The sequence below is a fragment of the Protomyctophum parallelum genome, assembly GCF_964188405.1.
Source record: "Protomyctophum parallelum genome assembly, chromosome: 23".
Classification (NCBI taxonomy): domain Eukaryota; kingdom Metazoa; phylum Chordata; class Actinopteri; order Myctophiformes; family Myctophidae; genus Protomyctophum; species Protomyctophum parallelum.
The window spans coordinates 486,193-549,407 of NC_139715.1; the positions used below are offsets into that span (position 1 = coordinate 486,193).

General features: G+C 42.3%; 1 protein-coding gene across 1 annotated transcript; it reads left to right on the plus strand.

Moving 5' to 3' along the window:
* Positions 1-5,834: 5,834 nt before the first annotated feature.
* LOC310854338 (5-hydroxytryptamine receptor 3A-like) lies at positions 5,835-18,089 on the plus strand (the record flags this gene model as incomplete). The annotated part of the gene is made up of 9 exons (XM_083758936.1): positions 5,835-5,871; positions 7,722-7,867; positions 11,709-11,818; positions 12,312-12,481; positions 13,104-13,258; positions 15,905-16,115; positions 16,235-16,363; positions 17,593-17,690; positions 17,859-18,089. 9 exons carry the CDS (start codon positions 5,835-5,837, stop codon positions 18,087-18,089), a joined length of 1,287 nt encoding a protein of 428 aa, XP_083615062.1.
* Positions 18,090-63,215: the final 45,126 nt, after the last annotated feature.

Sequence of the window (63,215 nt, forward strand, 5' to 3'; positions counted from 1 at the left end):
CACATGTTCTCCCCGTGTCCCCTATAGGGTAGGTACCCTCACATGTTCTCCCCGTGTCCCCTATAGGGTAGGTACCCTCACATGTTCTCCCCGTGTCCCCTAGGGTAGGTACCCTCACATGTTCTCCCCGTGTCCCCTAGGGTAGGTACCCTCACATGTTCTCCCCGTGTCCCCTATAGGGTAGGTACCCTCACATGTTCTCCCCGTGTCCCCTAGGGTAGGTACCCTCACATGTTCTCCCCGTGTCCTCTAGGGTAGGTACCCTCACATGTTCTCCCCGTGTCCCCTAGGGTAGGTACCCTCACATGTTCTCCCCGTGTCCCCTAGGGTAGGTACCCTCACATGTTCTCCCCGTGCATGTATACATGTGTGAACCCTTTCCATATACTGTAGGTCTGCATGAATGAATGAATTAATGAATGAATTAATGAAAAAACATAAATAATAATTTGAATATCACATTCACTTCCCTCACAGAAGCTATGCAAAGTATTTGATGAAAACAAAACAAAAAAAACAGAACAAAAATAAAACAAATGCATCACATATAAGTTTTCTTTGTCCGTATATATGTCCCAACTCCCAGCGTTCTCTACTATATTCTGCTAATGTAAATTTATCTTATGTTCAACAAATCCATCTCAGTCGCTCTGCGTCACTTCAAACCACATCAGATCTATATTTTTACTATCTATTAAATAACTTTTGACGTAGCTCATGATACAACGGGCAATAGAAAACAAAATGGAACTTCTCAATATCGTTTATATCAGTGTTGTTTTCGTCGACTAAAACTAAGACGAAAAATGTTCGTCGACTACCTTTTTCCACTGACGAAAACTAAATAAAAATTAATCTATGACTAAAACTAAGACTAAATATACTGATTCTGAGTACTGATTATCCTAGACCTATCAGCTGCATTTGACACACCAGCTGCTCCTAGACACCCTAGCGGAGCTAGGCATCGGTGGAACGGCACTAAAGTGGTTCTCCTCCTACCTCACCGATCGGACCTACCAGGTTTCCTGGAAAGGTCTGTTATCATCCCCCCGAACCCTCCAAACTGGGGTCCCACAGGGATCTGTACTTGGTCCCCTCCTTTTCTCACTGTACACTAAATCCCTTGGCACTATCATCTCTGCTCACAATATATCCTATCACTGCTACGCCGATGACACACAACTGTTCCTATCCTTCCCCCCCTCTGCCACTCAGGTGGAAGAGCGCATCACTGCATGCCTGGCTGACATCTCACAGTGGATGTCATCCAACCACCTCAAGCTGAACCCAGACAAGACTGAGCTTCTCTTCTTCCCAGCTAAGTCCTGCCCTATGCGGGAGCTAACTATTTCCGTAGACAACGCCCTGGTAACGTCTGTCCCAACAGCCAGGAATCTTGGTGTTGTCCTGGACAGTCAGCTCTCGTTCAAAGCTCACATCACAGCTGTCACTCGATCATGTAGGTTCACACTCTATAACATACGACGAATTAGACCGTTCCTCACCCAGGAATCAGCCCAGCTCCTAATCCAGACAACAGTCTTGTCAAAACTCGACTATTGTAACTCCCTCCTTACTGGCCTACCAGCATGTGCACTTAAGCCTCTCCAGCTGATCCAAAATGCAGCAGCTCGCTTGGTCTTCAACCAGCCAAAATTCTCACATGTCTCCCCCCTGCTCCGCTCCCTCCACTGGCTCCCGGTCGCTGCCCGCACAGAATACAAAACTCTGATGCTGGCATTCAAAGCAACCAAAGGTATGGCTCCCCCATATCTTACAAGTATGATTGAACCCTACAAACCCTCAGATCACTCAGATCAGATCAGCCAACTCAGATCAGCCAACGCAGGGAAACTGGAAGTACCCTCACTAAAAATGCCAGGACAACGCTCCACACGTCCCAAACTCTTCTCCCTTCTGGCTCCAAAACTGTGGAATGCACTTCCCATTGCAGTCAGAACTGCAGCATCACTCCCAATCTTCCGCCGTAGCCTGAAAACCCACCTTTTCAGACTCCATCATGGCCCATAGCACTTACCCTAACCCCTTAGATAGCATTTCTGTTGGCTTAGATAGCATTTGACACAGACTTATAGCATGTTATGTAGACAGCACTATAATTGTATTGTATATAGTCATAGCACGCCATAGTACATATGTATAGCATAGTAGTGAATATGTATAGTTTATTATGTATAGTGTACGTATAGTTTCATCATATAGATATTCCACTGTTACCTTCTTAGCTTACGCATGTCTCATGATAAATGCTTTTATGTGATGTATTCCCATGCTTTTGTTCTTGCTTAAATGTAAATCGCTCTGGATTAAGAGCGTCTGCTAAATGCCTAAATTGTAAATTGTACTGACAATTTCGTCAACAAATAAAAACTAGACTAAAATGTTAGGAAGGGACTAGTGGACAAGAGATCCAGTTTCATGCTGTGGAAAATATGTCATTACAACGACATCAAGGCCTGTCAAAACACATTTTAGTCGACTAAATCAACTGTAGATTTAGTAGACTAAAATCGTATGACATTTAGTCGACTAAAACTAGACTAAACATTAGAACATTCCAGGTGACTAAAATGTGACTAAAACTAAGTGAAAACTACGACTAAACGACTAAAACTAAAATAGAAATTTGCTGCCAAAAACAACACTGGTTTATATCACAATATCCGTTCTTCTGTAACTCCTTATACCTCCCAGTCTCAAGGTGATCATAGAGATCTTTGTCTTTTGGATAATTGGTATTTGGTGCATAGTTCATAATAATAATATTCTTTATTGTCCCCGAAGGGATATTTGTGACAGGATTTAACCGACAGGCTGCCATCGCGCTGTTTCCAGCTTTTCAGCAGAGGAGAAAAGACAGATTTAGTTATTTTTTTTAATCTAAAATGAGGTAATTGTCTCCTCATACTAGAGAATGTCTGAAATAAATGTCAGAGCTGAAATCGACATGTAATTTTTATATGAGAATGAATGCTCATCAATTTACAATTTACAATTTAGGCATTTATCATACGCTCTTAATCCAGAGCGACTTACATTAAGCAAGAACAAAAAGCATGGGAATACATCACATAAGAACATTTATCATGAAACATGCGTAAGCTAAGAAAGTAACAGTGGAATATCTATATGATGAAACTATACATATAAACTATACATCTATACTACTATGCTATACTTATGTACTATGATGTGCTATGACTATATACAATGCAATTATAGTGCTGTCTACATAACATGCTATAAGTCTGTATCAAATGCTATCTACGTCTACAGAAATGCTATCTAAGGGGGTGGGGTAAGTGCGTAGGTGTAATGTTAGTCTATTAAACATATAGCAACCAGTGGTCTTGTTTTGACGCCATCTGCTGGTAGCTCCAGTCACAGGGAAGGACTGGTGAAAACTGAAACAGTATCATGAATTTCACCCTTTGTTTGAGCCGAATCTGGGTTGCACGTGGTCTGGATCGGACTAGTGAAGAAACACGGGGAAGGTTGCCGTATATTAGATTAGTCGATGCAGGGTGGCTCTTCCAAGACAGATGTTGCGCTCTCATTAGAAGGCGGTGTAAGTGCCATCCAACCGTTTCTCTAGTTTCTTTGAAAGTGTCCATGTCTCGGAGCCATAGAGTAGAATTGGCTCAACGGTCGTCCTAAATAGTTTTACTTTTAACATCTTACTAAACTGGGATGACCAGATCTTATAATTATGCATGTCATTGCAGGCTGACCAGGCCATGCCCTTCCTAGAAGCATGATAACCATGATACTGACATGATACTGACCATGGTCCATGATACTGACCATGGTCCATGATACTGACCATAATGCTAACATGATACTGACCATGGTCCATGATACTGACCATGGTCCATGATACTGACCATGGTCCATGATACTGACCATGATACTGACATGATACTGACCATGGTCCATGATACTGACCATGGTCCATGATACTGACCATGGTCCATGATACTGACCATAATGCTGACATGATACTGACCATGATACTGACATAATGTCCATGAGACTGACATGATACTGACCATGGTCCATTATACTGACCATGGTCCGTGATACTGACCATAATGCTAACATGATACTGACATGATACTGACCATGGTCCATGATACTGACCATAATGCTAACATGATACTGACCATGATACTGACATAATGTCCATGATACTGACATGATACTGACCATGGTCCATGATACTGACCATGGTCCGTGATACTGACCATGGGCGGCGGTGGCTCAGGGGTAGAGTGCCTGGATGTTAACCGTAAGGTTGCCAGTTCGAACCCGGGCTCCCCCAGAGTTACTGTCGAAGTGTCCTTGAGCAAGACACTGAACCCCTAATTGCTCCCGATGTACTAGTTGGTGCCTTGCATGGTTTCCGCTGCCATGGGTGTATGAATGTGTGTGAATGGGTGAATGTAATGCACAATCTCTGTAAAGCGCTTTGGATAAAGGCGCTATATAAATGCACCATTTACCATTTACCATAATGCTAACATGATACTGACCATGATACTGACCATAATGTCCATGAGACTGACATGATACTGACCATAATGCTAACATGATACTGACCATGAGACTGGCATGATACTGACCATAATGCTAACATGATACTGACCATAATGCTAACATGATACTGACCATAATGGTAACATGATACTGACCATGATACTGACATAATGTCCATGAGACTGACATGATACTGACCATAATGCTAACATGATACTGACCATGATACTGACCATAATGCTAACATGATACTGACCATAATGCTAACATGATACTGACCATAATGCTAACATGATACTGACCATGATACTGACATAGTGTCTTTGCTCATGAGATTCTTTATTTCACACTTTTGTGGAGGCTCACAGCCTTAACTAAACAGCCTAATCTTCAGATGTGTTGTACAATTTCACCTCCTTAAGCAACATTAAGCAACTGTTTGTGGGCAATTCTGTTACATACATTGCTGCGTGTCATGGTGACCTGTGCCCCCAAAAAGCTATGTTTTGAGTCAAAGTATTGTTTTGCATTGATTAAGCAATGTCTGTTTTGTTTTTGCAAGTTTCCCACTTATCATGAAATCCTAATGGGAGCGACCATGATGGTGATATCCATTAGGGGAGTGATGTCTGTTTTAATATGATTATTGTTGATTACGATGACATGCCATTTATTCTGCCCTGCCCTAGCTCTGGTCCATAGCTCTAATGCATTTCATTTAGAGCTACAGTATGCAGTGGCGTGCACAGACATTTAGAGGGGCAGGTGCTCAAGTGAAAAAAAAGGGCACCTTGTGCAGCGCATTTTGGGGCGGGAACCCATTTTGGTGCTTTAGCTATTGAAAAATAGCAGATCTACAAGCTCATAGCGCGCTACGAGCTTGTAGGTCTGCTATTTTTCTTTAATCGAAGAACCACTGACATAGACACATAGCTTTAGATAGTAGAAGCGTTTTTTATCAAGATTTGATCAATGTCACCACATGGTCCACACACTACAAATGAAGGGAAACCCCCCCCCCCCCCCCCCTTTCTTTTCTTTTAAGAGCAAAATTGACAAAAGGGCAGGGTCTATCTGTGCACGCCACTGGAGCTAGCCCTGCCCATGCACACACCTCCACTGGAAGTCAGAGTGTAGAGACCTGGCTGTCTGTCCACGCAGTGGCACTTACATGCAGCTCACAGGAGACACACACACACACACACACACACACACACACACACACACACACACACACACACACACACACACACACACACACACACACACTCATCATGTTTGTCTATGTCATGCTCCTGCTCATCTTCACAGGTAAGACATATTTATATATTTACAGTATGATTAATAACAATGTGTGCATGCAGAGTGCAGACAGACAGTGGTGTGGATTTGTTCTCTGTAGTTCTTTTAATCCTAAAACATTATAGTCTAACTCTTGGTCTGACTTTGTGAAATCTTTGTATTTTTCTGTCAGTGAAGACAGAGGAAATAATTAATTCTGATTGATTGATTGATTGATTGATTGACTGACAATACAAAAACTGCTACCAGGATAAAACTGTCTCGTTTACATCAGGGTCCTCCATGTTCAATTCATCAAGACATTTAAAGACATCTATGCAAAATATAAATAATAATCATCAAACGCACAGTTAGAAAAGAAGGGAGCCGTATAGACAAATAGTTTTGATTAACTGCAGCCGCCCGTAAGTGCTCTTTGAGAGCGGTTTTGACGGAGGCTAGGGATTCACATTTCTTAAAGGACCACTTCACCACGTAGTAGTATTAACTAAAGCAGAGATTAACACAATCAAGGGAGATTAGGGTATACATACTCATACTCACACACGAGGCGTTGTGAGCTTGTAGATCAGCTATTTTCGTCTATTTTGGAGGGGGGGGAGGTGGTTAAAAAAAATAAGACTGAAAATACTCTTTAACAAACACAACACTATAGAATGATAGTGTTGTCAATAAGTCTATGGAATACCGGCATATGCAAAAGTTTAATCTGCAACACAGTTTTATACAACGTCTCTCTATAAGGCATCCTTGGCCTAAAAGATCTCTGCTGTAGGCTCCACATTATGGTAGAAGTGCAGGGCCTCTCGTGTTTAGAGATTTCTATAGGCGGGTTATTTTATGTTCTGGAGGTACTGTACTTACAGTTATAGAGCAAGTCCTGACGTCCCCTCCATTCCCCTGGTTCACGGAAGTCATTTCTCTATGGAGAATAACACGGGGTGATCTTAATATCGTTTCATATAAGCATTGTGGTCCAAAAATAAACAAGCTGTCTCAGCGTTATTGTCAGGGAGGTGTCTCTGTATCGTTTGCGACAGTCAGTCACTCATATATGACACAGTCTGTTTCTAGCGAAGATGTAACTAATTCAGCAGCAGTAACAATAGCGTTTTAACTCAGTCAGTTGATTCTTCATATCCATATGAGTGATACAACGGCCGGGATGATTTGTTTATTTTTCAAACACAGTGATCTAAAATCCCCCTATGGGGATTACAATGCAAATAAAAAAGGACATGAACTTGTGGATTTGCGCTCTCAAGTCTGACATCAATATCGGTAGAGAGTCTCTACCGATATTGATGTCAGACTTGTTCTATCGTGCAGGATTGGTGTTCGCCTCTAGGGCCCAATGTGATTAAAACCTTTCATCAAAATATCTGACAGTGTCTGATATTAATTATGTCTGCCATCGCCCCAGAGCTATTAGAAGGCGTAATGGCCTCTCAATGACCACAGCGCTAATGGATAATGTTTTCTCTTTTGAGTTCATTGGATTGGATTTTCAGGTTTCCGGTTTCAAGAGGCGAGCTTTTAACAAAATACTTCCTTTCCATTGCCTGATGGATGGAGGGGAAAGGAACTGGTAGGAATAACGTGTTCCTTCCACACACCCCCCCCTCCCCCCCAAAAAAATAAGTGGCTTCTGACTCCTCATGCATAGAAGGAAGCATGAGGTCAGTCCGCTGCTCTCCCATGCAGGTTGACAGAGCACAGGATTACATTAGATCATTATTGACACTGGGTGAAAAAAATGTGAACTTACAGAAAAAAAAGAAAAAAAAAAGAAACATCTCTAACCCTAACCCGTTGTTCTATACTCAACTCTTGGTTTCTGTCAGCTGGTGTTTCTCCAGACAAGGTGTGTAGTTACCACGACGTTTTAACCCACCTGAACATGAGGAAGGACAACCAGCTGTACGTGGCCACGCGGCCCGTCCTGGACCACACCACGCCCACCGTGGTGATGCTGGAAGTGGAGCTAAACGCCATCTTAGACATGGTAGGTGAACGTTGTGTTTTTGGGGGTGCATATGTTGGTTAGACGCAGTGGCGTGCACAGACATTTAGAGGGGCAGGTGCTCAAGTCGAAAAAAAGGGCACCTTGTGCAGCGCATTTTGGGGCGGGAACCCATTTTGGTGCTTTAGCTATTGAAAAATAGAAGATCTACAAGCTCATAGCGCGCCACCGAGTGGCGCGCTACGAGCTTGTAGGTCTGCTATTTATTTATTTTTATCGAAGAACCACTGACATAGAAACATAGCTTTAGATTGTGGGGGGCCTAAATAATATAGTGGAAGCGTTTTTTATCAAGATTTGATCAATGTCACCTCATGGTCCACACACTACAAATTAAGAAAGTTTTTTTTTTTTTTTTTTTTAAGCAAAATTGCCAAAAGGGCAGGGGGTGCTCTAGCACCCCCTAGTGTCTATCTGTGCACGCCACTGGTTAGACCAGAGCGTAGAGTAGGAGAGTAGCGTAGTGTTGGAAGTGGCGCTCAACGCCATCTTAGACATGGTAGGTGAACGTTGTGTTTTTGGGGTGCATATGTTGGCTAGACCAGAGCGTAGAGTAGGAGAGTAGCGTAGTGTTGGAAGTGGAGCTCAACGCCATTGATGTATATTTTGTGTCAAATGACCCTTGTCTTGTAACGGTGGCAGGCAGGCACGGGCTAAAGGTGCCCGTGCCCTCAGTCAGGAGTCACATCGTAGCCAATCTATGTGAACACAATAACACACACAAGTGGTCTCAAAACATTGCATTATATTGACTTCAAGACCCTCCTCCGGAAACAGCTACAGGCCACCTCCGCTTTTACGGGAACCAATCAAAACGTTATACTCACAGGATGTTCCTGTGAGTAGGAGGGACACATTTGCATGTAGCTTCATGTGGCACAGTGGCACACTTAACTATACGATTTATATCAATAGGACTAACTAAATATCTTATACTATACTATACTATATATGAAGTATGCAGAACCTTATTTAACACATAATGTCACAAAGGTAGAATGTATTCTTAACAAGTCTAACTGATTTAATCACAAATTCATTGTAGGCTCATTTAGAGCAGAGAACTCTCTGAAGGTGACGTTGTGTTTTTGGGGTGCATATGTTGGTTAGACCAGAGCGTAGAGTAGGAGAGTAGCGTAGTGCTGGAAGTGGAGCTCAACGCCATCTTAGACATGGTGTGTGAACGTTGTGTTTTTGGGGTGCATATGTTGGTTAGACGCAGTGGCGTGCACAGACATTTAGAGGGGCAGGTGCTCAAGTCGAAAAAAAGGGCACCTTGTGCAGCGCATTTTGGGGCGGGAACCCATTTTGGTGCTTTAGCTATTGAAAAATAGCAGATCTACAAGCTCATAGCGCGCCACCAAGTGGCGCGCTACGAGCTTGTAGGTCTGCTATTTATTTATTTTTATCGAAGAACCACTGACATAGAAACTTGTGGGGGGCCTAAATAATATAGTAGAAGCGTTTTTTATCAAGATTTGATCAATGTCACCTCATGGTCCACACACTACAAATTAAAGAAAGTTTTTTTTTTTCTTTTTTTTTAGCAAAATTGCCAAAAGGGCAGGGGGTGCTCTAGCACCCCCTAGTGTCTATCTGTGCACGCCACTGGTTAGACCAGAGCGTAGAGTAGCGACTAGCGTAGTGCTGGAAGTGGAGCTCAACGCCATCTAAGGGCCGATTCATACTCCTATTTTACCGCTGTTTCGGCGCTGTAGTGCCGAAATGATTTCGGCTCGTCAGAAATTTTCAGTAGCACCGAAGAGCCGACTTTAGGACGGTACCCGCCCCCCCGAACCTCAAATGACGTCAAATTGTAGGCTCTACAGCGCCGAACCGACTTTTATTCAGCTCTAAAATAGGAGTATGAATCGGCCCTTAGACATGGTGTGTGTGAACGACGTACTAGCGTTTCTTTTAAATTATACATACGCATTTCTGCTATATAGGGTTGTCCCGATCGGATTGGGTGATCGGAAAATCGGGGCCGATAGACGTCATTTTCAAATGATCGGAATCGGATCGGGAGCCAAAAAAAACCCTTTTGGTGTTTTAACCATTCTGACCTGAGATCAGATTCTAAACATGTCTTCTACATCCTGACAGTTTTCCATTCTGACCTGAGATCAGATTCTATAAATGTCTTCTACATCCTGACAGTTTTCATTCTGACCTGAGATCAGATTCTATAAATGTCTTCTACATCCTGACAGTTTTCTGAAAAAGCTATGTTTCTATGTCAGCCGTTCTTCGATTTTTCAAAAATAGCAGACCTACAAACTCGTAGCGCGCCACCGAGTGGCGCGCTACAAGCTTGTGGATCTGCTATTTTTCAATAGCTAAAGCATGACATGATGCCAACACCAATAGGGGTTCCCGCCCAAAATGAGTTAAGCATAGCCATTGAAAAAATTTTGGAGAAAAAAAACGTGAAGATGTTGCGACTAAGGGGGTCCCTGGAACAACATATTTTCAGATGGGGGTCCCTGGAACAACATATTTTCAGATGGGGGTCCCTGGAACAACATATTTTCAGATGGGGGTCCCTGGAACAACATATTGTCAGATGGGGGGTCCCTGGAACAACATATTGTCAGATGGGGGTCCCTGGAACAACATATTGTCAGGGGGTCCCTGGAACAACATATTGTCAGATGGGGGGTCCCTGGAACAACATATTGTCAGATGGGAGTCCCTGGAACAACATATTGTCAGGGGGTCCCTGGAACAACATATTGTCAGATGGGGGGTCCCTGGAACAACATATTGTCAGATGGGGGTCCCTGGAACAACATATTGTCAGATGGGGGGTCCCTGGAACAACATATTGTCAGATGGGGGTCCCTGGAACAACATATTGTCAGGGGGTCCCTGGAACAACATATTGTCAGATGGGGGTCCCTGGAACAACATGTTTTCAGATGGGGGGTCCCTGGAACAACATATTGTCAGATGGGGGTCGCGGCCAAACTACATATAAGTTTGGGGTTCCTTCACATGCAATAGTTTGATCACCACTGATACAGAAACAGGTTTTTCAGAAAACTGTCGTGAATTATATAGACATTTCTTTGAATTTTGACCTCAGGTCTGGATTAAGAGAGATCATGCCACACATCATATTATAATTCACCGAATGTCTGAGTGTGTGTCTGTCTGTGTGTCTGTCTGTGTGTGTGTCTGTCAGAAACAGTGCCGTAACTCCTTACTGCCTGCACCAATCACTCCCACTTTCACACAGGCATTGACCATATGCATATGGAGGGCGTAACGATTTGACACATTAATGATTATTAATTAATGTATTAGTCAATTACAAACGCACCCGGGCGCAGTACCCTTCACGGGGCAAATATCTCAAAACGGGTATGGACTAGTTAAATAAATAGAGCAGTTATGTGATTGGTGCAGAGAGAGAGAGCCATGATATGTATTTTGTTTTGTTTACATGCATAACGTGTTGCCTCATCTGTAGCGTGCACTTTTATTTGCCGCTTATATATATATATGCGCGTTTTCATCAGATAATATGTTTTGTTTTCTGGAAAATGTCTCATAAAAGTATATACTGTACTCACTGTATAATGTGTTCATTCGTAGGTTGACAAAGACCAGAAATTAATTTCATACATCTTTATCGAAATGGTGAGTTCTTTATACAACAACATAATAATATGAAGAATACCGTTGGACGATGCGTAGTAAACTAAATCTAATGCTATAGTGACAGGAGTGATGGTTAATTAACGACCACGTTTCAGAAAACGCTCGTCTCTACTTAATATGATAACGGATACAGTTTGTCATTTCTCTTCTACTGCAGCTGTGGACGAACGAGCACATATCCTGGGATCCCTCCGTCTTCTGTGGGATTGAGAATGTTTCTGTGCCCAGCGAGTGGCTCTGGAAACCTGACGTCCTCATCGATGAGAGGTGGGAATTAAGCAATATTACACAAGAGGGGCCCAGGCCGTAGCGTAACGGTCTGGGCACCGGACTGGTGATCCAGTCGCAGTGTGCCGCGGGTTCGACTCCCGGACCCGACACGGCCTTTACTGCATGTCATCCCCCCATCTCTCTCCCGTTTCCTGTCAGCCTACTGTCTGTCCCTTCAAAAATCAATAAAAAGGCGTAAGCCGCAAAAAAAATATCTTAAAAAAAAAATATATATTACACAAGAGGGTGTTGTTTAACGTGATTATTGCCACGACAGTGATGCGGTAGGGGAACGAGACGGAGTCGAGTTCCGCAAGCATCACTGAAGCGTGCGTGCGTGTCTGTGCGTGTGTGCGTGTCTGTGCGTGTGTGCGTGTCTGTGCGTGTGTGCGTGTCTGTGCGTGTGTGCGTGTCTGTGCAAGCGTGCGTGCGTGCCTGTGCGTGCCTGCGTGCGTGTCTGTGCGTGCGTGCGTGTGTACTTCTCTTGCAGGTTAGAGAAGGACAAGGCTGCTCTAAACCCGTACGTCCGCATCGCTCACAACGGGACGGTTTACGTCACCAATGACGAGGTGGTCGTCAGCAGCTGCAGGATGCACATCTACAAGTTCCCCTTCGACACTCAGTCCTGCAACCTGACGTTCGCCTCTGGGATATACTTCGGTGAGGGTTAAGTTCATGTGCGTGTGAGTGCCTGCGTGCATGAACTCAGGGGTAGAGTGACTGGGTTGCCCCACTAACCCTGTGAGTTAGTGTCGAAGTGTCCTTGAGCAAGACACTGAACCCCTGATTGCTCCTGATGTGCTGGTTGGTGCCTTGCATGGCTTCCGCGGTGTATTAATGTATGGGTGAATGTAATGCACAACCTATGCAAAGCGCCTTGGATAAAGGCGCTATATATAAATGCACCATTTTCCATTTGAACAAGTGGGTGGTAAAATGCTACAACTCTGGGTTATGCAGCTCAAAGTGTTTGTTTTCTCCTGTTTTCTCTCATACGGTCAGCCAGAGAAGTGCAGCTCAAAGTGTTTGTTTTCTCCTGTTTCCTCTCATACGGTCAGCCAGAGAAGTGCAGCTCAAAGTGTTTGTTTTCTCCTGTTTCCTCTCATACGGTCAGCCAGAGAAGTGCAGCTCAAAGTGTTTGTTTTCTCCTGTTTCCTCTCATACGGTCAGCCAGAGAAGTGCAGCTCAAAGTGCTTGTTTTCTCCTGTTTCCTCTCATACGGTCAGCCAGAGAAGTGCAGCTCAAAGTGCTTGTTTTCTCCTGTTTCCTCTCATACGGTCAGCCAGAGAAGTGCAGCTCAAAGCGCTCCTTGACAAAAAAGACACCAGCTTATTTTCCATGATGATGATGCGGGCCGAGTACGAGTGGAAATTTGAAAGCATCGCAATCACCGAACTCAACGAGACGTTCTACAGAGCCCAGCGGATCGTCTATACTGTAGGTGTATTATTATTATTATTATTATTATCTACACTGTAGGCAGGGGCGCAATAGGGTAGGGGACGGAGGGGTTTCGTCCCCTGCCAGCGTCACATTGGTCCCCCCCAGATGAGTTAGGGGGTCCCCCCTGGCTGGGGGGGTCCCCCCCTGTATCCCCCCTGGCTCCAAAGTTATCTTAGGAGTAATACTTTTGAAATCCTGCGTTCATAAACGCGATATATTTTGAACCATATATTTGATCCACCCCTGTTTAAATCCCAAAATGGTTTGTCCCGTTCTACTGTTGTCGGAAGTTTGGGAGTTGTTACACCGCCATCAGTGACCCAATGTGCTTTGCACTCTGTAATGATTCTAATAATACAGGAACAGGATTCAATAGGACACCACTTTTGATGTCACGCACCACTTCGGTCAGACGATCAGTAGATAGATGAATGGATTTACTTTATCCTTTTCATGTCAAGGACCCCCAAATGGACACGTATTAGCCTGCGGACCCCCCCCATTTGAAGAGAAGAGAAGGACCCCCATAAGAGAAGATTTATAGTTTTATACAGCTCGGACGGACCCTATTGTAATGCCATGTCTAGCGGTGGGAAGGGACTCCACTGAGAGCGTCCACATGACATGCCACAAACTATCATGTAGTTGTACCTCTGGGGGTCCCCGGACCCCACTTTGGGAATTATATTATTATTTTGGGGGATTTGGGTAAAGGAGGAGATCGACGCCGGCGGGTCACGCCGCTATTAAACTGTCAACATGCAGGTAAGGCGCTGCAGGTTTTTCTTTCCTCCCGAGTTGCATGGGTTTAACACTAACTATATATGTTGATGTTAAAACATCCTCTCCTGAAAACTTCCCAGGTGTTGTACATTTTATATAGGATAGGCTAACTTACAGATCAGATGGTCAGTGAGTTTTGACCTGTTCGAGGCGCTGCTGATAATGTGGTTAAACTTTTACGTTTTGAGATAAATGGGGAGGAGGAGGAATCACAGCCAGGTATTTCATAATAATAATAATAACTGTGCCAAAACGCAGTTTTGTATGTACATTGAGTCACTGGAACAACCTCTCTGTAGGACCCCAAACCCTAACCATAACCCCACGTTTTTGTGGAGGAGGAATCACAGCCAGGTAATTCATAATAATAATAATAATAATAACTGTGCCAAAACGCAGTTTTGTATGTACATTGAGTCACTGGAACAACCTCTCTGTAGGACCCCAAACCCTAACCATAACCCCACGTTTTTGTGGAGGAGGAATCACAGCCAGGTAATTCATAATAATAATAATAATAACTGTGCCAAAACGCAGTTTTGTATGTACATTGAGTCACTGGAACAACCTCTCTGTAGGACCCCAAACCCTAACCATAACCCCACGTTTTTGTGGAGGAGGAATCACAGCCAGGTAATTCATAATAATAATAATAATAATAACTGTGCCAAAACGCAGTTTTGTATGTACATTGAGTCACTGGAACAACCTCTCTGTAGGACCCCAAACCCTAACCATAACCCCACGTTTTTGTGGAGGAGGAATCACAGCCAGGTAATTCATAATAATAATAATAATAACTGTGCCAAAACGCAGTTTTGTATGTACATTGAGTCACTGGAACAACCTCTCTGTAGGACCCCAAACCCTAACCATAACCCCACGTTTTTGTGGAGGAGGAATCACAGCCAGGTAATTCATAATAATAATAATAATAACTGTGCCAAAACGCAGTTTTGTATGTACATTGAGTCACTGGAACAACCTCTCTGTAGGACCCCAAACCCTAACCATAACCCCACGTTTTTGTGGTTAGACCCCCCCATCCCCCCCTCCCCTAGGGTGGTGGGGGGGACGGGGGGGACGGATTTTTCGGCGGCGCCGCTTCGCGGCGCCGCTATTTGTCCCCCCCTAGCGTTCGGTCCGTGTTGCGCCTCTGACTGTAGGTATATTCAGTACCGAGCCCAGCGGGTCGTCTACACTGTAGGTATATTCCTCAGACTGGCTGGGAAGTGTCCTACATTTTAATTTAAACTGCTACAGCAGAGCCATCTAATAGAAGAGTTAGGACATTGAGGGGGCAGAAACCGAGCGCTGTTCATGCAGCCTGAACTGAGACAAGCTGGAGTTGAAAATACATTGTTTTCAACCAGGGGCGGCGCAAACAAGTGCTATTTTAAGCATGTGTGCAACATGACAACTGTTTTTAAGTAGTGTACAGTAACAACTAAAGTTAGTCTCTTTAATGTTTATGTTGTACTATTACTGTCTACAAAACAATCTAAAATAAAGGAATTTAAGATCATTAAAGCTGGGCTGTACGTTGCCTGAATCCAATGCATTTCTGCCTACTCCCGGTCCAGGACTTGTCCCAGTTGGTTGTCCCGATTCTCAATAGAAGTCTATGTAGGAGAGCCTCCATTGGACTGAAGCCAATACAAGTCTACAGTATGTAGGAGAGCCTCCATTGGACTGAAGCCAATAGAAGTCTATGTAGGAGAGCCTCCATTGGACTGAAGCCAATAGAAGTCTGTGTAGGAGAGCCTCCATTGGACTGAAGCCAATATAAGTCTATGTAGGAGAGCCTCCATTGGACATCTGTCTTAATCTAAGGCTCTATAACGTCTCCTCCTATAGATCACCATGAAGAGGAAGGCCGTCCTCTACATTGTCAACTTCCTGTTGCCCGTCCTGTTCTTCCTGTGTCTAGACATGGCGTCTTTCCTGATCCCGGACGGCGGCGGAGAGAAGCTGAGCTTCAAGATCACCGTGCTGCTGGCCGTCACCGTCTTACAGCTCATTCTAAACGACATCCTGCCCGCCACGTCCAACAGGATGCCCATCATAGGTACAACGCTCACGGGATATGTTTATTTTTTTAATCTGTTGGATTATTATCATTCATATTATACAGTATGTATTTAGAAGTCATGGTTACGTTCATCATCTTGTGTCTCTGGCTCACAGCGATGTACTGCATGGGAACCTTTTCTCTGATGCTTCTGAGTCTGCTGGAGACGGTCGTGGTGACGTTTCTGTTAGCAAAAGACTCCCAGAAGACGGCGGACGAGACCGACGGCCATAGCTGTGACAGAGGTGAGACTTTACAACACAATTACAGGTTTGGCACCAAAAAGGCCTTTCATGGGACGGCTGGGAGAGTTTATAGGGTTCACAGGACCGCCGGGTTATAGCCGTGTTCTCTGGGGTTATGATGACGGGGGCAATCTGGGAACCCGTCGGCAAAACAACGTTAAAACAGCACCCTCTATAGGAGACGGGGGGTAACAACCTAGTGAGAGCAAGGAAGGGCAGATAGGGGGAGGCATCGGTGTCGTAATGAGAAACGTTGCGCATGATTGAGAAAAGAACAGGGATAGTGATTAAAATAAACACATTGTAGCAAAATAGACATCCAATCCACTTTATTTATATAGCACATTTCAAAACTCAGAGTTTACAAAGTGCTGTAAAGGCGAAAAATGAAAACAAATGCACTAAAGCTACCACACAGAAAAACAACAGCGAGAAAACAAAGTACAAACAGTGATAACAACTGAGACACATTACAGAAAAGCAACAGAAAAGCAACAGCATCACAGTGAGACAAAACATATACAAGGACTTGAAGGACCGAAGGAACTCAAGCGGGGTTAAAAGCCAAGGTAAAGAGGTGGGTCTTTAGGCCAGATTTAAAAGTCTCGATGGAAGGGGCCAATTTGACGTGGGAGGGGAGTGCGTTCCATAGTTTGGGGGCTACAACAGAGAAGGCACGGTCGCCTCTGGACATGCCGACTCTATGGTGACAGCAACTTTCTTCAGAGAGAACAATATTATGCCAATATGTGTCAATTGCTCTCTCCATTCGTTCATATAACCCATTCTGACCGGGCACCCATTTTGGTGTCGGCATCATGTTATGCTTTAGCTATTGAAAAATAGCAGATCTACAAGCTCATATCGCGCCACCGAGTGGCGCGATACGACCTTGTAGGTCTGCTATTTTTGAAAAAATCGAAGAACGACTGACATTTTTAGAATCTGATCTCAGGTCAGAATGGGTTCATCAGACCAGTGTGTGTCCGGCGGAAACCTCGTATGAATCTGATCTCAGGTCAGAATGGGATAAGAGAAAGAAGAAAGCTGATATTATATATTATACCACACCACAGACAAAAGTTTTACATGGTCAATTTGTGCCGAAACACAACGTCTTGTTCATCTTATTCCTTAATCTTTGGAATTCATTGTTCAAAATCCTCAACCATGAATATTGTGAATGGTTTTACTCATCAGTCATGTGGTTTAATTGTGTGTCATTTCAGAGAAGAGAAGCAAGTGGTGTCCTCCCTGCTTTTACAATGTCCCCCCTGATGGTGGCGCTAGAGAGACAAGCCACGAGCCTCTTAGTGTGGCTGAAAAGGTTAGCACATGATGTCACCATGTAGTGTGTTTATAGATGAATACAATTATGCGCTGGAATTGATTAATACATGAATACTAATTCATCCGAAACTTCAAAACTGTGTGTCCCTCTAATCATTGTCGTCAAACCTATAATCTACCTAATCTAATGTAATGTGTGTTTCAGGACAGCGATCTCAAAGGGGAATCTGGTGGATTCCAGGTGATCCTGGACCAGCTGAGAGATCTGGAGAAGAACCTGCGTTCGTTCCTCAAGAGCGAGGAAGATGGAGGCAGGCCTGGAGGTTACTGGAGCAGAATGGCCACCAGAATCAACCGAGCGTTCTTCATTTTCTACGTGACGACAGTCGTGGTGTTTCTGGCCGTCATCTTTAATGAATGGAGTCCTGAATACTGAAACGGGACACAGAGACCGAGACATCGAGCACCAAAGTCTGACGTCAATATCGGTAGAGGGGCGCAAATCTACGGGTTCATGTACTGTTTTATTTGCATTGTAAGATAAAAGTGTCACTCAAGCCGTCTTTGAGTATCACGAAATCCCAGATATTAATTGTAATCCCCATAGGGGGGGGGGGGGGGGGGATTTTAGATCACCTCATATAATAACTGTGTTTGAAATATAAACAAATCATCCAGGCCGTTTCACTCATATCATCATCATCATCATCATCATCATCATCATCATCATCATCATCATCATCATCATACTATAATTCTAACAATGTCTGTCTGTCTGTCTGTATGTCAGAAACACCACCGTAGCTCCTCATTGCCTGTACCAATCGCTCGCTTTTCACACAGGCATTGACCATATGAATATGGAGGGCGTAACGAAGCCCTTTTTTTATTTGACACATTAATGATTATTAATGAATTCATTAGTGAATTAAAAACGCACCGGGCGCAGTACCCCCCATGGCCACAACGTCACAAATATCTCACAACGGGTAAGGGCTAGTGGATATAAAGAATTAACTGACTGAGAGAAAGCGCTATTGTTACTGCTACTGCATTTGTTACATTCTCGCTATAGAAACAGACGCAAACGATACAGAGACACCTCCCTGACAATAACGCCGAGGCTGCTTGTTTATTTTTGGACCACAACGCTTATAGTAGACGATATTAAGATCACCCCATGTTATTCTCCATAGAGAAATTACTTCCGTGAACCAGGCAGAACCAGGGGATGAGCGAGTGACGTCAGGACTTCGGTGCTACAGATATTGTTGACTTGATTCTCTGTTCAATGTTAAACACTGTTATTCTGGGCGAGGAAACCCCTTTTGGTGTTAGCATTATGTTATGCTTTAGCTATTGAAAAATAGCAGATCTACAAGCTCATAGCACGCTACGAGCTTGTAGGTCTGCTATTTAAATGCACTGTGACGACATGGGCATAAGGGCTACGCTTGGATGCGGGTCCCTGGTCTAAGACAAATGTGACCAAATTTGACTGGGAGACTGCCATTGGATTTTTTTGAATTTTTGTTTTTTCATTTCATATCAAAGCAGGGAATCATAGCTTCAAATTGACATATTGGTTGTTCAGTTTGGAGATATGGCTTATAGAGTTATGCCTTGCAGAAAACAGCGAGTTGAGAAAACAGGCTTGAAAGGTTCATATTTACATGTCAATTTCAGTTTTGACACTTATTTCAGACATGCTCTCAGCAAGGGCAGAATCCATTTCTTCCGACCGATGGTCGGTCGCGACGCACCTGTCGCTCCGTCGCGACGCACCGTCGAACGGTCCTATTTCGGTCCGTCGGTCCGTCGTTCCGTCGGTCGGTCGGTCCGTGGCTCCGTCGCTCCGTCGGTCCGTCGCTCCGTGGCTCCGTGGCTCCGTGGCTCCGTCGGTCGGTCCGTTTTTGCGTCGCGACGGACCGCAGGTCGCAGGTTTAGGGTGGATGGATTCTGCCCTTGCTGCCCAAATGGTAACTCTGTCATTTCTCTACCGTTTTGGACGGGGGTGGGCTCTTTGGAATCGTGTGGCGTGTATGTGCGCTTGTGCACGTGGAAGCCGGAAATAAAAGCACTTCCGGTCCCTCCCCTTGCGAGACTGCAGCTGGGTGCTATTGTCTTTATAAGTCCAATGAAACACTTCTTTGTAACGTATGGCCGCTGTAGTCTGGCGGTTTAATCACTCGCCTCTCAATGTTTTGGTGCTGACGACGCTGGTTCGAATCGCGCGAAAGACAAAAGTTTTTATATTAAAAAAAAATAGCCGTATGGAATGAATACATTATTTACAATACATTAGGCAGGCAGACAGGCAGGCAGACAGGCAGTCTGTCTGTCTGTCTGTCTGTGTGTCTGTCTAAAATATAATAATTTTGGTCTGCCGCGAGCGGGAATTGAACCAGTGTCCTCAGCAAAAAAGAATAGAGAGGCGAGGGATTAGACCACTATACTACAGCGGCCCGTTACAAAGAGGTGTTCCATTGGACTTTTAAAGTTAAGTCCAACGAGAGCAGAAAAAAAAATATATGAAGGACAGACCAAATCACCGACCGGCCGACCTAAAACATTTACACGAACATTTACACGAACGCACATGTTACACACAAGCTGCTGTCTGTGCAGCGCAGCAGCGAGACAACGCGGCGGCGCAAAAAATATAATAATAATAATATACCAGCAACACGGCACGAACGCACATGTTACACACAAGCTGCTGTCTGTGCGGCGCAGCGCAGCAGCGAGACAATTACAGTTAGTGTCCACAGGTGACATTACCATTTGGGGGTCCCTGGGGGTCCCCAGGGGTCCCCGAACCTCGAGACCCCCATAGAAACCTCCAGGGGGGCGACACGATTCAAATGAGCCCACCCCCGTCCAAAACGGTAGAGAAATGACAGAGTTACCATTTGGGGTCCGTGGGGGTCCCCAGGGGTCCCCGAACCTCGAGACCCCCATAGAAACCTCCAGGGGGGCCACACGATTCCAAAGAGCCCACCAAAACGGTAGAGAAATGACAGAGTTACCATTTGGGCAGCAAGGGCGGAATCCATCCACCCTAAACCCGCGGTCCGTCGTGACGCAAAAACGGACCGACCGACGGAGCGACGGAGCCACGGAGCGACGGACCGACGGAGCGACGGAGCCACGGACCGACGGACCGACGGAACGACGGACCGACGGACCGAAATAGGACCGTTCGACGGTGCGTCGCGACGGAGCGACGGGTGCGTCGCGACCGACCGTCGGTCGGAAGAAATGGATTCTGCCCTCCCTCCATGCTCTAGTATGTGAAGAGTCTGCCTGTGCTATTAAGTCATTTTGGAAAAAAAAAAAAAAAGTTTTTCTCCTCTGGTGAAAAGCTGGAATGTGCGCGATGGCAGTCTCTCAGTCAAATCTGGTCACAAATGTCTTCCTCGGGAGACAAATAATAAAGAACCTTGAACCTTGAGTGTGTGTGTGTGTGTGTGTGTGTGTGTGTGTGTGTGTGTGTCTTCTAGTTCTCAGGCTGGTGTATTTCATCCCAGGCAATTTTTAACATTCAGTATTTAGATAATTATGTTTTATATTAATTGTATCAGACACACGTATATAAATATACCAATGCCATGAATCCACATGAAGCTCCTAATTTAGCTTTTTGTCAGCACGTTCTGATTGGTCCCTGACTGACCAACCATGAGCAGGCTCTTTCTGCCTAATTTATTGTTCCACCCTGGTTTACGCCTTGTTTATGTTGCATTTGCTAAAACATCATTTTTGGAAAAAAACTAAAAACATAACACGATATGCCCTGCATGCAGTCACCAGTGGCGTGCACAGACATTTAGAGGGGCAGGTGCTCAAGTGAAAAAAAAGGGCACCTTGTGCAGCGCATTTGCTATCTAGATCTACAAGCTCATAGCGTGCCACTGAGTGGCGCACTACGAGCTTGTAGGTCTGCTATTTTTTTTATTATCGAAGAACCTCTGACATAGAAACATAGCTTTAGACTCATACTGCCCAGCTTTCCACTACAGCGCAGTATAAAGCCCCGTTCCGACCGGCCAAAGCTGGAAATGAAAGCAAAGCTGAACTCATTTCAAAGCTGCTTTTTTTTGAGAAAGTGGGCGTGTACAAGGTACCTGTCACTCAAGCTGCCTGGACTGCAGATGAGAAAGAAAACGGGCAGTTTGAGCAGATGCGCATTTGAAAGTCTAAAATGTAAAATAGCGACTGTAGAGGAGAAATAATTATATATTTAGTTACATCATACACTACGTATGGATGAATAAATAATATAATCTTGGTAAACTTGTTTGTAAATAACCGAACGAGACTACGGACCCGATCTCGTTCCTCCCTCTTTTACCCCAGCTGAAGTGCTCGTCTTGGGGTTGGGAAAACTCCCCACTCCGCTCTCCTCCTCCTCCTCCGCCACGAGCAAAACTCTCCGGGCATTTTTTAAAATAGCGGCTCTGTATGTAATGTTAATGTTGATTTAGCAAGAGCATACCGTAGAAATACAATTGTATATATCCAGCACGTCGTAAAAGCAATTAAAACAGCTTATGTTAACGTGTGATTTCCGGACATTCAGTCCCAAGTCTCAAGTCCGGGGAAGGGAGCCCCCGCGGCCCTGTCTGTCACTGACCCTCCTCTGGTCTGCTCCTCCCGGGGAAAACATTGTGCCAACTAGTAGGCTAGGCATACTTTAATTACTTAATAAATAATCAATATCTAAATTGATTAAAATAATCAATATCTAAATAAAATAAATAATTAATACCTATACCATCACTGTGCTGGTGATGACTTTATGAATAAATATAATTCTCTAATTCTGCGAGAGTGTGTGTGTGTGTGTGTGTGTGTGTGTGTGTGTGTGTGTGTGTGTGGGGGGGGGGGGGGGGGGGGGGTTGTGTACGTGTGTGTGCATGAGTGATATCGTTTACTTAACATTAGCATTAATAGTTAATGGGGCCAGTATATACGTTATATGGCATATATATATACGGGCCATTTATAGCATTATATCGCTCTCTCTCTCTCTCTCTCTCTCTCTCTCTCTCTCTCTCTCACACACACACACACACACACACACACACACACACACACACACACACACACACACACACACACACACATTCTCGCGATAAAACAATACAAATTATTCCCTCAAGAAAATATCTATCTGGATTGGTTTCTCGATGGTGCATCTGCCGAGCGGGAGCGCAGCAAACCAATCACAAAGCAGTGACATTTTCGCGGGGAAAATATTTCATATATATAGTGGGGCTTTAAACCCCCAATGTCAGAGCGACACCATGGATCTGCAGCTGAGACGTCGGAGGCTCCTGGTCATTCTTGCCGCCTTGGAGGAGGAAGAAGTTCGGGAACTTCGCCCCCGCTGTGTCTGGGTCCACAGTATATTGCAGCAGCGCCAACGTTTGGGTACGTTCTACACCCTGGTCCAGGAGCAGCGACTGGACCGAGACCGCTTTCAAGCGGCGTTCAGGCTCACCGTCGACCAGTTCGACGAGGTCTTGAGAAGAGTTGGTCCACGTATTGCCAAGCAGGACACCAACTTTCGGCGCGCCATACCACCTGCTGAACGGCTTGCCATTTGCCTTCGGTGAGTAGCCTAGTCTATAGTGTATTTATAATATTATAAAGGCCCAGGCCAGCATAGTCGCATATTTCACTGGTCATAAGTAAAGTGCTTCATAGTTTGCTTCTGTGGTGAAAATGAATGAGCTCCTCCACTGATTGTGTTATTATCTTACAATAACACTTTACATTTAACATTAAATGCATTCAGAAGTCTTTTACAATGGTTTTCTTTTTTACATGTGATCGTATAGTGGTTTTAACATTAATACAATCTGTTTTTAACTTGCTTTTAACCTACAACATCGTTTTTATATAGAAATGAAATAGAAAATATACCGGTATATGGTAGTGATACATGACGCTAGACAAAACGAATTAACAATCTGCATAACAGCACCCTCTGGTGGTACACAGGCAGTACAGTCAGGCTAAACAACCACTCACGCATGAGGATAAATACAGACATAATTATATTTTAGCAGGAATTTCACTAGTATTTCTTATACCCGTTATATATATATATATATATATATATATATATATAATAGTAATGTGTGTATTTAGTTAGTATATGTGTATATACAGTATAGATAGATATCTGTATAGATAATTAATGAATGTTCTTCAATTGTGTTTTAAGTTTCCTGGCCACTGGAGACAGCTACCGCACCATCGCAGACAGCTACCGTGTGGGCATCACAACTGTGTGTCGCATTGTGCCAGTTGTTGCCACGGCCATCTGGGACTGTCTGGTTGGCGACTACATGGCTGTACCCACCACGGAGGACTGGCGTGCCATTGCTGCTGCCTTCCAGCAACGTTGGGACTTCCCGAACTGTGTGGGAGCCATAGACGGGAAGCATGTCGTCCTCCAGGCCCCCCCGGCGACAGGTTCTCAGTTCTACAACTACAAGGGGACTTTCTCTGTGGTCCTCTTGGCAGTTGTAGATGCTGAGAAATGTTTCCGGGTGGTTGACATCGGGGCGTACGGAGGTTCCAGCGACGGTGGCACCCTGGCACACTCCGTCTTTGGCCAGCGTCTGTTGGATGGCACCCTCCACCTCCCGGAAGACGCTCCTCTTCCTGGGGCAGCACACCTGGGCCGTCAACCCCATGTCTTCGTCGCAGATGAGGCCTTCCCTCTGCGGCGCAATGTCATGAGGCCATACCCCGGGAAACACCTGACCAGGACGGAGAGGGTGTTCAATTACCGGCTGTCCCGAGCCAGACTGGTGGTGGAGAACGCCTTTGGCATCCTGGTGAGTCAGTGGAGGATGTACCACCGCACCATCCCTCTGATCCCGGCCAATGCTGAGGCTTGCATCAAGGCTACGTGCGTCCTGCACAACCTCCTCAGGAGAGGCAGGATCCGTGGCCCTGTTGCTGCTCCACCACCAGCTGTGGCTCGGCCCGTGGAGGGAGAGGTTCCCGGTCTCCGTCGGATTGGAAGGGTGGGAAGCAACAACGCTGGACAGGAGCCCCTGTTCAGAAGAAGTTGCTTCTCATCCTTCTTCTCTGGTGTGGGTGCCGTTTCCTGGCAAGACCATGTGGCCTAGTCATCCAGTCAGTCCAGTCCAAAAACCAAAGGCTCTTTTAAGAGCCACCCCAATATTCCTATTAAAGAGTTATATCCATATATTTATATATATATTTGGCTCAAGCCATTACAATACATTACTACATGCATATGAATGAACGAAAACATGTATCTAACTTTCAACCCTCAATAACATGGTTTTCTATTATGCTCATTTTTAACTATTACATGTCTTGCTATGTCTTCTACAAATTTTCCAGGTCAAATCAGATGCAATGATGTTTCACACACTTTTGCTATAGAGTTTAATTCTGTGTGAAAGTGCAAATTCCCAGGAACATGTGCCAAAGTGGCCATTATACCAACCACATGGATGAATGTAGTGATTAAACTTTCTAAGATAAATCTTTCAGAGGAAATTCAGGTGTAATTGAAGTTGGTACAACGCATGTTCAGGAGGAAGACCACAAGCTAAGATCGTTGGCCTCCTCTGCCACCATGCCACGCTAACTCTCTCCCTAGCCTCAGGTACCAAGCTCAATCATCTACACCATTTACCTGCCATGGTTACCAACGCCAGCTCCACCCTCACTACTCACCGAGACCTCACTGCCATGGCAACCGCCAGCTCTCTGCCCTATCGCCGCCCTCACTGCATCAAGGGAAGAGTATATATGCCAGCCTGTTTCACCATGCCTCTCGTGCATCGTATCTCGTAACCCTCCCTCCCTCCCGCTTCTCTTACTAACTCAACTCTCGTTCTCCAGTTTCAGGTTCCGACAGGGGTCTCGTATTGGGGGCGTGTCCATACACGACCAGAAGGACGCCCCGCGACTCAGACCGCCAAATACTCAGGGTATCCTACCCCCCCAGAACCGGGCCTTCGACACCCCCTCCCCCCACAGGGCCACGCCCTATCATCCTCCACTTCCCTCCCAGGGGCCTAGTCTCACTAACATCCTCCATCGCCTCACTCCCTCAAGATCCCCTCTGTAGCTCCAAATCATCCCCTCATCCTCACTCCCCCTCCCCACCCCCTCCTTTCACTCATTCATCCGGCCCCTCGGAAACCTCCTACATCCTCACACCCCCTACCCTTCCCCTCTTCCCAACCCGACATCCTCCTCCCTTCCCCCTTCCCAAACGGGACACATCCCTCACGAACAGTCAAGGCCATCCAATGCATCTCACCTATGCATCAATCCACTCATGCATGTACATTTAGTAAAAAGCTTGTATAATTGTAAAGGTTTTATCAACTGAATGATTTATTTTAAACACACAAAGGTTAAATCCAAGAGTAAGATCATTTTCTTTTTATATAATCAATTTGTTTTATACTGATAGACTATTAGTTTGGTATGCAGATATAGATAGATAGATAGTCAATTCATTTTGTAAATGGATGGACAGACAGACTATTCGTTTTTATTTTGCTGTTCTATCATGTGAGTGTGACATTTAGTGCAGAGGCTACTCGATGGTGAATTAGTAATGTAACATTCTCCTTGGCTTTGACTGCTTCAGTTCAGACAGAACATCGGACATTCCAATGCATCATTCATTCAATGCATCTCATTCCTATGCATCATTCCTTCTCATGTTCCACCTTTTCTAAATAAATGCTAAACCATGTTAAACGATGTTCGATTGTATGTGTGGTCTGTACTAGTGAATAGCAGTAACAGCAGTAGTGAAACAGCCATGAGGTTTCCACCTGATTGACGTTAAACACTCTTCCATCCTTTAACCGCAGTGAAGTTGGTTTCAGGTTGGATGTATTCACCCAGTTGGATATCCAAGTTACGGTAAACCTGCATGATGTATCTTCAAACATTAGCTCATTTCATATGCTATTCTATTTTGTTTTGCCACTGAGGTAGTACACCTATCAGACAACAGATAAGAGTGGTCAAATGTGGAGGTAACAATAACATTTGAGGCATTTAATCACTTCTTTGAGTTTCACTACCAAACAAAGCAAGTTATAAGTTCCATGTTGAATAGCATTTATTATTTCAGTGTACAAAAATACAAATCCTGAAAAAGAGCAATAAGCCGTGTAACATTACTATATTATCTTTATACAGCCTGCAGACATCCCTCCTTATAGACCTTAAACAAAAAAACAACAAAACATTAACAAACAATTGCATAACTAGTGGACCAATGCAGGCAGACATACAGTAACTGAACAAACATCTGAAATAGTTCCGAAACGGAAACGATTCTCGCTCAAATGTGAATCATCGAGAGAGAGAGAGAGAGAGAGAGAGAGAGAGAGATATAGCGAGAGAGAGAGAGAGAGAAGAACTAGGGCGCTTGCTCTCCCAGTGCTTCAAAAACGCAAGCTTTATATGCCTGGACACAATCTGACATTACCAGAGCCTGGTCTCTGTCCGACAACTTATTAACCTTTTTGGCCAAGCCCATAAAGAAAAGTTCGTTGGCATCTAGAGGCTGCGGAACATTTCTGGAGATGGTAGGCTGTGCTGCGGTCAGTGACATTTCTTGTACAAGGGCTTCCTGGAAGGGCGTCATGTCTTTGTGCTGGGGGTTGGCCCGATGACGACGCACCTTCCGAGGCACAGGCACATACTCCTCCTCCTCCTCCTCCTCAGACTGCTGCACCTCTGGGTTGTCCTGGGTCTAGAATCGGGCGATACAGATACATACGATCACAGTCATGTGAGATTACAGGGTTCCTAACTTCCTACACACACACACACACACACACACACACACACACACACACACACACACACACACACACACACACACACACACACACACACACACACACACACACACACACACACACACATATATGATGTACAGTGGCTTTCACAAGTGCCACCCCCCCTTACATAGAATAAATTTCAAACCAACTGTATGCTCCTGCTGTTCTTTTACATATACAGCCAACAAATAAATTGCCTTTGCTTTAATGAAATACCTAGAGTTTTATTGAAGATGCTTCTGAACATGCATACTATTGCTTGTGTGATCAATATAACAAACATCATATAATAGCTTCTCTACAAGCTGACAATGTGTCATGACATGTGTATATCTGTCTCTCCAAGTACCACCATAGATGCTGCTGCTCTGACGGAACTCTGTCTAATCACTAATCAGCACAACTGGTGTTATTTATAAATATCAAATACATATAATAATAGAAATCATTGAGATAGATAAATCAGTCGTAGCAACTGACAATTGTAGTCCATGTGAATACATCCCAGACATAATATCTAGAATTTCAAATATCAATGTAATAATGACATATTTCCCAGACCTTACCTGGAGTTCTGGGATGTGAAAAAAAGAAAATGTGCTGGAGTCCTGCGTTGGTGGGGGACGTGTCAGGCTGTCCTCGTCAGTGACATAGGCGTCGGGAATGTGCAGAGATGTGCCGCTGCTGCCGGCTCCCTCATCAGCCCCGAGGCATGGTCGGGTGGTGCTGGTGTGTGTAGCGGCAGGGTTGCTGGAGGGGCCTTTACGTGGTCCTGGAGGTAGCAGAATCAGAAACAGAATCATATTCTTAATGTCACATCACAGGTTTACAGGTGTTAAAACAGTGGGTGAAATGTATTATGTATTGTTCCATCGTTGTTTGAATGTTTCCAGGAAAGACAAAGAATGGAGAGCAAGGGGAGGGGGGAGAATAATACATTGAAAAACAACACTTGTGTGAAGTGAGGGACACATGGTAATGTTTAACTGCTATAAAAGTCCATAGACTTGGCTGACATATGACATATTTTCAAAAGCCAGATGAAGCGCCCCTCAAAAAACGTATCTTCATGAAATTTAGAAATTAGGTGAATGAGCATAGTAGCTGGTATCTGTTATCATGCAGACATTAGTGCAAGGACAGTTTCAGTGAATATACATTAATATTAAGGTGCATATTACCCTGGGGGGCAGCAGCGGTCGTGGTCATGTTGCCCGTTGTGTCCCTTTTTGCCATGTGTGGCTTCATGAAGGACATAACGGCCATATACACCCACGGCTTTCCAGACACCTGGCCGGAACCACTTTTCTTGGTCTCATCCTTCAGATATGTCCTGTATGTGTCCACAAGTGACTTCCACCTCTTCCTGCACATTTCCGCTGGGGGAAAAATGACATGTCATGTGATGTGACCTGAGTAAAGATAACAGCTACATCATATCAAAATATGCCAGCATGCATTGTAGGCTAATCGTTTTTAGTTATTATTCATGTACAGACAGTCTAGACATTAAAGTGTGCTTGTCATTTTCCAAGTGAACTAGACATATATGGACACCAACCAATCCATGTGGTGTTCACTCTCCATTCCGACATCCGTCACATGCCAGCAGAAAGAAAGTCACATGCCAGCAGAAATATGCCTTCAACTGAGTATTATTATAACAAAACGGGACCTAGTTACTAGTTCCATCCATGCCAGTATCATGTCAGTATCGTGGTCAGTATCATGTCAGTGTCATGGTCAGTGTCATGGTCAGTGTCATGGTCAGTATAATGTCAGTATCATGGTCAGTGTCATGGTCAGTATCATGCCAGTGTCATGGTCAGTGTCATGTCAGTATCATGGTCAATAATATGACTAAAATGTAATAAAAACTCATAATGTAATAATCAGCTCATATATTATAAAGACATCATTGCATTATGAAGTTTTATTACAGTATGAGTAGCCTATGTGGAGGGTTCTTAATGTAACACATTATTACATTATAGAAAAATCTATTAAGTTATGTGCTCGTCTTTTAATTACATTATGAGCTGATTATTACATTATAAGTTGCTACACACCCCTTAAAATTTGCCTTGAAAATACATTTAATATTTGTGGACTGTCGGAATGGTGGGACTAAAATGTGTCGGAATAGGGGGATATCGGAATGGCAGCATGTCGGAATGGAGGGATGCACCCAATTCATGTGCATGCATGTACATTTCTGCTTTCAGGTTTCCATATTGTATGACAAATGCCAATTAGTTATTTCTATATTAGCAATGAGCATCCAACTATAACTAACACAAAGGACTGGTGACTGTGTTATTACACAGAAAATATGCATTGCCTAGCTTGTATAATATGCATGTTGCTTAGTGCCAGATGGCTGCAGATGGAAAATATACTATCATATCACATGATCCCATTCATCTTAACAGAAAATGATGTATTGTAGTCTTCCACAAGCAGTAGGCCTACATAGCACAAGCACTGTGATGCAGATAGTTGTCTATTCATTCATTCATTCAGTCGATTTTTTTTTAGATCAAACCTCCAAAATATTACAACCTGTCTGTTTTCATAAATCAAGTAGCATGTTTATAACGGACGCCGGTGGTAGAAACTCGGCCGCTAACTATAGCATTGTTGCTAATATTTGAACTAACCTGACTCGCCAACAGCAAAAGCGATGTCCTCCCATGCCTTTTCCTTCTTCAGTTTATCTTTGAAGTCGACGAGACTCTTGTCATAAATAATTTGACAGTGGCTGACAGCCACTATCAATCTGTCTTCCCACCTCCTCTTGGTCGTTTGTTTTTTATAAACTTGGCCCACGTCCATTTTTATTTTTTTGAACTTTTTTGATCTTGCACAAACAGGGGTGTGTTCAGGTGCTAACAAGGTCCAATAACGGACCCCCTACAGCCGCGACACACCCCATTCAGGGTGGGGTTGAGCCTTGGGGGGATGTGGGGTGATCACACTGAACATTATCATTTACAGTCGGAGGATCATGGATGTCATCATGGATGATGAGGTTCATCGATAGGCCTACATGAACGCAATAAACCAATTGAAATGATTCCCTCAAATAAATCTTATCTATATGCCATTGGTTTATCGATTCAGAACGCAGCAAACCAATCGCAAAACACGGGCAACATATTGCATAAATAAAAGGTATGATTCGCGGTGCCCATGTTTCAACAATCAACATAGCTACCGAGACACACACACACACACACACACACACACACACACACACACACACACACACACACACACACACACACACACACACACACACTGACACACACACTCACACACACATGACGACCGGCACATGACAGGTCGGATCAGGGATGTCCCATTGTCCGCATGCATATCGATATCATACAACTGATATAATATCAATTGTTGATCTCTCTCGCGCGCGCACACACACACACACACACACACACGTGTCCCCGGGCGCTCAATAACACACACACACACACACACACACACACACACACACACACACGCACACGACGACGACGACCGGCTGAGAGCGGGCTTCTTTATGCACTGTTTAGTCCACATTCAGCGACGGACAGCGCCGTTCTGGACTGGGCAATAGTCCGCATCAATGGCTTCGATGAGAACCGGGGCGGGGGGGTGAATGCAGGAACTTCTCCCCAGAAAAAGTATCAATCCACTGGGAACACGGAACACAACCTGTTTTCACCGCTTCGACAACTTGTTTCTCATATAAACTTTAATTTCTATCGATAAAATCGGCTATGGTCTTGCCAAATATCCTTTCATATTTCATATACAGCCCATATTTAAAAAGTATATTTTTTAATTCGGAGAATTGCAGCGGACAGCTTTTGCACAGCCTTTTCGTTTTGTGAAATGGTCTCAACTCCGCCCCCTCAAACCACGCTGTGCTCTGATTGGCTACACGCAGCTTTGAAAAGCTCCAGCGTTTCAAAGCAGCAATAAAGTTGAGTTTTGGTGAGCATGAAAGCAAAGCAAAAAAAAAAAGCTGTTCATTCCAAGCTTCAAAGCTCAAAAGCTGCTCTTCATAGAGATAACATGGGACCACGAAGCCAAAGCAGAAGCTAGCTTGGGCGGTGGAAACGGGGCTTAAGGCCTAAAAAAAAAAACTTTGGTTTCCGATTGGCTGTCATTTTTGGGCTGAGTAGGTAGGGAATTTATTTTATTTTATTTTTTCGTGGGAAGGATGGGTAGCAAGGAATTTATTTTATTTTATTTTACTTATTTATTTTTTCGTGGGAAGGATGGGTAGCAAGGATTTAAAAAAAAAATCCTACGGCAATGATGGATAGGCTTCTACATATTTCATATTTTGGCTATGTGAAATAACTGTGGCAGTTTTAATGGTTAATACAACTTTACATTGTTTTCATTACACAGTGACATACCTGGAGTAGAGGCAGCAGGTTTAGAAAATAGGGTTGCTGATATTTTCTGCTGCCCTGCGGTTGGCTTTTGGCTTTTTTTTGGTGGCATTTTAATGTGCGGTGGCAGTGGCACCACAACACACACGCAACAGAAACACAACAATATCGGCGTGTGTTATTCAATGTGTGTTTGTGTTTCCCATTGAACCGGGTCTGCATGTCACGTTAAAACATGTTCCCCTGAATATTTCTGTCGGAGGCAGCGCGGTTTAGTTGAGAGAGTTGCGACATCTCCGTTCACTGCTTATTCGTGGGGCTGCATGCGTCATTGATCAGTCCATTGTCGTCACTCTCTGTCTCTAAACGGCTCTAGTCTAGAGGCTGCGCTCCGCTCCCCGGTCAGAGCTGAGCAACATGGCGGCGCACAGCGCGCTGTGTTGACAGTGTTGTTACAAACGATAGTGGTTCTACAACTATTCCTACGTGGATTTAATTTTTTATAACGCAGGATGAGGTCGCGTGTCCCGATGGTCTCATCAAAGAGAATTTTAATGATCAAAGACCTTTTTGGTCTTGACTCGGTCGTATTCTGAGCTTTCTTTTTTTTCTTTTTTTTTTTTAACCAAATGCCAATAAAATAATATGGGTCGCGCATATTTAATAGTCGGTCGGCAACCAGAAACCAAAGGTTTTTTTTTTTAGGCCTAAGCAGTAACTGTCCCATTTAGCACAGAGGAGAAACACGCACGCACGCACGCACGCACGCACGCACGCAGTCACACACACACACACACACACACACACACACACACACACACACACACACACACACACACACACACACACACACACACACACACCAGTGTTGTTTTTGGCAGCAAATTTCTATTTTAGTTTTAGTCATAGTCTCTTGAATAGTTTTCACTTAGTTTTAGTCACAGCAATACAATACATAATAAATCTATAGTATGTTGGCCTTGATTTAGGAAGTTTGAAACATTCCGGAATCATTCCACTCTATTCTGAGCGTTCCATGTTTAGTTCTAAGCTATCCATACTAAACCACATTCTGCAGCACCCACCATGCCACCCACCGTGCCAACCCAGAAGCCTGTACCCAAATATCTGGTGCCAACCCAGAAGCCTGTACCTACATATCTGGTGCCAACCCAGAAGCATGTACCCACATATCTGGTGCCAACCCAGAAGCCTGTATACCCACATATCTGGTGCCAACCCAGAAGCCTGTATACCCACATACCTGGTGCCAACCCAGAAGCATGCACCCACATATCTGGTGCCAACCCAGAAGCATGTACCCACATATCTGGTGCCAACCCAGAAGCCTGTATACCCACATACCTGGTGCCAACCCAGAAGCCTGTATACCCACATATCTGGTGCCAACCCAGAAGCCTGTACCCACATACCTGGTGCCAACCCAGAAGCCGTATACCCACATACCTGGTGCCAACCCAGAAGCCGTATACCCACATATCTGGTGCCAACCCAGAAGCCGTATACCCACATACCTGGTGCCAACCCAGAAGCCGTATACCCACATACCTGGTGCCAACCCAGAAGCCGTATACCCACATACCTGGTGCCAACCCAGAAGCCGTATACCCACATATCTGGTGCCAACCCAGAAGCCGTATACCCACATACCTGGTGCCAACCCAGAAGCCGTATACCCACATATCTGGTGCCAACCCAGAAGCCTGTATACCCACATACCTGGTGCCAACCCAGAAGCCGTATACCCACATATCTGGTGCCAACCCAGAAGCCTGTATACCCACATATCTGGTGCCAACCCAGAAGCCTGTATACCCACATACCTGGTGCCAACCCAGAAGCATGCACCCACATATCTGGTGCCAACCCAGAAGCATGCACCCACATACCTGGTGCCAACCCAGAAGCCTGTACCCACATACCTGGTGCCAACCCAGAAGCATGCACCCACTGATCTGGTGCCAACCCAGAAGCATGCACCCACATATCTGGTGCCAACCCAGAAGCATGCACCCACATATCTGGTGCCAACCCAGAAGCATGCACCCACATATCTGGTGCCAACCCAGAAGCATGCACCCACTGATCTGGTGCCAACCCAGAAGCATGCACCCACATATCTGGTGCCAAAACAGAAGCATGCACACACATATCTGGTGCCAACCCAGAGGCATGCACACACATATCTGGTGCCAACCCAGAAGCATGCACACACATATCTGTTGCCAACCCAGAAGCATGCACACACATATCTGGTGCCAACCCAGAAGCCTGTACCCACATATCTGGTGCCAACCCAGAAGCATGCACACACATATCTGGTGCCAACCCAGAAGCCTGTACCCACATATCTGGTGCCAACCCAGAAGCATGCACACACATATCTGGTGCCAACCCAGAAGCCTGTACCCACATATCTGGTGCCAACCCAGAAGCATGCACCCACATATCTGGTGCCAACCCAGAAGCCTGTACCCACATATCTGGTGCCAACCCAGAAGCATGCACCCACATATCTGGTGCCAACCCAGAAGCATGCACCCACATATCTGGTGCCAACCCAGAAGCATGCACCCACATATCTGGTGCCAACCCAGAAGCATGCACCCACATATCTGGTGCCAACCCAGAAGCATGCACCCACTGATCTGGTGCCAACCCAGAAGCCTGTACCCACATACCTGGTGCCAACCCAGAAGCATGCACCCACATATCTGGTGCCGACCCAGAAGCATGCACACACATATCTGGTGCCAACCCAGAAGCATGCACACACATATCTGGTGCCAACCCAGAAGCATGCACACACATATCTGGTGCCGACCCAGAAGCATGCACACACATATCTGGTGCCAACCCAGAAGCCTGTACCCACATATCTGGTGCCAACCCAGAAGCATGCACCCACATATCTGGTGCCAACCCAGAAGCCTGTACCCACATATCTGGTGCCAACCCAGAAGCATGCACCCACATATCTGGTGCCAACCCAGAAGCATGCACCCACATATCTGGTGCCAACCCAGAAGCATGCACCCACATATCTGGTGCCAACCCAGAAGCATGCACCCACATATCTGGTGCCAACCCAGAAGCATGCACCCACTGATCTGGTGCCAACCCAGAAGCCTGTACCCACATACCTGGTGCCAACCCAGAAGCCTGTACCCACATACCTGGTGCCAACCCAGAAGCATGCACCCACATATATGGTGCCGACCCAGAAGCATGCACACACATATCTGGTGCCAACCCAGAAGCATGCACACACATATCTGGTGCCAACCCAGAAGCATGCACACACATATCTGGTGCCGACCCAGAAGCATGCACACACATATCTGGTGCCGACCCAGAAGCATGCACCCACATATCTGGTGCCAACCCAGAAGCCTGTACCCACATATCTGGTGCCAACCCAGAAGCATGCACCCACATATCTGGTGCCAACCCAGAAGCATGCACCCACATATCTGGTGCCAACCCAGAAGCATGCACCCACATATCTGGTGCCAACCCAGAAGCATGCACCCACATATCTGGTGCCAACCCATAAGCATGCACCCACTGATCTGGTGCCAACCCAGAAGCATGCACACACATATCTGGTGCCAACCCAGAAGCATGCACACACATATCTGGTGCCGACCCAGAAGCATGCACACACATATCTGGTGCCAACCCAGAAGCATGCACACACATATCTGGTGCCAACCCAGAAGCATGCACCCACATATCTGGTGCCGACCCAGAAGCATGCACCCACATATCTGGTGCCAACCCAGAAGCCTGTACCCACATACCTGGTGCCAACCCAGAAGCATGCACCCACATACCTGGTGCCAACCCAGAAGCATGCACCCACATACCTGGTGCCAACCCAGAAGCATGCACCCACTGATCTGGTGCCAACCCAGAAGCATGCACCCACATATCTGGTGCCAACCCAGAAGCATGCACCCACATACCTGGTGCCAACCCAGAAGCATGCACCCACATACCTGGTGCCAAACCAGAAGCATGCACCCACATACCTGGTGCCAACCCAGAAGCATGCACCCACTGATCTGGTGCCGACTGCAGAAGCATGCACACACATATCTGGTGCCGACCCAGAAGCATGCACCCACTGATCTGGTGCCGAATGCAGAAGCAGGTTGAGTGAGTGTAGAATTGTGTTGAATGACGTCTATCTATAAAATAGGGTGTGTACTGTAGTGCAATGAGTTGTGTAGAAGATGGTGCCGAAACATGTAAACAATAAGTAAGGAGTTTCGGGATCGTCTTAACGGAACAGACACAAGACTCCTGTCCAGAACCTCTCATGGAAGGACCGTCTCACCACCAGAGCTCAGATGTATGGAGGCATCATCCCTCCCATCTCAGAAAGAAGACTGGACACTGCCACAGAGCAAAAGACCAGGTCATTTCGGATACTCTTCTGTGGAGACTATACCCAAGAGGAACAAGACCACTCACATTTCGTATGGGCGGCTGTGGCTCAGGAGGTAGAGCAGGTCGTCCAATGATCCATGGGTCGGCGGTTCGAATCCCGGCTCCTCCTGTCTACATGTCGAAGTGTCCTTGGGCAAGACACTGAACCCTACATTGCTTCCAATGAGTCGGTCGGTGTGAGCTCGCCACCGTCGGTGTGTGAATGTGGGAACTAAATGAGGACGCTGGCGTCGACTGTTCGCCGCTTCACCCCCCAATGTATGAATGAATGAACCGTTGTAAAGCGCTTTGAGCACTTGGAAAAGCGCTATACAAATGCAATTAATTATTATTATTATTTCCAGATGTTCCGAGTAGGAACGCACAGGACTGGCTGTGAATGAACCCGGTGTGGCGATGAGCAGCAGAGACCATGTGGAAGCAGCTTGTGTTGCAGATCTCGAGGGCACTCGAAGGATGATGATGATGATGATGATGATGATGTGTAGAAGAGTTTTGTGTGGGTGGATTATGATGTGGAGGAGAGTAGTAGTTAAGGACACCCTTGGTCCCTAGGGACCTCGATGTCCGATTTCGGCATTCTCAGGACACTCCCTAGGGACGAGGGGGCGGGGCCTAACCGTTTTTCCACTGACGTCATCAGATTGATCCTGCTAATGGCACTTTGCCAGTTTGGCAGTTGGGGGATCAATATGATTCTAGTTCTGCTTTTGTGTGAGGATCTCATCAGAATGATCCTGTTTGGGTGGACTTTGCCAGTTTGGCAATCAATGATCATTAATTTAAACTAATTCACCGTCAAGATTATCTAGTATATATGTTTATTCATTAACCACTGGTAGTGTGTACATGCCAGTGAAACTATTCTCGCCTCGTCTGGGGCAGTAGGTTCTGTACAGGCTGTGTGGCTGTGTGTGTGAGTATTGATTTTGCATGCTTGGATCAATAGTTCGTATATGGGTCGTGACAGGGACATGCTTTTGCTGGGTGTGTGTGTGTGTGTGTGTGTGTGTGTGTGTGTGTGTGTGTGTGTGTATTGCTCTTACCCCCATTTTTGGGAAAATGTATTGAATGAGTTATAAGCAGACAAATTATAGCGATGGTTTTTAACAGCTTAGATTATTTCCAGTTTGGTTATAAAAGTCAGAGAGGAACTGATTATGCAACTATCAGCCTGCTTATCCCCATCTTACTAGGCCAGCTTTTTATTGATTTTACGTTTCCTTTCAACCGCAAGCAGTGGTCTCAGTTGTCTTACTGAGGAAGGGGGGACAGTGGGGAGGAATCATACAGAGCATATCTATTATCTCTTCAGAACTGGTGCGGGGAAGAAAAAAAAAACTCGTTAGGGATCAATGTGACAAAAACAAAAGAAGCTTGTCATTCATGAAGAGGAACCTGTGCAGGCCATTACAATTGGTGGACAAATAGTGGAGGTAGTAGACAGTTTTAAATACTTAGGCAGATATATTGACAGCAAACTCATTTTCAGTGAAAATACTGAACAGATTTTTAAAACTTGTAACCAACGTCTCCACCTACTACGCAAGCTCAACTCCTTTAGAGTGAGCAAGCATATCGTGGAAACAGTCTATAAAAACATGATAGAGGGAGTCTTGTGTTTTAACATGGCAATGTGGTTTGGCAATCTAAAGGTCAAAGGAAGAAGCAAGCTGCAGCGAATAGTAAATCTAGCCTCAAAAATAATTGGGAAGAGACACCAGCAATTAGGCTGTATCTACAATGAGATACTTCGTAAAAAAAAAAAAACTATCAAGATAGCAAACGACCCCGTCTCATCCACCCTGCACCGACTTCCAGCTACTTCCCTCTGGTAGACGGTACAAACTAGGCATGCCATGGTATGAGATTTTACAGTACGGTACGATGCCGATATTGATAATCTATACCTCGGTATTCCAAGGTATTTATATTTATAAAAATAAAATAAAGATTGCCCCCCCTGACCTATGTCTAGTGACTACCTCCACATCCTTATAAGCCGTTCTTTGTCCCCCAACATGCAGGCCTACACATATATATATATATATATATATATATATATATATATCATAATATATGCCATGATTATGAATTGATTACCCTGGACCGAATGGAAACAAGACAGCAAGGACTTTTATCAGTGATCCCTTTGGATATGTGGTTGACTGTATCCTATACTGATTACACTTCTGCCAATAAAAGTATTCAGTCAGTGAATCAATAGCTATTCCTCAGTCCCCATTGTATTTCACTGTACTATGGCTCCCCCTAATGGCCGTTTAATTTGTACCCAGTATGGTGGAGCAGAGGTGATGCAATCTGCGCATGATCACAACTGTCAATGTGTGCCTCCGTGTTGACAGTCCACACTTAGTTACTACATATGGAAATATGGAGTATACATTTGGATCTGGGTGTTTTTCAGCAACACTAACTCAAAGGTAGGAAGCAACTTTTCAATCTACTGCATCTGTGGTGTGAAAATATTTGTGTTAAGTGTTGTTGATGGTGTTGTTACCGTTTGTTTTTTACTGTTTGGTAAAGTTTTGCACGGTTCAGGTTGGGTTAAGGTTTTGGTTTAATGTATGACATGGGTTATTCTTGGTACGTGGTGACGTATTTTGTCACATTTGCATGGTTCATGATGTCTTATTGTTTTGTTTTAATGCATGACATGGGTTATTTTTGGTACGTGATGTGGTGTTTTGTGACATTTGCATGGTTCAGGGTGTCTTAAGGTTTTGTTTTAATGTATGACATGGGTTATTTTTGGTATGTGGTGGTGTATTTTGTGACATTTGCACGGTTCAGGTTGGGCTAAGGTTTTGGTTTAATGTATGACATGGGTTATTTTTGGTATCTGATGTGGGGTTTTGTGACATTTGCATGTTTCAGGGTGTCTTAAGGTTTTGCTTAATGTATGACTGGGTTATTTTGGTACGTGATGTGGTGTTTTGTGAGTTATGCATGGTTCAGGGTGTCTTAAGGTTTTGTTTTAATGCATGAGTTGTATTATTTTGGTATGTGATGTGATGTTTTGTGACATTTGCACGGTTCAGGTTGGGTTAAGGTTTTGGTTTAATGTATGACATGGGTTATTCTTGGTATGGGGTGTGATGTTTTGTGACATTTGCATGGTTTAGGGTGTTTTATTGTTTTGTTTTATTCCATGACTTGGGTTATTTTTGGTACGTGATGTGGTGTTTTGTGAGTTATGCATGGTTCATGGTGTCTTAAGGTTTTGGTTTAATGCATGAGTTGTATTATTTTGGTAAGTGGTGGTGTATTTTGTGACAGTTGCACGGTTCAGGTTGGGCTAAGGTTTTGGTTTAATGTATGACATGGGTTATTTTTGGTATGGGGTGTGGTGTTTTGTGACATTTGCACGGTTCATGGTGTCTTAATGTTTTGTTTTATTGCATGACATGGGTTATTTTTTTTTTTTTTTTTTTTTTTTGGTAGATGGTGGTGTATTTTGTGACATTTGCATGGGTCACGGTGTCTTAATGTTTTGTTTTAATGCGTGACATGGGTTATTTTTGGTACGTGGTGATGTATTTTTGGTATGTGGGTATGTGGTTGGGGAATTTTTACATGGTTCATGATGTCTTAATGATTTGTTTAAGGTATGAGTTGTATTATTTTGGTAAGTGATTGTATGTTTTGCGGCATTTGCATGGTTCAGGTTGGCTTAATGGTTTATTTTAATGTATGACTTGGATTATTTTTGGTACATGGGAGTGTATTTTATGGCGTTTGCATGGTGCATGGTTCAGGCATCCCCCGGGCATGTCTGTGGCCGTTTGAGATGTGAGGTTGGGGTTAATACTGAGTAATGTACGGTTAGTTCATGGTAGTAGGGTACATGTTTAAAGTAATCATGTATATCATATTGGCGTAACTAAATTTGAAATGAGTTGATTGGACTATGTATTTTTAGATGAACACACTATGTTGTTCACCTACAATTATACGGATCGATGACTAGAGTAGATTGACGGCATTTTACAATAGCTACTATTAGGTATTATTGACATTTAAAGTTAGATAGACTATAGTCTATACTACATGGTGGTATAGGCATCCATGGATTTCCAGGGAATTCAACCCGAATCTGTAGACGGGGTCTGTACACAAAACACAATGTTTTGTGTTGACAATAACTACGAGGCAATAACAGCCATCATACTAGTAAATATTATTTATACTAGTTAAATTATCTAAACTCGGTGATCTGACATAGACATTTTTTCACGATACATAGGAAAACTCTAAACTACATGCATAATAATAAAATATGGTTGAATGTTTCAAATAGTGGATAGTTAGAATGGGTCATGCATGTTTTTAATACAAACACCTTAACATCACCATGTCTGATGGTGCAGTGTGTAAATGTAACAGGTTATCTACATGGTGTATACTAAACCATGTAATACTGATGTACCGATGTTTTTCCAAGAATTCAGAACGTATAGTTTAGAAAATTGTGTAAGTCTATACTATACGAGGTCTTTAGATCATGGTCAGCACCAAATATCATACCAAAAGTCTGTATCTTATGTTTATCAGGTTTTATTTTGATCAGAAAATAGACAATTATGCAGATGAACATACACTGTAGCACAACATGGAGCAAAATGTACAAGACAATGAATTCACCAGGACATCAAATATACTCAGTCATCAACTATTTATAATGTATGTATATATATATATATATATATATATATATATATATATATATATATAGATATATATACAACGATGCAATCAGGTCAATCATAGTGGCAATAGTTATGTCCTTGATTATTATTTTTTTGGATCATATCAGGGTAAATCCTTCCAGTAATGCAAATAAGATGTACATAGCCTATGGATTCTTGACATTGGCAGTGGTCCTACCTCAATACCGCTAGTTCTCAATATCTTAATAACCCCCGGTATAAAATCATCAGTCCACAACTTGTTCATTAAATCTTTAAAATGATTGTAGAAGTAATATCGGGGCGTAATATTCAAACATGTGTGCTCGGTTTGACTAGAATGGTCTATGCGGCAGCCGTTGCAATTATCCTTCATCTGTTCGGTTATAGCGTTTGCGAGTAGTTGACCAACATGTATTTTCAGAATATCTGTAAGATTTGTGGGGTTTGTCCCACCAAACTCATCCAAAGTCAGTGGCCAATTCAGGGGGTATGGCGGCGAAAGCAATGGTGTGTCGGAGGCTGGAGGGTCATGGGGAGCAGTTGAATTTGAGGCTGATAGGTCTACCGTCTCAAAATACTCTGTGTCCCCCGCACCATAGCCCCAAAATGCCCTCTCAAAATGTTCATCGTTCTCCGGATCATAGTCGCAAAATGCCCGGGCATCATCATATTCATCGCTGTCCGTATCTGCAGTACTGATGTTATGCCACCACGGGGGGTGTATACACGGTCCATTGAGGGTCCATCCATCAAGAGCAGTCCCTTCATTCGAGTTTGATTCTCCCAATGAAGAAGTAGAATCCTCCATGATCCGTGAATGGCGCAATATACTGGCAATAATGAGTTAGCATTTTACCTATAGTGTAGGAGGGGGTGGGCTGGTAGCTGCAAATGTTGGTCCATCGGTTTCTAGATCAGAGTGGGGCGTGGGTGCATCGTTTTCTAGGGCGCTGTACGAATCATGATTTACAGGACGGTTATCCATTGAGAATAATGTAGCGCCAGCTGGCTTTGGGGGATCACCGAGCGAGAAGCTACTATGTCTGGGATTACCGAACGAGAACCCCGTAGGTCTGGAATGGCTTGTCTGGTAATCCACAAGCCTCAGTTTCTTTTCATTGAAGTAGTCCATTGATCGTGAATCCACACATTTGGCGCCTCTAAGGTAGCCTTCCAGTAGGTCCAGAGATCGATTCTCTATAGTTGTGAAGAAATCCAAGGCTTCACACATCACATGCTTTAGAATCCCTAAATCATCCACACCAACGGCTAGTTGGATTGGAAAGCATTTCTCTTTCTCCATGATACTCTTAGGTCTTTCAACTGGGGTACCGCATTGAGATTTGTATCTTAGTAGCAACCATAAGTTTGACCTAGAACAGTCAACGATGAAGCCCTCAGTGTCACTACGTGAGTGTATTTCAGAGCTCGCCCGTACAAATCGAGATGGCTTGATATAGCCAGGGTTTATCTTTGTATCCAATTGCAGGTACTTACAGAACTCAAGAATAGGAGGGACCAATCGCTCAAATTCAGATGCATAGATGCGTATGTAAGGCAACCGGTCTTCAAAGATACTGTCGCCTGTTTCCAATGTATAGAGTTCAATAAATCGATGATTCTTGAATGGAAAAAACGACAGACGAATTTTCCGGCCGTCAGATAATGTCCAAACTTTCCTATTCTCATCTTGGTAGCAGGTAGAGTACATGTTGTCGTTCTTTCTTCACGGGCAGCTAGTGTCTCTATTGTAGGATTACTCAGTTATGTAGGGTTATTCTCCGTATTTAACAACATCCACGGAGAGGTGGAGGATTCTACTTCTTCATTGGGAGAATCAAACTCGAATGAAGGGACTGCTCTTGATGGATGGACCCTCAATGGACCGTGTATACACCCCCCGTGGTGGCATAACATCAGTACTGCAGATACGGACAGCGATGAATATGATGATGCCCGGGCATTTTGCGACTATGATCCGGAGAACGATGAACATTTTGAGAGGGCATTTTGGGGCTATGGTGCGGGGGACACAGAGTATTTTGAGACGGTAGACCTATCAGCCTCAAATTCAACTGCTCCCCATGACCCTCCAGCCTCCGACACACCATTGCTTTCGCCGCCATACCCCCTGAATTGGCCACTGACTTTGGATGAGTTTGGTGGGACAAACCCCACAAATCTTACAGATATTCTGAAAATACATGTTGGTCAACTACTCGCAAACGCTATAACCGAACAGATGAAGGATAATTGCAACGGCTGCCGCATAGACCATTCTAGTCAAACCGAGCACACATGTTTGAATATTACGCCCCGATATTACTTCTACAATCATTTTAAAGATTTAATGAACAAGTTGTGGACTGATGATTTTATACCGGGGGTTATTAAGATATTGAGAACTAGCGGTATTGAGGTAGGACCACTGCCAATGTCAAGAATCCATAGGCTATGTACATCTTATTTGCATTACTGGAAGGATTTACCCTGATATGATCCAAAATAATAATAATCAAGGACATAACTATTGCCACTATGATTGACCTGATTGCATCGTTGTATATATATCTATATATATATATATATATATATATATATATATATATATATATATATACATACATTATAAATAGTTGATGACTGAGTATATTTGATGTCCTGGTGAATTCATTGTCTTGTACATTTTGCTCCATGTTGTGCTACAGTGTATGTTCATCTGCATAATTGTCTATTTTCTGATCAAAATAAAACCTGATAAACATAAGATACAGACTTTTGGTATGATATTTGGTGCTGACCATGATCTAAAGACCTCGTATAGTATAGACTTACACAATTTTCTAAACTATACGTTCTGAATTCTTGGAAAAACATCGGTACATCAGTATTACATGGTTTAGTATACACCATGTAGATAACCTGTTACATTTACACACTGCACCATCAGACATGGTGATGTTAAGGTGTTTGTATTAAAAACATGCATGACCCATTCTAACTATCCACTATTTGAAACATTCAACCATATTTTATTATTATGCATGTAGTTTAGAGTTTTCCTATGTATCGTGAAAAAATGTCTATGTCAGATCACCGAGTTTAGATAATTTAACTAGTATAAATAATATTTACTAGTATGATGGCTGTTATTGCCTCGTAGTTATTGTCAACACAAAACATTGTGTTTTGTGTACAGACCCCGTCTACAGATTCGGGTTGAATTCCCTGGAAATCCATGGATGCCTATACCACCATGTAGTATAGACTATAGTCTATCTAACTTTAAATGTCAATAATACCTAATAGTAGCTATTGTAAAATGCCGTCAATCTACTCTAGTCATCGATCCGTATAATTGTAGGTGAACAACATAGTGTGTTCATCTAAAAATACATAGTCCAATCAACTCATTTCAAATTTAGTTACGCCAATATGATATACATGATTACTTTAAACATGTACCCTACTACCATGAACTAACCGTACATTACTCAGTATTAACCCCAACCTCACATCTCAAACGGCCACAGACATGCCCGGGGGATGCCTGAACCATGCACCATGCAAACGCCATAAAATACACTCCCATGTACCAAAAATAATCCAAGTCATACATTAAAATAAACCATTAAGCCAACCTGAACCATGCAAATGCCGCAAAACATACAATCACTTACCAAAATAATACAACTCATACCTTAAACAAATCATTAAGACATCATGAACCATGTAAAAATTCCCCAACCACATACCCACATACCAAAAATACATCACCACGTACCAAAAATAACCCATGTCACGCATTAAAACAAAACATTAAGACACCGTGACCCATGCAAATGTCACAAAATACACCACCATCTACCAAAAAAAAAAAAAAAAAAAAAAAATAACCCATGTCATGCAATAAAACAAAACATTAAGACACCATGAACCGTGCAAATGTCACAAAACACCACACCCCATACCAAAAATAACCCATGTCATACATTAAACCAAAACCTTAGCCCAACCTGAACCGTGCAACTGTCACAAAATACACCACCACTTACCAAAATAATACAACTCATGCATTAAACCAAAACCTTAAGACACCATGAACCATGCATAACTCACAAAACACCACATCACGTACCAAAAATAACCCAAGTCATGGAATAAAACAAAACAATAAAACACCCTAAACCATGCAAATGTCACAAAACATCACACCCCATACCAAGAATAACCCATGTCATACATTAAACCAAAACCTTAACCCAACCTGAACCGTGCAAATGTCACAAAACATCACATCACATACCAAAATAATACAACTCATGCATTAAAACAAAACCTTAAGACACCCTGAACCATGCATAACTCACAAAACACCACATCACGTACCAAAATAACCCAGTCATACATTAAGCAAAACCTTAAGACACCCTGAAACATGCAAATGTCACAAAACCCCACATCAGATACCAAAAATAACCCATGTCATACATTAAACCAAAACCTTAGCCCAACCTGAACCGTGCAAATGTCACAAAATACACCACCACATACCAAAAATAACCCATGTCATACATTAAAACAAAACCTTAAGACACCCTGAACCATGCAAATGTCACAAAACACCACATCACGTACCAAAAATAACCCATGTCATGCATTAAAACAAAACAATAAGACATCATGAACCATGCAAATGTGACAAAATACGTCACCACGTACCAAGAATAACCCATGTCATACATTAAACCAAAACCTTAACCCAACCTGAACCGTGCAAAACTTTACCAAACAGTAAAAAACAAACGGTAACAACACCATCAACAACACTTAACACAAATATTTTCACACCACAGATGCAGTAGATTGAAAAGTTGCTTCCTACCTTTGAGTTAGTGTTGCTGAAAAACACCCAGATCCAAATGTATACTCCATATTTCCATATGTAGTAACTAAGTGTGGACTGTCAACACGGAGGCACACATTGACAGTTGTGATCATGCGCAGATTGCATCACCTCTGCTCCACCATACTGGGTACAAATTAAACGGCCATTAGGGGGAGCCATAGTACAGTGAAATACAATGGGGACTGAGGAATAGCTATTGATTCACTGACTGAATACTTTTATTGGCAGAAGTGTAATCAGTATAGGATACAGTCAACCACATATCCAAAGGGATCACTGATAAAAGTCCTTGCTGTCTTGTTTCCATTCGGTCCAGGGTAATCAATTCATAATCATGGCATATATTATGATATATATATATATATATATATATATATATATATGTGTAGGCCTGCATGTTGGGGGACAAAGAACGGCTTATAAGGATGTGGAGGTAGTCACTAGACATAGGTCAGGGGGGGCAATCTTTATTTTATTTTTATAAATATAAATACCTTGGAATACCGAGGTATAGATTATCAATATCGGCATCGTACCGTACTGTAAAATCTCATACCATGGCATGCCTAGTTTGTACCGTCTACCAGAGGGAAGTAGCTGGAAGTCGGTGCAGGGTGGATGAGACGGGGTCGTTTGCTATCTTGATAGTTTTTTTTTTTTTACGAAGTATCTCATTGTAGATACAGCCTAATTGCTGGTGTCTCTTCCCAATTATTTTTGAGGCTAGATTTACTATTCGCTGCAGCTTGCTTCTTCCTTTGACCTTTAGATTGCCAAACCACATTGCCATGTTAAAACACAAGACTCCCTCTATCATGTTTTTATAGACTGTTTCCACGATATGCTTGCTCACTCTAAAGGAGTTGAGCTTGCGTAGTAGGTGGAGACGTTGGTTACAAGTTTTAAAAATCTGTTCAGTATTTTCACTGAAAATGAGTTTGCTGTCAATATATCTGCCTAAGTATTTAAAACTGTCTACTACCTCCACTATTTGTCCACCAATTGTAATGGCCTGCACAGGTTCCTCTTCATGAATGACAAGCTTCTTTTGTTTTTGTCACATTGATCCCTAACGAGTTTTTTTTTTCTTCCCCGCACCAGTTCTGAAGAGATAATAGATATGCTCTGTATGATTCCTCCCCACTGTCCCCCCTTCCTCAGTAAGACAACTGAGACCACTGCTTGCGGTTGAAAGGAAACGTAAAATCAATAAAAAGCTGGCCTAGTAAGATGGGGATAAGCAGGCTGATAGTTGCATAATCAGTTCCTCTCTGACTTTTATAACCAAACTGGAAATAATCTAAGCTGTTAAAAACCATCGCTATAATTTGTCTGCTTATAACTCATTCAATACATTTTCCCAAAAATGGGGGTAAGAGCAATACACACACACACACACACACACACACACACACACACACACACACACACCCAGCAAAAGCATGTCCCTGTCACGACCCATATACGAACTATTGATCCAAGCATGCAAAATCAATACTCACACACACAGCCACACAGCCTGTACAGAACCTACTGCCCCAGACGAGGCGAGAATAGTTTCACTGGCATGTACACACTACCAGTGGTTAATGAATAAACATATATACTAGATAATCTTGACGGTGAATTAGTTTAAATTAATGATCATTGATTGCCAAACTGGCAAAGTCCACCCAAACAGGATCATTCTGATGAGATCCTCACACAAAAGCAGAACTAGAATCATATTGATCCCCCAACTGCCAAACTGGCAAAGTGCCATTAGCAGGATCAATCTGATGACGTCAGTGGAAAAACGGTTAGGCCCCGCCCCCTCGTCCCTAGGGAGTGTCCTGAGAATGCCGAAATCGGACATCGAGGTCCCTAGGGACCAAGGGTGTCCTTAACTACTACTGAGGAGGTGTACGTAGTTAAAGTGGTTGTAGAGGATTGGAACTGTTGGCCTGTAGGGAGACGAAATGAGATTATCAGAGATGCATCAGAGCCGCTCCACATCTCTGACAGTGTCTGATATTAATGATGTCTGCCATCGCCCCCAGAAGGCGTAATGGCTTCTCAATGACCACAGCTAATGGATATTCCTTTTTTTCCCCCCCGCTTTTGAGTGTTTATTGTTTAGTTTATTGGATCAGACTTCCAGTTTCAAGAGGCGAGCTTTTAGCAACAAAATAAAGTTTTGTTCTATACTCAACTCTTGGTTTCTGCCAGCTGGTGTTTCTCCAGACAAGGTGTGTAGTTACCACGACGTTTTAACCCACCTGAACATGAGGAAGGACAACCAGCTGTATGTGGCCACGCGGCCCGTCCTGGACCACACCACGCCCACCGTGGTGATGCTGGAAGTGGAGCTCAACGCCATCTTAGCCCATTCTGACCTGAGATCAGATTCATACGAGGTTTCCACTGGACACACACTGGTCTGATTAACCCATTCTGACCTGAGATCAGATTCTAAAAATGTCAGTCGTTCTTCGATTTAAAAAAAATAGCAGACCTACAAGCTCGTAGCACGCCACTCGGTGGCGCGCTACGAGCTTGTAGATCTGATATTTTTCAATAGCTAAAGCATAACATGATGCTAACACCAAAATGGGTTCCCGTTCAGAATGCGTTAAAAATATATATATATAAAAAAAAAATCATATTTAATTAAAAAAAAAAACCTTTTGTGTACAACAATGCAGCACTGTCTTCTGTGGCAGGTATAAACGTGACATCCATGGACAATGATTTTAGGTCAAACTGTAGGACCTAAAGTCACCTAAAATGCGCTCGCACGCCCTTGATTCGTCTGTGTTTTCGTTTTCGTATTCAGTTCTTTGATGGACACATTTTTTAGTTTTCAAACATACCATTGCTGACAAATGGATGTTTGCCAAAGGCCAAAGCCATACAGAAATCACACAAGCCTCACCAACATTTTAGTTAATGTAGTTAAGACAAAAATAGAGAAGGAACCACCGCTCATCTGCTGAAAAAAACTTTAGGGAGGTGCTGGAGCCACAAAAGGAGTATGAGGAAAAATAAAGGGAAGCTCCGCACACTCAGATCTGCGCACAATCAGTTTATTTTTGGCAAGCTTTCGGTCTACTGACCTTCTTCAGGCATAATCAAAAAGTGACATAGGACAGATATATATGTTCATCATTTGATTGGATGATTGATCACACCCATGTCAAACATTTCGATTTGAATGATAACTCATGGGAGTTGTAGTTCTCAATGAAACTACAAGGCACCCAAAGACACCAAAGCTAAATTCCAATACCGCAACTTTCACACTCGCTCACTCTCCTCGCGTCCTCCACTCGCTCCTCGGCTCCGCCCCCAGCGAGGAGGAGGAGAGGATTCTATGCGAGGACAGAGTGGTGGTCGAATTTTCCTCTGGAATCGGAATGTACTACGCTGTCATTTCAAAGCGACGGCACAATCCGCGATCACTAATGACGCGTATCAATTCAATTCAATTCAAAGGGCTTTATTGGCATGGGAAAACATACGTTGCCAAAGCAAAAGTGGTGTCACACAGCTGGATCACTGGAACTCCGAAGTCCGAACAGAGCCGTACAGTGCAGAATAGACAATTCATCATTTTGTACATGTAACCGAGGGTCCGAGGCCAATGTGTATGTATTGGTAACATGTGCAAGGCAAGGCTATTTATTCCTGAAATAGTGAATAAGCGCCAGGATGCGCACACGTATAAATCACCCCCCCCCCCCCCCCCCTCCTCCGACAGTCAGTCCTCCTCCGCGGTCTTTGCAAATAACGGACACTATAACAGGAATTAGGTATAGTCTCTCTGACTTACATATTCAGTTCAGTCCACATATAAATAAATATTTTTTTCATTTTTGTCACCGTCATTCATAGCAGTCTGTGCATTCAGGCATGCACAGAGATAAATTAACTATAGCTTTTGAGGTGCGCACAATATAGCCGGCCTAATTTATATATCCTACTTTTATTATGCTTATATCACACAACGCAATAAAGCCAGTGGCTTGTTGTGGTCCTTTCACTTTCACATAAGTAGGCTAGATAGGCTACGCTACTTTATCATTCTGAAGCTCTATTCATTCAGCGAAAATGTGTCTCTTCAACAAACCAGTTGAAGTTTGAACAGTGCGTGCATGTGTGTGTTGGCCGTTGGGTCGGCGACTTCAGCCAGTCAGCCGGCCGGCAGCTAGTGGATGGGGGGGGGGGGGGGGTGCACAGTATCGGGTTTCATCAGTGTTTTCTGTGCCACATGTGGAGGAGGCGGACTTATGTCACTGGAGAAGGAAAAGAAACATGTACACGTGATGCGGAAATCCGCTGCGAGGAGACAAAATACCCCACCGAGCCTGCACCTGATGTACACTCGCTCTATGCGGTCTCGGAGAGCTCACTCGGCTCCTCCACTCGACTCTCCTCTCCTCCTCGATGGAGCGCTTTAACAATCGGAACGTTAACCATTTCCGGGTCACGCTGGAATGACCCCGAGTGACCGAGTGGGAGTGAGCGAGTGGCCGAGATTTTGGGTATTGGAATTTAGCTCAAGTGTCCATTTAGACAAGAGAAAAACATCACAAGGAAAAAACATTACAAATATTTACAAAAGAAGTAAACAAAAAACAGAAAAAACAAAAGCCAATAATGCAATCGAATGCAAACATCAGGCACATAGCCATCATAAAGCAAAGAGCAAATGTAATCTTTTGTCATCTGTTTATATAACAACACTCATATCGAAATCTACATTGAGACCTAAGGGTTGTAAACTTTCTAAAGTGTGGATCCAATAGAGCTCTCTCTGGCATAACCTTCTCTGAAGAGTAATCTGCTCTATTCCCTGAAAGCTTGCCAAAAATAAACTGATTGTGCGCAGATCTGAGTGTGCGGAGCTTCCCTTTATTTTTCCTCAGTTAATGTAGTTAAAAAATAAGATTTTTGTATAAAGCACAGAGAATAATTAATTTTGACCAATATAACCAGTGTTGATTTTGACAGCAAATTTGATTTTAGTTTTAGTCATAGTCTCTTCAATAGTTTTAATTTAGTTTTAGTCACATTTTAGTCACCTGGAATGCTTTAGTATTAGTCTAGTTTCAGTCGACTAAATATAAGATTTTACTCGACTAAATCTACAGTTGATTTAGTCGACTAAAATGTATTTTGGCAAGCCTTGATGCCGTCGTAATGACTGATATTACACTTGCTGAAAATAGCAGATCTACAAGCTCACAACGCGTCGTCAGCTTGTAGATCGGCTATTTTCAGCATTCCACCAAGTGTAAAATGACTTGATACTGGATCTCTTGTCCACTAGTCCCTTCCTGACATTTTAGTCTAGTTTTTATTTGTCGACGAAATTGTCAATATATTTAGTCTTAGTTTTAGTCGTCATGGCGTAGTTTTCATTTACTTTCCATTTACTTTCCGTCAGTGAAAAAAGGTAGTCGACCATTTTTCCTCATAGTATTAGTCGAGGAAATCAACACTGAATATAATCAGTGGCGTGCACAGATAGACACTAGGGGTTGCTAGAGCACACCCTGCCCTTTTGGCAATGTGCTCTAAAAAAAAGAAAAAAAAGGAAAATCTTTTTTTTCTTAATTTGTAGTGTGTGGACCATGCAGTGACATTGATCAAATCTTGATAAAAAACGCTTCTACTATATTATTTAGGCCCCCCACAATCTAAAGCTATGTTTCTATGTCAGTGGTTCTTCGATTTAAATAAATAAAATAGCAGACCTACAAGCTCGTAGCGCGCCACTGAGCTTGTAGATCTGCTATTTTTCATTAGTTAAAACACCAAAATGGGTTCCCGCCCCAAAATGCGCTGCACAAGGTGCCCTTTTTTTCACTTGAGCACCTGCCCCTCTAAATGTCTGTGCACGCCACTGAATATAACCCATAATATGAACAGTCAGTGAATATATAGAGAGTATGCACAGGCATGATTTTCCCATCAGGACACGCCCCCCTCATCTAGACTGAGTGGCAAAACATTGAGCAGCATGGAGTGTTGGGGTTTGGAAGCGCTCGTTGGAAATCACTCAACCGTCCAGTAAAAAATATCAAATGCAGGGCATTTCTTGACAGAAAGTAGCGTTAGTAACGTTTCTATGGTGGATTTTTATGAAACAAAAACTTTGCAGATAGAAAGAGCTTTTCGTACAGCTGCAATGTTAATGAATTTAACATTGTTTAATGCAATCAGGACAAATGCAGACAGCACTTTTCTGTTTGGATGAAATGGGGCTGTCGAGGCCAGAAAGTAGTTTTTTGCCACTGAGTGGGCGTTCCCGCATAACATCCAGGTACGATGATGTCACGCGCAACTTCCCCAGTCGTGTGAGATGAGCAACTCTTCCACTCATTAATGCTGATCATAAACAGCTGTGTAGGACCAGCATCAAGCCTCAAAACCTCTGCTGAGGACCAGTCAGACACTCACTTCTTCAAAACCTCTGCTGAGGACCAGTCAGACACTCACTTCTTCAAAACCTCTGCTGAGGACCAGTCAGACACTCACTTCTTCAAAACCTCTGCTGAGGACCAGTCAGACACTCACTTCTTCAAAACCTCTGCTGAGGACCAGTCAGACACTCACTTCTTCCTCAGACAGTGGCAGCCATGATGTTAGGCACTTTTAATCTTGTTTTTGGTGTTCTTCTCGGTCTTGGGTTTGCCCCAGGTAAGAGCTTTTTGGTTTGTTTCCAGTGTGCATTTTGACCTGAGATCAGATTCTAAAAATGTTTTCTACATCCTGACAGTTTTCTGAAAAAGCTATGTTTCTATGTCGGTTGTTCTTCGATTTTTCAAAAATAGCAGACCTACAGACCTACAAGCTATGAGCTTGTAGATCTGCTATTTTTCAATACTTTACTGAATATCTTTCAACCAAGGTTCATGTTTTAGGTTAGCCGCAATTTGCAACTCTAGATTTGTTTTATAATGGGATGAATCTAGAGTTGTAATACCCTCCATTGACTCCCCATGCATCCAATTTGCGTTTGCGATCTGCTTGTATTAAACTACAACCTCACCAACATTGCAGCTCTAGGCCAAGCTTGAATTATCCTCTTTCAATCTGCCGAGCTTTTGTCTCATAAAAATCCACCATAGACATGTTATGAGTTACTTTCTGTCAAGAAATTCTGTGCAGGTGATTATTTTTATGTGTTGGAGTTTGGAAGCGCTCATATCTTTTAATGGGGCGCACTGCTGCCTCCTGCATTATGTGCAAATTCGGAACAGGTGGTACGCAGGGCCGTTCAGTGACTTACGACGAGTGCTTCCAAACTCCAGCTCTTAGAAAAAATCACCTGCACAGAATTTCTTGACAGAAAGTAGCTCATAACATGTCTACGGTGCATTTTTATGACACAAAAGCTTGGCAGATTGAAAGAGGATAATTCAAGCTTGGCCTAGAGCTGCAATGTTGGTGAGTTTAACGTTGTTTAATATACAAGCAGAATGTGAAGGGGATACTAGGGGGATGTCATACTGTGTGGCATAGGCTCAATATGTCAGTTTGTCACCTTCACATGCAATAGATCCTGTGATCTTTTGTGGCCAGATGTACATTTTATGGGGTCTAGTAGGACTATAGTAAAATAAATCGCTAACATTTTGTAAAGGAACATATTTAGCCCCTGTCAAAAATCGCTAAAATTAAATGAAGCAGCAAATGAGAAATTAAAGGACACTCATTTACTTTCTCTATAGGCCTACTAACAACCTAAAACAAGAACCTTATTGGTTGAAATGACTATAAAGCTTTTCCAGTCTGTTGACTTTGTCATTTTAGCATTTCTGAATGGGCTTTATATGCAAAGCAGCCATAATGAAATTGCTTCTCTTCCTTCACATGTCTGGCCAAAGTTGCCAATTATAGTCTCTGTTCCGTTCTGGTCAGTCAGGCCTCATTCACACCTATCAAACACGGATCAATCAAATGTTTGGTCATTTTGTTTGTTTTTTAGGCCACCTCAATGCTGGTCAAACCATGTGACTCCCATTGGAAAAGCATTGTGGTGGCCTAAAAGAATTACCAAACATTTGATGGGTTTTTGATAGGTGTGAATGAGGCCTCAGGGTGCTGATATTGTGCATGTTTTCTCACTCCAGGTACCCTGGTGGTTCTTTGAGGGGGTTCCAAATGGACCCTTCATGGGTGTAACACTTCTTGATTGTACAAATGGACCCATTATGTTAATTTCGGTTTATGGGTCTATTTGTACATGTTGGGGTCCTTGGTAGTTGTTGTGCTACACACTAAATGAACAGAGCCTTAAAGCTGCTACTCTAATCTATGCACTTTCCTCTTGTACCTCAGATGTGAATCCTGTTGCTTGTGCAGTAGCTGCATTGCAACACTTGATTTTTTTGTGTTTAAATAATGGGATTAATCTAGAGTTGCAATACCCTCAATTGACATCCCATTGATCCAAATTGCATTTCCGATCTGCTTGTGTTAAACAATGTTAAACTCACCAACATTGCAGCTGTAGGGAAAGCTTGAATTATCCAAAGGGTTTGTTTCCTAAAAATCCACCGTAGACAGAAATGATGTGCAGGTGATTATTTTTCTAAAGTGTTGGGTTTTGGAAAAGCTTGTCGAATAAGTAATTGTTGTACCCTGCCCTTTGTTTGTCAAGAGTTGTCACCAGCCGAGTTGGTGTGTCCGAGGCTTAAAGGTTTTTAAATACTTTTTACAAATATCTACGGAACAATGAATGGTAAATTATCTCCCGGACCGGTGCCCTCAAAGGGGGCAAATATTTGATGGCGCTAACTTAATTTGTCTATTTTCTTTTTGAAGTCATTAGCTGTATTAATAACTCCATGACTTGTGCCAACAGGATTCTACACGATTCCAGTCACTGCCGAGGCTGAGAAGGCTGTCGAGGCTGTCACTGTGTCTGCCAACCAGACTATGGCTAATGACATGGGTGCTGCCAACCAGACTATGGCTAACGACATGGGTGTGTCTGCCAACCAGACTATGGCTAACGACATGGGTGTGTCTGCCAACCAGACTATGGCTAACGACATGGGTGTGTCTGCCAACCAGACTATGGCTAACGACATGGGTGCTGCCAACCAGACTATGGCTAACGACATGGGTGTGTCTGCCAACCAGACTATGGCTAACGACATGGGTGTGTCTGCCAACCAGACTATGGCTAACGACATGGGTGTGTCTGCCAACCAGACTATGGCTAACGACATGGGTGCTGCCAACCAGACTATGGCTAACGACATGGGTGCTGCCAACCAGACTATGGCTAATGACATGGGTGTGTCTGCCAACCAGACTATGGCTAATGACATGGGTTCTGCCAACCAGACTATGGCTAATGACATGGGTTCTGCCAACCAGACTATGGCTAATGACATGGGTGCTGCCAACCAGACTATGGCTAATGACATGGGTGCTGCCAACCAGACTATGGCTAACGACATGGGTGCTGTCAACCAGACTATGGCTAACGACATGGGTGCTGTCAACCAGACTATGGCTAACGACATGGGTGCTGCCAACCAGACTATGGCTAATGACATGGGTGCTGCCAACCAGACTATGGCTAATGACATGGGTGTGTCTGCCAACCAGACTATGGCTAACGACATGGGTGTGGCTGCCGAGAAGGAGGCTGCCGCCAAGGCAGTCAAGGCCTTGACTGCCGCCGAGGCCTTGACTGCCAAGGCCTTGGCGTCCGCCTTGACGGCTGACGGCCGACGGCCGCCGTCCGCCTACGCCAAGGGGGGCGCCGACGCCTTGGCCGGGACGGCAATTTGTTTGGTAAATTTTCAAGGAAAGATTTTCTGTTCACGCACTCTAGTGAAAGAAGCCCTGCACTCTAACTTGGCACTAATTAGGCGAAACGGCCTGCGATTGAACTGCGATTTCGGAAAAAACGTTTAACGTATTCGAATACGGTTTGAACCACGAAAAAGTCCAGAGTCGTGTGAGCTTTCTAAAGTTTAAATCACGTTTCTACGACAAAGTATGCCAGAGTAATGAGGCTGCAAAAGTGAGGTTGATTTAGAGATAAATCCCATACATTGTCGATGGGAGGAAAAAACTATAAATAAAGTTAAATATTTTAAAAAGTATAAACTTTTTCAAAACAACTTTTTCACCAATGAAAGTTCAAAGATAGATGAACATTATAAAGTTTGAATGAAGTTTCAAAGTGAAAGTATGACGGAGTAATAAGAGCTCAAAAAAGTTAACTGTGAAAAATGGGACCTTTCTTCCATCGACTCTCACTATAAAGAATGTAAAAAAAAGTTAAAAAGTTAAAAAGTATAAAAAGTATAAAACTTTGTAAAAATTCTAATTGGAGCATAAATAACTGCAAAGAGCTGAACAGTTTGAAGTTTGAACTAAATTTCTAGCATAAAGTATGTGGAAGTAGTTAGGTGCCAAATAAAACGGCGGAATAAAGAATAAGAATAACTAGAAAGCAGTTCCTGTAGAAACTGCGTGGGCTCGCGTAAAATGCTTTGTATAAAGTTATTGCCGTGTCAAGTTTGAAACTCGGGGACCGGAGTAATGGTGTTACCATTGGTGTTCTAAATCTATAATCAAAATTTTGGGACTGTAGCATATTGTAAAGAAAAGTAGAAAATGCATTAAAGCTGAAGTAAAAGTTAAAAAAAGTATGAAAATGTGTAAAAACTATAGTTTAAGCAGAATAAAGTATGTGGAAGTTGTAGAAGTGTTTTTAAAGTTTTTCTTTAAATGTAAAAAAAAAAAAAGAAATCTAAAAAATTGAAGTTTTTTCTTTTTAAGTAAAAAAGAAAAAAAAATATTTTTAAGTTTTCATTTTTTTCATTTTTTTCATTTTTTTCATTTTTTTTCATTTTTTTCCATTTTTTTCATTTTTTTCATTTTTTTCAATTTTTTTCAATTTTTTTCAATTTTTAATTTTTTTTTAATTTTTTTATTTTTTTTAATTTTTTTTAATTTTTTATAATTTTTTTAATTTTTTTTAATTTTTTTTAATTTTTTTATTTTTTTTTAATTTTTTTGAAAATATTTTTTTATAAACGTGTGTGTGTGTGTGCGTGCGTGCGTGCGTGCGTGCGTGCACTTGCGAGAGCTGTGTAAAGGCCAGCCAATAGGAAGACAGGGTGTGTGCATGCGTGCGTGCGTGCTCTTGCGAGATGTAAAGGCCATCCAATTGCACAAATAGCAGACCTACAAGCCCACAAGGTATCGCAGAGCAACTCATTGAGATCTTGTAACTTTAATTTCAGCCCTGTAATTAAGCTCTTATATGTCTCAGCTGTGGAAGTGTAAAAGACAAACAAGTGGCGCACAACTTGATCTCTTATTTTACAATGGTTCTGAATGGGGGGAAACTATGCCCGAACAAATTGCTCTATCGCAAAAAGTAAAAGTCGAATGCAAATAATTTTTTCGCTGTGAGTGGCCTGAGATATTGAGGTACACCATGTGCGATTGTGGTGTTGGTACGATCGAAAATGTGGTTATAAGAGCGAGTTAAGAATTGTCATCGCGATAATTTCCTCGTAAGGATTTTACTATGGAGGTCAATGAGCAGATTGACTGTATTTGTGTCACTTAAAAGGCCGTAGTTCACATTCTGTATGTCTCTGTGTTTTGGTGGTCACATTGTGTGAAAGAGGACATGTGTGGCTACAAAATGACCAAAGGACATGCGTGTAAAGTGAATATCTTGGCCGGGACGGCAATTTGTTTGGTAAATTTTCAAGGAAAGATTTTCTGTTCTACGCACTCTAGTGAAAAAAGCCCGCACTCTAACTTGGCACTAATTAGGCGAAACGGCCTGCGATTGAACTGCGATTTCGGAAAAACCGTTTAACGTATTCGAATACGGTTTGAACCACGAAAAAGTCCAGAGTCGTGTGAGCTTTCTAAAGTTTAAATCACGTTTCTACGACAAAGTATGCCAGAGTAATGAGGCTGCAAAAGTGAGGTTGATTTAGAGATAAATCCCATACATTGTCAATGGGAGGAAAAAACTATAAATAAAGTTAAATATTTTAAAAAGTATAAACTTTTTCAAAACAACTTTTTCACCAATGAAAGTTCAAAGATAGATGAACATTATAAAGTTTGAATGAAGTTTCAAAGTGAAAGTATGACGGAGTAATAAGAGCTCAAAAAAGTTAACTGTGAAAAATGGGACCTTTCTTCCATCGACTCTCACTATAAAGAATGTAAAAAAAAGTTAAAAAGTTAAAAAGTATAAAAAGTATAAAACTTTGTAAAAATTCTAATTGGAGCATAAATAACTGCAAAGAGCTGAACAGTTTGAAGTTTGAACTAAATTTCTAGTATAAAGTATGCGGAAGTAGTTAGGTGCCAAAAAAAGTGGCGGAATAAAGAATAATAACTAGAAAGCAGTTCCTGTAGAAACTGCGTGGGCTCGCGTAAAATGCTTTGTATAAAGTTATTGCCGTGTCAAGTTTGAAACTCGGGGACCGGAGTAATGGTGTTACCATTTGTGTTCTAAATCCATAATCAAAATTTCGGGACTGTAGCATATTGTAAAGAAAAGTAGAAAATGCATTAAAGCTGAAGTAAAAGTAAAAAAAAGTATGAAAATGTGTAAAAACTATAGTTTAAGCAGAATAAAGTATGTGGAAGTTGTAGAAGTGTTTTTAAAGTTTTTCTTTAAATGTAAAAAAAAAAAAAAAAATCTAAAAAATTGAAGTTTTTTCTTTTTAAGTAAAAAAGAAAAAAAAAGTTTTTTATTTTTAAGTTTTCATTTTTTTTCTTTTTTTTCAATTTTTTCATTTTTTTATTTTTTTTTATTTTTTTTTATTTTTTTTTAATTTTTTTAATTTTTTTTATTTAAAAAAAAAAAAAAATTGAAAATACTTTTTTGAAAATACTTTTTTGAAAATACTTTTTTGAAAATACTTTTTTGAAAATACTCTTTTGAAAATACTTTTTTGAAAATACTTTTTCATCTCTATCTGATCTATCTGTGTAAAGGCCATCCAATTGCACAAATAGCAGACCTACAAGCCCACAAGGTATCGCAGAGCAACTCATTGAGATCTTGTAACTTTAATTTCAGCCCTGTAATTAAGCCCTTATATGTCTCAGCTGTGGAAGTGTAAAAGACAAACAAGTGGCGCGCAACTTGATCTCTTATTTTACAATGGTTCTGAATGGGGGGAAACTATGCCCGAACAAATTGCTCTATCGCAAAAAGTAAAAGTCGAATGCAAATAATTTCTTCGCTGTGAGTGGCCTGAGATATTGAGGTACACCATGTGCGATTGTGGTGTTGGTACGATCGAAAATGTGGTTATAAGAGCGAGTTAAGAATTGTCATCGCGATAATTTCCTCGTAAGGATTTTACTATGGAGGTCAATGAGCAGATTGACTGTATTTGTGTCACTTAAAAGGCCGTAGTTCACATTCTGTATGTCTCTGTGTTTTGGTGGTCACATTGTGTGAAAGAGGACATGTGTGGCTACAAAATGACCAAAGGACATGCGTGTAAAGTGAATATCTTGGCCGGGACGGCAATTTGTTTGGTAAATTTTCAAGGAAAGATTTTCTGTTCTACGCACTCTAGTGAAAAAAGCCCGCACTCTAAGTTGGCACTAATTAGGCGAAACGGCCTGCGATTGAACTGCGATTTCGGAAAAACCGTTTAACGTATTCGAATACGGTTTGAACCACGAAAAAGTCCAGAGTCGTGTGAGCTTTCTAAAGTTTAAATCACGTTTCTACGACAAAGTATGCCAGAGTAATGAGGCTGCAAAAGTGAGGTTGATTTAGAGATAAATCCCATACATTGTCAATGGGAGGAAAAAACTATAAATAAAGTTAAATATTTTAAAAAGTATAAACTTTTTCAAAACAACTTTTTCACCAATGAAAGTTCAAAGATAGATGAACATTATAAAGTTTGAATGAAGTTTCAAAGTGAAAGTATGACGGAGTAATAAGAGCTCAAAAAAGTTAACTGTGAAAAATGGGACCTTTCTTCCATCGACTCTCACTATAAAGAATGTAAAAAAAAGTTAAAAAGTTAAAAAGTATAAAAAGTATAAAACTTTGTAAAAATTCTAATTGGAGCATAAATAACTGCAAAGAGCTGAACAGTTTGAAGTTTGAACTAAATTTCTAGCATAAAGTATGTGGAAGTAGTTAGGTGCCAAAAAAACGGCGGAATAAAGAATAAGCGGAATAATAATAACTAGAAAGCAGTTCCTGTAGAAACTGCGTGGGCTCGCGTAAAATGCTTTGTATAAAGTTATTGCCGTGTCAAGTTTGAAACTCGGGGACCGGAGTAATGGTGTTACCATTGGTGTTCTAAATCTATAATCAAAATTTCGGGACTGTAGCATATTGTAAAGAAAAGTAGAAAATGCATTAAAGCTGAAGTAAAAGTTAAAAAAAGTATGAAAATGTGTAAAAACTATAGTTTAAGCAGAATAAAGTATGTGGAAGTTGTAGAAGTGTTTTTAAAGTTTTTCTTTAAATGTAAAAAAAAAAAAAGAAATCTAAAAAATTGAAGTTTTTTCTTTTTAAGTAAAAAAGAAAAAAATATTTTTTAAGTTTTCATTTTTTTCATTTTTTTTCATTTTTTTCAATTTTTTTCATTTTTTTCAATTTTTTCATTTTTTTAATTTTTTTTCATTTTTTTTCATTTTTTTTCATTTTTTTAATTTTTTTTAATTTTTTTAATTTTTTTTAATTTTTTTAATTTTTTAATTTTTTTTTAATTTTTTTAATTTTTTTGAAAAAATTTTTTGAAAATACTTTTTTGAAAATACTTTTTTGAAAATACTTTTTTGAAAATACTTTTTTGAAAATACTTTTTTGAAAAGACTTTTTTGAAAATACTTTTTCATCTCTATCTGATCTATCTGTGTAAAGGCCATCCAATTGCACAAATAGCAGACCTACAAGCCCACAAGGTATCGCAGAGCAACTCATTGAGATCTTGTAACTTTAATTTCAGCCCTGTAATTAAGCCCTTATATGTCTCAGCTGTGGAAGTGTAAAAGACAAACAAGTGGCGCGCAACTTGATCTCTTATTTTACAATGGTTCTGAATGGGGGGAAACTATGCCCGAACAAATTGCTCTATCGCAAAAAGTAAAAGTCGAATGCAAATAATTCTTTCGCTGTGAGTGGCCTGAGATATTGAGGTACACCATGTGCGATTGTGGTGTTGGTACGATCGAAAATGTGGTTATAAGAGCGAGTTAAGAATTGTCATCGCGATAATTTCCTCGTAAGATTTCTACAATGGATGTCAATGAGCAGATTGACTGTATTTGTGTCACTTAAAAGGCCGTAGTTCACATTCTGTATGTCTCTGTGTTTTGGTGGTCACATTGTGTGAAAGAGGACATGTGTGGCTACAAAATGACCAAAGGACATGCGTGTAAAGTGAATATTTTGGCCGGGACGGCAATTTGTTTGGTAAATTTTCAAGGAAAGATTTTCTGTTCACGCACTCTAGTGAAAGAAGCCCTGCACTCTAACTTGGCACTAATTAGGCGAAACGGCCTGCGATTGAACTGCGATTTCGGAAAAACCGTTTAACGTATTCGAATACGGTTTGAACCACGAAAAAGTCCAGAGTCGTGTGAGCTTTCTAAAGTTTAAATCACGTTTCTACGACAAAGTATGCCAGAGTAATGAGGCTGCAAAAGTGAGGTTGATTTAGAGATAAATCCCATACATTGTCTATGGGAGGAAAAAACTATAAATAAAGTTAAATATTTTAAAAAGTATAAACTTTTTCAAAACAACTTTTTCACCAATGAAAGTTCAAAGATAGATGAACATTATAAAGTTTGAATGAAGTTTCAAAGTGAAAGTATGACGGAGTAATAAGAGCTCAAAAAAGTTAACTGTGAAAAGTGGGACCTTTTTTCCATCGACTCTCACTATAAAGAATGTAAAAAAAAGTTAAAAAGTTAAAAAGTATAAAAAGTATAAAACTTTGTAAAAATAAAAATACAAGCACACATCACTGCAAAGAGCTGAACAGTTTGAAGTTTGAACTAAATTTCTAGTATAAAGTATGCGGAAGTAGTTAGGTGCCAAAAAAAAGGGCGGAATAAAGAATAAGAATAATAAATATAGGCTGCCAATATCTAGTGTGTGCTCGCTGTGGCGAGCCCACAACTAGAAAGCAGTTCCTGTAGAAACTGCGTGGGCTCGCGTAAAATGCTTTGTATAAAGTTATTGCCGTGTCAAGTTTGAAACACGGGGACCGGAGTAATGGTGTTACCATTGGTGTTCTAAATCTATAATCAAAATTTCGGGACTGTAGCATATTGTAAAGAAAAGTAGAAAATGCATTAAAGCTGAAGTAAAAGTTAAAAAAAGTATGAAAATGTGTAAAAACTATAGTTTAAGCAGAATAAAGTATGTGGAAGTTGTAGAAGTGTTTTTAAAGTTTTTCTTTAAATGTAAAAAAAAAATCTAAAAAATTGAAGTTTTTTCTTTTTAAGTAAAAAAAAATATTTTTTTTTAAATTTTCATTTTTTTCATTTTTTTTCATTTTTTTTCATTTTTTTCATTTTTTTTCATTTTTTTCATTTTTTTCATTTTTTTTCATTTTTTACATTTTTTTAATTTTTTTTAATTTTTTTCATTTTTTTAATTTTTTAATTTTTTTTTAATTTTTTTAATTTTTTTGAAAATATTTTTTGAAAATACTTTTTTGAAAATACTTTTTTGAAAATACTTTTTTGAAAATACTTTTGAAAATACTTTTTTGAAAATACTTTTTCATCTCTATCTGTGTAAAGGCCATCCAATTGCACAAATAGCAGACCTACAAGCCCACAAGGTATCGCAGAGCAACTCATTGAGATCTTGTAACTTTAATTTCAGCCCTGTAATTAAGCCCTTATATGTCTCAGCTGTGGAAGTGTAAAAGACAAACAAGTGGCGCGCAACTTGATCTCTTATTTTACAATGGTTCTGAATGGGGGGAAACTATGCCCGAACAAATTGCTCTATCGCAAAAAGTAAAAGTCGAATGCAAATAATTCTTTCGCTGTGAGTGGCCTGAGATATTGAGGTACACCATGTGCGATTGTGGTGTTGGTACGATCGAAAATGTGGTTATAAGAGCGAGTTAAGAATTGTCATCGCGATAATTTCCTCGTAAGGATTTTACAATGGAGGTCAATGAGCAGATTGACTGTATTTGT